The sequence below is a fragment of the Manduca sexta genome, chromosome 25 (genome assembly GCF_014839805.1).
Source record: "Manduca sexta isolate Smith_Timp_Sample1 chromosome 25, JHU_Msex_v1.0, whole genome shotgun sequence".
NCBI classification, from domain to species: domain Eukaryota; kingdom Metazoa; phylum Arthropoda; class Insecta; order Lepidoptera; family Sphingidae; genus Manduca; species Manduca sexta.
Window position 1 is genome coordinate 10,881,930 of NC_051139.1, and position 72,089 is coordinate 10,954,018.

Genomic DNA, 72,089 nt, shown 5'->3' on the forward strand with positions numbered 1-72,089 from the left:
TCTAAAATAGGTTTCATAGGAACTCCTTCCGAACCTTGTGTGTATACTAAACTTTTTGGTAAAGAACTTGTAATATTAGGAATCTTTGTTGATGACATAATAGTCTTCTTTAATTCTGATTTGACATTTGACACTGTCAAGAATGATTTGTCGAAATATTTTTCATTAAAAGATCTCGGAATACTGAAATGTTATTTGGGACTACAAGTTGAAAGTGATTCCGAGAGTATAAGGTTGAACCAGCGAAATTATATTCTTTCTATATTAGAAAAATTTAATATGAAGGATTGTAAGGCCGTGGATACTCCATTAATTAAAAAGAATATGGAAAAAAGAATGGATGGTCAAGTCGGTGAGTCTTATCCTTATCAGAATTTAATAGGATGCCTCATGTATCTAGCGGTAAACACACGACCAGACATCGCTTACGCCACGAGCTATTTAAGTCAATTTAATACGTGTTTTACTAAAGAACACTGGAATGCTGCTAAAAGGATTCTGCAATACCTGAAAGGTACCCTAAACTATTCATTGGTTTACAGGAAGAATAGAGAACCTTTAAAGGGTTTTTGTGACGCAGACTGGGCAAACTGTCCAATCGACAGAAGGTCATACACCGGTTATGTTTACAAGTTAAGTGGAGGTCCAGTATCATGGGAATCCAAGAAGCAACCTACTGTTGCGTTAAGTTCGGCCGAGTCAGAATATATGGCATTAGCGTCTGCCACGAAGGAAGCGTGTTACTTACGTCGGTTTATATACGAGATAACAGGTATACTTTGTTCAGTTAACTTAGCTTCTGACAGCCAAAGTGCCATTAATCTTGTTCGAAATCCTGTACACCACAGCAGGACGAAGCATATAGATACTAGGTTTCACTTTATTAGGGAAAAGGTATCTAATAATATTGTTAAGTTAGAATATATAAAAAGTAACGATATGCCTGCTGATGTACTAACGAAGGCCCTCGGACCTCTAGCACACAAACGATGTGTAGTTAACTTAGGTTTAGAAACTTAATTATTTTATTTGTTTTGTTTCTGTCACAACTGCGATTAAGGGCGGCTGTTGGAGATTGTAACCTTCGTCGTGACTTATTATTTTTTATATGTTCTATTTTTAGAACTAATTGTATTTTGTTTGCCATAGTTACTTCTCTTTAGTCCGAAATAAACACTCATGTCAATAACATCTTTTTACTAACTTTATTTAATTACTAAGAACATATACCATATTTACAACAAAATGTATTTCATAATATAATCATTTTAATAATTTACAAAGAGACTTTCCTTAAATTTAGCTTTGATAGTTTTGATCGCAATAAATAAAGATTGGTGATGCGTGATATAACTGATATTAATTTTATTTACAGATAGATATATTTTACCTAATATTAATGAGTTTACTTTGCGGAGGCTACTTAAATCTATAAAGATCTTCTTAAATACTGTTTATTTGATTATAATAACATAATTTGTTCATTCTATAATAACATCTCGGTTTTAATATCGAATCAGTAAGTACCTACACATTATAATACACGAGTACATGCATATATCCACCGAGTACGTCCAATATGTTAATGATGAATATTCGCGTCGTATCACGCGGCATAATTAATAGTATGTAATCGTCATTAGACCCGGCTCATTACTGATATGATTAATATGCAACGCGGTTCAACAACCTTATCTGATAAACAAAGGGCGCGATTGATTCACACCCTTCGAAGGACATTAGAAGGCGACATTTGGTGGTCGGTGGCGGGTTGTCGCACGTCTCAGTCCGCAAATAGGTAGACATTTGTCACCATTATTGGCGACGTAACACGTGAACTACGTAATGCGTTCTAGCTCTGCGTAATCCTGCACGGAGCGCATAAATTGAGCGTGCGTCCAAACGTACACACTGAGCTACAGTGACAGCACAATGTTCGCTTATCTTAATTGCCTTGCAAGATACGATCACTGTAGAATTTATCCGCGGAGCCGCCAGAAGTACGGCAGTTTTTAGTGGTGCGCCGCGGCGCGTGCGTCGCGCGCTAAAAACTTTAATGACACCGCCTGGCTATCGTGGCAGATGCTCTTTAGCTTTCAGGCGTATGTAAATAAATACTGCGTGTTGTAGTTAATGCATTGGATACATGCTTTGATTTCTTAAAACCAAAACACAAACGCCACCTATGGCGTTTCTGTTTGGAAAGTCGCGGATAACTTATGCAACAATTTTTTTTTGAGAATTTTTATAAATTATGTATGTTAACCTAATTAGTACACAAACATTTTGTATGATACTGTTTTTCAAATTTAATACGGCATGCCTTTTTGGATGAAATTTTCATTCTTTCTTAGTGTTTAAGTGCGTTGTCTCTTTAACTATTATTTTTTTTTCATGCTCCCTGAAACATCTATTTAAACCTTAAGCCATGCGTTGCGTCATTCATTATTAAGAATGTAATTACGTATATTAAATAGCCGTTATATTATATACATTGTTTATGAGTGATACGAGTACAATATTTTGCCGATAAATATATTCAAAACGACAATAAACAATAAAAATATGTATGATCTGTGCCTTTATATTTTGCCATGAACCTACTATTGAAATACTAAGTTAGAACGAAAACAAAGATATCAAAAATTACATCTAACTTGTACCTACATTTTACGAGTAACACGGTAAAATGTAATACAAATTCTTAAATTGGAAAATGTATTTATTGTAGCTACGCAGTAATTCGTGAGAATTCAAGTTTTATTTGTGTAGCTATAAAATGGGTTCAGTAAATAAAATAGTTTTAGAAGTGAACATAATATAATGGAGGGTTTGATCGCTGCCGAGGTTGAAGTATTGTTTATTTATTGGTACTGCACTGTCGGTAGAGTTAACGGACTAACAAAATGAATAATGCATCAGTCTTTGAAATGTGAAAACCAAATCTGAATTCATTTTCAGAATGTTACCTCTATCAAATGTAATGTATTTTTAGCTAGTCCACAGGAATTAAATAATGGAAGGTAAACCAGACTCATGTTTATTATTAATTGGTTATATAAATACTGTCTGATCCGCTTCACGAAGGCGTGAACAAAAGTGCAAAAAGATCAATAACACTTGCTGTGATTTTGTTCAGATTGGATTGGACCGTATGCCGTTTCGATTCGTGGCCTCATCCTCATCACATGTGAAATTACTATTGGCAAATTATATGGCCCTGGAAATCCAATAGTGGATTCAAAAATAGTGTTAGAGAACACAATACGATAAGTATAAAACCGTTCGATATCCAGCGCTCGGGGGTGTATTTGAGAGAAAGCGGACAATCGTTAACTCGCCAGTTGGCACGGACCCGTGCAGGCTGCGTTAATTCTCGAGCGGTCACGCCGGCAGTTAATGTGTCATGTTAATAGCTCCCCGTTAAAATATCGCACGTATTCATTTTATGATTTTCCAATTTTATCTCTCAAGTTATTGTTAAGCTGTAAATTCTTGAAGCGGAATATTGAAGTGTACCCGTAAATGGGGATGTAGTGATTGGATGTAGTCAAATATTCATAAGTGGCTTTAAAGTCGTCGAGTAGACATGAAATGGTATATTAAGTTTTCTATTCCAGAGGGGAGTGTATTTGTAATTCGTATATATTTTTTTTCGTATATAATTTATTTCTTGATAATGATTATTGTTCTTAAATAATCCATGTAAATGTCTTATCAGGGATTTCTTAGTGCTAAGGTTAAATCTGACGAAATGAGATTTTACAAAAAATAATTTCACTCGTCTAGTTAAGGTATCTCAATAATATTAGACTATTTGTATTGGTTCCAAGATTTATAGTAATTGTTAATAAATATTTCAGTATATCATTTAATAATTATTCATTAACAGATTACAAGTCTGTTTGCTTCCATAATTCAATAAGAATAGATAAACTGGTTACTGATAATGTCTTCTGTAATTTTTAAACAATAAATAATTTCCAGTTTTAATATACAATATGAATCCTGGCATCATACCAATAAAACTGCAACTAGATCTATATGTATATATATATTATAGTTCATGCCCACATAATATGCAAATAGTGCAATGTTTTCCGAATTCCGTGCGATATTTAGTGTACTACCGCGTTCGGTTCACAATAAAAGGCCTATAAAATTCTCATTGACTATCCCAAAATATAAATACGTACCGACCATCGACAATTGTCTCTCTAAATTCGAGTAAATTCACGTTCCGTGTTCGACTTCCATAATGGTTATGTATAAAAATTTATTGGCATCGAAATAGCCTTCCATTGTATGAAACTCCATCTCAATTGAAATCCTATTATGTACTCAAAATACTAGGCGGCATGTGCGCGGAATTGCCTCCATGACTATTATTAGCAGGGAATTATCATGGGTAGATGATAATTTCTTTTGATGATATTAAACTGGCTAATATTTGGGGGAAAGAGAGATTGACCTATCTTGACCTTGATGAGTAAATACCCATTGGCGGAGAAAGACACCCATGATTTGTTATGTGCAGACATCTGACATATAAGCCAACAGGTTCTACAGGTTTATGTCTTAAAGCAGTACGATTCTTATGAGAAGTTAATTGTGTTCTTACAGTAGGAATACAATTAGTACATGTTTTCACTATCCCAGAATTATTTAAAAGCGGAGCAGCGGCGAAGCGTGAAATTGCTGAAGCAAGCCGACACAAAATATAGGTATTAATACTAATTATATTTAAATTTCAACCCATGATACTATAAATATTTATTTTTTTATAATTTAATTTATAAAACTATTTTTAGGATTTTATCGCGGTTTTAATAATTTTAGTTTTCTCCTGCCGTTTCGAAGACATTGCAGCTTTCGTGGTCACGGGGGGACTGAGGTGTTGTTCATCTGCAAAGTCAAAGTTACAATATCTTTAACCTTTGATATTAAAACCGCGATAAAATCCGAAAAATAGTTTAATTTTAATGTCTAACATTCGCGAAAATATAAGAAATCATTAACTTAATTTATTTTAATAGTATGCTTACATATATTACAAAAGGGAAGCCGGTAGGAATCGAGTTATATGGACCCTTCGCCATTGAAGCGTTGTCCGTTTTACAGAAAAATACTAAACGGAAAGTATCTAGACTGCAGTAAAATCTTATCTTAATTGTATAATAGCGATAGTCTGGGAAGATGCTTAGATGTTAAGACGTTCACATGTTTATTACAAGTAAACGCAGAAACTACTTATTCAATGGTTGAAAGGCAGACAGACAGATCACGTCTTGGATTAACATATACTTAGGCTACGTTTTATCCCGACAAAATAAACAGTGCGTCTTATTTAGAGAAACGTCGCACAGACGGGGCTACGATGAACATAAATTGCCTATTATTAGGATCTTGGAGCGATCTTGATTTAAAATAAAAAGAACCATGTCTGACTTCAGAAATACTTTCTCAAAGGTTTCACCAAATAACCGACCGGTGCGATTGTCAATGACCAATTGACTGGGTCTGTCAAACTTATTTATTTATCCCAACACTTTACCTATAATAAAAAATAATAATATTAGCCCTGTATCATATATTGTCCTACTGCTGCGCAGGGGCCTCCGCTACTACCGAGAGAGATTGTGCTTTAGACCACCACGCTGGCCTAGTGCGGATTGGTACATTTCACACATCCTCAAAATTTCTATGGAGAATTTCTCAGACGTGCAGGTTTCCTCACGATGTTTTCCTTCACCGTTAACGCAAGCGATAAATTCATAAAGAATACACACATAATTATTTAGAAAAGTCAGAGTTGTGTGCCCTTGGGGTTTGAACCTGCAGACATTCGTCTCGGCAGTCCGTTCCACACCCAACTAGGCTATCGCCGCTTAACACTATTCCTATATATTAATAAAATTGGTAATCTAAAATTATCACACTTGAAGTTTTAAAGTACTATTTAAGCATAAACAACTATTTGGCATCAACAATGGCTCGGAACAGATTAAACGCTGACAGTTTAAATTGAGTGTTCACAAGTTTTATTATCAGTTAGTCGGTGTTGCAATGAATAATAAGGAGTTTGCCAGTCAGCCGGCAAGTTGCGCATATCCAGACCGCCGGATGGCTCCTTCTAATGCGGATAACTTATTCTCAGATATCGCTGTAACAATGTTTACCGTACTATGTGCCTTGGATTCTCAGAGATATTGCAGTTTGTTCTTATTGATAAAAACGGCTGCTTTTAGGTGTTTTTACTAGCCTGTTCTTATAGGATAAGGAATATTGTTATGCAAATAATATTGCGAAATGTTATTGTTTTTATTAATTTTATTTATTTATTTACACTTTGTACACATAGTATACAGGAGGACTTAATTCCATGGGCATTCTCTCCCAATCAACCTTGGGTTGGAGGCAGGTGCATAATAAAAAAGAAAAATACAAAATAAGAATAATAATAAAATCAACGTGTGTACTTGTAATATGTGAATGCACTGAATCATATTGATGAAAGTTGCGCTACAAATAAATCAAGGTTTGAAATAACATGTACGCTGCTTTTTATCCTGCAGCAAAAGTGCACTGCAGGTCTTTTAATCCATGAAAACGTGCGAAGTTGCGCGCAATAACTAATTATCTGAATCTTTGATCAAAAAAATAGAGCGTAAAACTACGGTAAAATTTTTCAAATCGTATTACTATAACATTGCTTTGTAAACCAATCATACGTTGTCTTTACTTATAAGATCTAAGATTCAGATCGTGAATAAAAATTCGTCGAGGAACGCGAATCTAGATAAAATATGCAAATTTAACCCCTAACCCTCGGGAACGGATTAAGGTGCGTCAAGCAAATATCGTTATAAACACCGCGCCCTAGAGTCTACTCATGTTTTGTTCATCATTTTAGTTCTCGACGTGACAGGAAATGGTTCTATTGCTTTATGCGAGCAAATTCAGTGATTTTTACTGGAAAGATGCTTCGTTTTTTAATTATTTACGTTTACTTGGATTGCCGTCTTGATATAAATAAAGTATTGAAATAATTGTCAGGAATTTTAAAAATGAACAACATGAAACTATGTAAACTATATTAATATTTGCAGCAAAAATCTGATTTTCTGACAAATAATTAAAAATAGGGGATTGGATATAAATAAAAATATTATTTAGCATTTATATTCTACAAGGTACATGGTATTTATAGAGGAAACCTAAGATTAAACATCATATTTGCCAAATCATGAGCGAAGTTTCTATAGGAATTTTTTATTTTGCAATCAAGCTTTAATAACCCTTTTCACAACCCACCATTTCCTTGAAAACATTAGTTCATTTGAATCCAGCGCGACGTCGCGCAATTTAAATAAGATTTCAAATTAACAAACGTATTGCTCGAAATTAAGTCATTCGACCTCATTGCAGAGTTCAAATGGAAATAATTAATTCAAGCGGTCAATAACTGGGGAAAGTTTCAAGTAATTCATTGGTTCATTCATTGGTGTTACGAACCTTAAAGAGTTAGTTTTTTAGACCGTGTCCAAAAACCTATAGGTGTCGCCGGGACGCCGGCAATTTGCTGCAAGATTTGCGGAAGTTGCTGTTACAACAGTCAGTTGCATAACGTAGTGTTTCTTTAAATTATGATTTGTTTGTGTCTAATAATTCCTGACGTCATAAGAGTGATAATGTAAGGACGCTGGAAGCACCTCTGTCTACACTGGGGAAACCAAGCGTGAAAATATGTTACGTTATCTAAATATTCATAAAGTTTTAGAGCGGCGAGCCCTGTAGTTAAACTAAATGTCACCATTACCGCCGTGCGCGTGCCACCCTAAATGCATTCAAAGTTACCTTTTCATTCAATTTAGAATGTTAACGTATTCATCCTCTTGTTATCAAGCAAGTATTGTTTTACGAATAAATACCGTCGACATGTGTTCGTAAAATTATAACAAAGTTCTGATTTTTAACGTCAAATTCTTCAAATAGTACGTGGAACTTTACATATTCTAATTTTACTGTGCGTTTACATTATTAACCTTTGAATACTCGATGAAATTTGTTCAAGACTTGGATTTACAATATGTAGTCTACTTTTAATCCTTTAAAAGAGCGCTGTAAATTTTTTATTAAGCATAGTAAGTAGATCAAGAATAGATTTGCCAGCAAAAGCTATTATTTATTGTGCCTGATGTTATTCATTCAAAGGAATAATCGAATTACCGATTCCGAATGGATTAGAAATATCGATAGTCAGTCGGGTAACATAATACTTGTGCAAACTGTTCCACTGCGTAATGGTGCGGTACGTCCTAACTTTGCTGAAATCTCATACCTCCTTTGGTTTGCTGCGGTAGGGTAGAAATATTGTTTCGTCGCGACATGATGTCGGTGAATATGCACCCAACATTCAATATACACGTCCTGAGTTTTGAATTCAGCGTAAAATGTACGCAGCATTCGGTGACATTGTTAGAATTTATTGGTAGAACCGTGAGGAAGATGCTCGCAAATAGTTATGGACTGAGGATTTTGTATGACTTTCCGACGACTTTCTGCATTTCAATGAATGCCACGTTGTCATGGAAATGTTACGTATTTCTACATGCTTTCCTACGGTCTATATTATAGCGGAAAAATTGTATTCAATGTTGACGGGATTTCTTGCACGTTCCAATTTTTATATTTCTCGCGTGCAATGTTTCATGTGCTTGTTTATTTTGTCAAAATAAGTATATATTCGGAAAAAAAACTTGTATAATTTTGAGTTATTTACTATTTTAAGGAAATTTATATTTTATAAAATTTTATTTTGCATCATAACATGTCTTTATTTCAGAGTCGCAACGTTTTCGAGCGTTATTACTTATATACATGTACTAATAATTTTTTATTGTTACTTGAAACGTGAAAGAATGTCCAATAGGCCAATCGCGAGCGTACGTCACGGTCGCTGAGGTTTTACGTGTGGCTAATCCATCGAGTGGTCCATTAATTAGGTCGACCGGGTCTTACTACCTTGGTTTTTGCGGGGACAATTGACGTATGTCTTCCTTAGCCTTATTGATTGAACATCTCATCTCAGCTTGGGAATGTTCATTATAGCGTATTGTGAATTTTTTGTGTGGTTGATTTTGATGAGGTAATTATAGGTTCTGTTTGATAGTCCATTCTTGTTGAGGAAAGCGAAACAGATATTCAATAAGTTTATATTGGTCTCAGCAGGTTTTATTTTAGAGGTGATGAAGATGGTTTGAAATGGAACATACCTGGGAAGATGCAGTTGGAATATATGTGAACGGGTGACCCAGATAATGCTGGAGTGACGAAGTATAAAAATAAATTTACATCGTTGTAGTACAAACAATAACTAGAAAAAGGGATCGATGTATAAAGTGTTATGTCAACTAAAATAATTGTTAACAACCTAGTAATAACATAGTCATGATTTTAACGAATATCAAGAAGAGTAGGTAATATATTATATATTATAACTAACATTATATTCTAATTACGTATTAAACTGTAATAAAATAATTACAGTTTAATACGTAATTAAATTACATTCTATATATTTTTCGCCTTTAATATTATATTCAATTATTATATGACTTAACCTCGATGGAGTCGGTAAAGTTGTAATCAATGCACCTGACAAGATCGAGGATTCGCCAATCATTTCCATCCCAAGTGACATTTATCGGACTCTCATACCAATCCCTAGTTAGTTACATGCGTAACAAATACTAATTTTCGGTAATAACTTTTGTTTTATTACATTTAAAACCTACCCTATCAACCCTTCTAATATTTCATAAAGCACTTCGGAGAAACGAAACAATTCTAAGAATATTCATGGTAAGCTTTATTGAATATCTTTCGGCTTGCGATCCGCGCCGAAATTGACTTCGGAATAGGGCTTCTGATTCGGTAAGGGAGCGTCGCATACTAAATAATGCGCGTTTCCTATTGATTGTGGCTATTTTGAGCATGAGTGCCGGCTGCCGGTGCTGCGACGCTGCGCTCGCCTAAAATTATTTAATCCATTTTGCTTCGGAACTCGACTTCGGCCTAATAAAAGTGTTCATTTTATATCACTATATATAACTTCAGTATTTAGTAATTTTTAAATGGCAGTGTGTCTGGTCTTTGAATCTCTAAGGGATATAAGATGTCAATCGCATGACAAAAGCCAAACCTTTTTAGAGCACAAGTACAGAGCATTCTATTAACTGGAACGTTATTAGTTAAAAACTTTACGAAGAGTTAATATTTATTGAATTTTATTTTAAGCTCTTCTGTCAAGTGCCAAGAGCAGAGTTTTTGATGGCTTTCGAGGTTTTATTATTTTGTAATCTAAACGAATAGAGTCAATATTATTTTTTAAAAGTTTCATCGTATTTCATACTAACATTGAAATGGAATTTAATACTTTTTTATCTGTAAAGAGAACATCAAATTTCCCTTTTTTATATATCATAATTCTTTTGACAAGGTGAAAAGAGAGTGAACACCCGTGAAAGCGGATGTGTGGAGCGACATGGTTGTGAAATTACGACCAAACTCCTAAACTGACTTATTTTAACTGGTGGTAGGTCTCTCACATGTGAGAGTCCGCCTGGGTAGGTACCACCGCAATGTCTATTTTTGTCGCCAAGCAGCAGTGTGTAATCACTGTTGTGTTCCGGTTTGAAGGACATTGTAGCCAGTGTAACTACTGGACATAATAAGACTTAATATCTCACATCTTAGGACGGCGAGTGCAGTGGAATATCAAACAAAATTTTGTAATTGAAGCCATGGATGGTGGTTCTACTGTTTATGAGCGGTCGTATTGCCAACCATCAGGCGAACGGCTAGCTCGTCTCGTCATTCAATGCAATAAAAAAAAATAAAGATAAAAAAATCTCTTGGGAAGATAACTATCTTGTAAAATACTCGTTACACAGTTGTAGTGTTGTGCACCCATATTTTCGAGATGGCATTTAAATCCTGTAGTGTGATAGGTGGCGAAGGATTCTGCATATAATGTATTAATATATAAATCTAAACTTAAGACTGTCAGTAACTAGATTATCCGATACTGGCAGGGCGCCAGTCTTATTCCCAGCCAACGGATAAGTTGATGTCGTTTTGATAATTATCACGGTTTTCAAGACAATTGCCTCTTATAAATATCTCAGTGAAGTAAAGTAATTCGTCATTTATTATAGAGAAAAAATTAAATAAATGAGCAATAATAAAAGATTTTATCTTGACGTCGAAAAGATTTGTAATATTTTAACATGCGAAATATTGTAATAAGTCATATACATTAAAATAGCAAACGAGTTTCGGAAATATTTTCGTACCAACAAGCCAACGTATTTCTTAAATATTTTACCGCACGTATACAATCGGGCACAAAAGTAATATGCAAAGGCACCCTTTTCGAGGAGGGAAAAAACATTTTAATCAAGATGAAAATATTCCCATTTTAAAATGGCTTCCAGGGATTTTGTTGTGGGATTTTCGCTGGGTCAGCTGGATACTATAAAGTTTTGCCACCTGCCGCGGGCGAGGTACATGTCGGCATACAATAAAGCTCTTAGATAATTTATAACTACAATATAGAAATAATAAAACTCGTTTCGTATTATTACTTGTACTGTAAATATCCAGCCACTTTATTGTTATAACCTTTACAATAGAATGTACTAACCCGGGGTAAAAATAAAATTATATTCTCTTATAATTACAAGTAGAGCAATTATGGGTAAGCTATTTAATTTCACCTTTGTTTATGCTTAATAAATGTTTTAGGCCATAAAAAGCTTGTGGGAGAACAAATTGTTATTTATAAGAAATAATATATATACATATATATATATATATATATATATATATATATATACATATCATCACAGACATATGATTATATCGGCTTGCTACTTTTTGATCTACAGTACTAAAAGCGTAAATCGTAGCGCGCTACATCGCGTAGAGCCTCGTAGCTCTACGCGGTTATGCATTTTCTTTTAGTGGTAGCCGTTGTCGACCTTTTATATATATTTAATGTTAAACACATTTGTTTGTTAAAAATAATGATACTCAGTCTTTTATCACGTTTAGTGAAAACTGTAATATTTATTATTTCAGACGATTTAGATTGTACGATTTAGTTACATACTTATTGAACACAAACGCAAACGCTGGCACAGCTCATTATACAGAGTCTCTGAAGTGTTTCGTTTCATCGATTCTCTGAAATATTTCCTTATTTGTACAAATCGTCAAAACGAAGTGTGTTCGCCGATATTTAGCGCGTTTGCGACATCGTTTTCGCGGAAAAACTCTCAAATTCTCTCGCTTAATTCCAATCACGTATAACTCACCCCAATGAGCTTGTAAACACATACACCGTCGAGTTAAGGCGTATTACAATACGGGGTAGAGTTTTGATACATTTTATTACTACCTAGCTAATTTATGTTCGCGGCTTCGCCCATATTTGCCATAATAAAGCAATTAATACAGCAGTAATTGGCTGTAACGTTGCATGGTTCTTACTTAAGAATAATTAAACCAGTGATTAAGACAGATAAATTAAATGAACATGCGAATAAATATTAGATAATTTAATTAAAAATTATTAGTTCAGAATCGTACAAACATAATACAGAGATTAATCAATAAAAAGCATACATAGTTTTACCAAAAGGGCTGCTCTTAAAAGGCATATAAGTTACAAAAGCAATTATAGTAAAAAGGATTGACGGTATCACATAACTACCGATCTGAAGGACTACTGACCGCTCTAAAAATACGATAAGGAAGCTATCAGGCCGTTGGTTATCGGCTCAGCAAACATAGGGCCAGCCTTTCATGAATAGTTAAAAGGTGGGTAGATAAAGGCGGTTTCATATCGCGAAGGGCTTTGAACATTTTCTTTTCGTTTTAAACTTAATATTGAACTTAATTTTGAAATTCACATATCAAGAACCGCCTATTGGCTCTTGATAGTGTCGATGTATAAATAAAAAAATTGTTTCACGGGTGGTGTGAACGGTTTGTATATCCGTGTGATGTAGGCTTTATCGCATGGAGGCATGCGCGCTGACGCCGGATAGGCAAGCTCGGCACTGTGGCATCCGGCGCGACGCGGAGCCGCCGCGACCACTCGCGCGCGCTTCACTCGTCCGTACTTACGTAAGTCACGGTAAAATTAAAAATAAACTTATATTTCGGACAGTGGCAACCAGTGTGTATATAAAAATTATTTAACAATAAATTTAAATCGCACGTGTTTTAATTTTATCAAGTGAGTGAACGTAGTGTGACATTCCGACGTTCTTGGACATTGTTGTCGCTTGTGATACGGCTCGTAAGGTAAGAAACGTTCTAGTTAGGGTAAGAGTTGCGTCGTTTATTATCCGGGTCTAGGTAATTTTAGTACGAAATTTGTATGCGTTAATATAAGAGTGTAATATTATATGGCTAAATAAATAATTCGTGTTTATTTGTATACGTAAATAAATTTGAAAGTGTTTCTTAGTTTTATTTTAACAACACGTTGTTTTTTTTCTGTATTTACTTACGTTTTGAAGCAAGGGACAATAATACGATATTTTCATGTTAAATTTATTGTAAATATAACTTTGCTATTTGCTAATCATAACGTTTTATTATTTAATATCTCTCAGTTAAAACCTTAATTTATTCTCTTTGCAGTTGGATCATAATTTATTTGTAACAAGATTTTAATATAAGACCCCTAAAGCCTTTTGAAGAAGGCAAAGCTTGAAATGAGATATTCTGTAATCTTTCATTACGGAAAGAAAGCCGGGGTGTCTTTATCACTTTAGGATTATGTCATAACAGGTAGGAGTATAATCAACAATACAGTACAGTTACTATGTTTAGGTAGTTATAAGCAATTGTATGGAACTATGATACGGTGCCAAATATTATTGTTAGTTAGCATGATGTAGGTCAAGCAAACGGACCTAAGTGGTAATGCAGCATTTTGTAGTCGAAGTCACCACTTTCATTTTTTGTATGCAAGCGAGAGTGCCAAAAGTTTTGCGCACTGCGTCGTCGCTTCCCCAACTGAATATGTATGGGACAAACTTGCCAATTCAAATTCAGTTATTTTATTCACCACATTGCAGTCTTATTGAAATGTTCATTCATCGAAATCTCTTTTATATTTAAGGTAAGCCGGCTTAGTATTATCATATATTAATTTTAAATTCACTTTGGTTCTATACCGGATACCTTACCCGTCTTATAGTCCTATATTGACATATCTGTAAACACTCTTTATTAAGACTTTGAAGTTAGTTAAAAAAGTCTCAATGGAGTTTGGTGTTAATTTATTTTAGTTCTATAATTATAGTATTGACATCCTAGATCTACTGTCATAAAATAATCACAGGATAATTAGATGGTATAGAAGATTATGAACGATGATTAGCGATTCGCATGTGCTTGGTGTTATAATATGCTGATTGTCGTTTTAAAACTCCTGTATTCTACGTGTTATAATGTTAATATATCCCGCTTTTAAACAATTTGTGCACTATTAATATAATTGTACACTTTGTAAACTTATGGTCTTCATATTAAGACAGATTGGGAATAAACTGTCGAATTGTTTGAACGGAATCATGTAATTAAAATGGGATTGTCGAGGTAGTTTCAATTGTTTTACTATTATCAATGTTAGTTATTTTTCGGCTGATGGTAGCCACAACCGCTTATGACCATAGGCATACCAAAAGTACAATTTAATACAGTTCAAAGAAACAGTAAAGTCAGAGTTCCCGTTCTCTTGTACTCACGAAATGCCGAGAACTTTATTAAGGGTTGGTCCACACTACAATGCAAAATTCGTCCTTTGCCGATTCGCCCGCGTAATCACGACTTTAGGTCGCACGTCGAAATGTTGACTTGTTCCTTTCAAAGCGTTCCTATATCGCATAAGTTTTTGTAAAGAACTTTGTCCGTAATCTTTTCGTGTTATGTGCCCACACGGTAGTTATGTAATGGAAATGTTTTAGTGATTTTAAAATATAGATATTTCCAAACCTACTTTACTAAAAATATGAAACACGCGTCTTTTTGTCTGTTTATTAAATAGCTATTGAATTTATCATTTAAATGGCTGAACTAATCTAGACTGAACTTTCCTAAGTGGTAAAGAATTGTTTTAAGACATCCAAACAGTCCTAAAACAGATTTCGATAATTTCAAATGGTAATAAAATCCAAATTTGATCTTTCTAAAGAATAAGGATTTTATTAATAAAACCTTATTGCTGTTAATATTTTTTTGTATTCTTATAATCCGATTACGAATTATTCACGACAGTATTACATTTGAACGATTTTCCTTAAATGTTACAAATCATCTACTTCGTAAAATGCGAGCAAGATTTGATTATAATTAGACAGTATCATCACAAAACAAACAACAAACATACACCATGCCTTTATCCTGAAGGGACAGGCAGAGCATCCACTTTTCGTCAAGTGTGCCCCGACTCATGATGTGGTAGAGAGCGAGCGTTTTACCATATCGGTCACAAATTCCAGACTTCGGACTGTTAGTAAGACGAAAACCCCAAATATCACTTTGCACGACCTAGGTTTAAACCCTAGACTTTAGAGCAGTGCTCAAACCGTGCACGCAATACAACTACGCCACTGAGGTCATAATACTGTTAATATTTGAAGAAACCATCTAACTGCGTCGCAAAGTCTATGCGGGCATAATTAGATGATATAATAACAAAGCAAAAGAAAATAACATTTCCTTGGTAACGTTAATTAGTACGTCGTAGTGTGTGTAAACACGGCCCGTGTTAGCAAGGCGGCGTTCACAAATATCATGTAGGAATTACTTTTACTGATTAAGCATTTCGCTAATGTGCGTGACTTATGAGGTACCGGCAGTAACTTATTGAAAGGAAAGTAATCATGAATTTCTTTTTATATTGCCCAGTAGAGTTTTTCATTTATGTTATATAATGAATAAATAATCTTGATAAGAATATATTTTCTCTAATAAAGTCCTGCGATATTATATAGGTACTTACCTACTTAATAAAATCCTTGTGGCTCTAATAAGTCTGTCTGTTAAGGCAAACTTCAAATTATTTCTGTGTCATGGAATATCATGTATTAAAAAAAAAATAGCTATAACAAGGTTTATACCACAAAATAATGTTCTAGAGTTTAGCGTTGACGACTAAAATATATTACTTATAGTAACTGTTAAGTTAATATGTCAAACTCGAAACTAGTTGACAAAATCGGCCGGCGCGCTGGTTTATTGAATTGATTACTGGGTTTGCGTTTAATATCATTGAAAACGTATAGGTACGGTCAAATGGGGTGAATGGGGATTAGACTGGTCTTCGAATTTTCACACAAGTGGATGGATACAATTGTTAAACCTTGATTTTTATCAACATTTTGCCACAATTTATTAATCATATATAAGTGAGTATAATCTGAAGACGTAACTTACTGTCCCCTGTTCACCCTTCATCCCTATTTACCCCTGTTAACGGTACTTAAAGTATACCTCTTTCGATACATTTGGGAGAATGACGTGTCTAAGTTATGCGAGTATGAATACATTGTAAATATAACTTTTTGCGCAAAATGTTTATTTGCCGGAAAAAGTTTTAATACGTCCACGCGTGACATTTAAAGTTTAATGAATATTCAAATTGGATTACATACGCAGCAAAAAAATATTTGTTTCAAATGTTTATTTCTGTGCAAAGTTCAGTTTAAAACGACATTTAAAGAGTTACTTGTTATTCTCCTTTAAACTCTTGCTTTGATTGAACTTTACTGATATAGTCTCTGAAAACTTCAAAATAACTTTGGCTGACTTATCACTAACAATATGTTTTAAATATTGTTATCAGAGGCTTGGCATCGCTGTACCTCATGTTCAATGAAGTAAAGCCCAATAAAATGTCGACAGGATTATCACGGGGAGAAGCCATTACCTAAAAAGCGTGCTATTTTGAATGTAAACACATTCTCTGCTACTCTAAGAAGGCGCACAAACAGCAACTTTTTATTGCTTCCACCGACAATTGTTACTTTGTATTCTGTACATTGTAATCTGTATAAATGTCTCACGGGTTTTGTAACATCGTAGCTGAGAAATTGAGTACTTGTTTTGATTGACTATGGAATCCCAAAACTACTATCTAGGTAGGTATAATAAACTACTAATACCTGTATTATATTTTTCCTCTGTTTGGAATTTATTCCCAGCATGTATTCTCTTAGCTGGCCTTAGGGGTCAGACCTTAGGGTGGGTTAGACCTTAGGCCACCATGCGGGTATACTACAATGGCAGACTTGACATATATGAAGAATTCTTAGGTATGTAGATTTCCTCACGATTTTTTCTTCCCCTTTCAACGGAGCTTTAATTCAAAAGTCATGATGTAATGTATTTTATTGTAGCTACAAACATTATAAAGCGTCATTTTGACATTACGTTTATAAATCAACCCCTATACTCGTCTTCACCTCTACTAAAATTGTGCCAAAAATCATCCATGAATAGTAAATATTTTCACTAAAAACACCAGGTTTAATTTTCAGATTTTTTGACAATTTTGTTGTTTATTACGAATATGGTGTGTTTATAATGATACACACACCATATTCAGTCATAGTCAGAATGCAAGGATAATTTTGCCTCTGCGAAAAAATATTTTAGACTAGTAGTAGCGGCATTAGGACGTTTAAAATAAAAATATAATTTTTATTGATATTTATTTTGGTTGAAACTAATACTTTTATTTTACCCCTGCGGTCTAAGTAATTTACTGTAAAGTATTATTTTCAAGAAAATGAATATGGTTTTCATTTGGTAACGTAATGTCAAATGATATATAAGATTGTGGGTCGAGAACACGTGTATTTTTAATAGCTCTGTTTTACAATCAGAATGCCCCGGGCAAAGGCAATGGTACCGTGAGTCCGTACAAATCGACGGTATCTGTGATGAGGCTGACAGTGACATACAATCGATTGCCTTATACAGGCTGTACGGCAGCGATCATAATGGGGCAAAGATATAAAATGACCGTGGTATCGACATTTCTTGTAATTTGTTCTTTAAAGACATTGGGGTATAAGAGGATAAAAAAGTCTTGGGCATTGGGATAAAAATAATAATATTAATGATTTCTTATGTTAACGCGAATGTTAGACATTGAAATAAAAATATCTCATCTGTAAATAGTTTTATTTCAAATATATTTTTTAGGAAAAGTCTTGCATTTGAGAAAAACCACGATCGAAACCTAGTATTGATTAAATTCCTGTAACTAATTAGATATAAAGCTTAAGTGTCGACAAATGTTGCAACAGATCCCAATTTTGCACTAAATTGTTTATTGAGTTTATGGAAACTTAAAGGTCTCTATATTCTAAAAAACCCTGCCCAGTGCAAGTTGAACTATCGCACTTAGTATACTTGGCTTTTCCAAGTATCAAACATGTGAACTTACACGCGTAATCGGAGAGTTACAAGCCTATTTGCCGTAATCGTAAAACAGACGCTAATTATTCTGATCACGTGCTAATGAAAGCTATTCGTTTTTATTTGCACTACGCTCCCGATAGTTATCATACTGACAGCTTACATTTACAAATGGACGTAATTAAAACATTTTATTGGCGATCCAATTAATAAATTGTGTTTTAATTAATACCACAATAAATGTTGTACATATTCTTGATTGTTTCGAAACGTTATTATGTTTCATGACGTGGCCACGTTGATGAATTTATAATCATTTTGTAAGGTTTTTTAATGAACTGAATGCACATGTTTAGCGAATTGTTTAGCATTTTTATTTGTTCTATCCATAAATACTGAAAACGTACCCTACGTTTTATTTATTACATATAGTGTCTTTTGTAATACAAAAAAAATATTTCTATAAAACTACAATTTTAGGTTAGCTTTGGCCTGACTTCTTCGTTCACACAAAATTCGCATAAAATCTACCTTAGTTGACCCATTTTGCGTAAATCTGACCGCATCCAAATGTTTTAAACTGATAGTTGTAACATACTAAAATAGTGCGTAACAACACGACTCAAATTCCCAGTCAAAGTAATTTCAGTATTACCATTAAACTATACAAATTAATTATGCGTCTTAAGTTTGTATTTTTCTCCACAGTTACATTCAGTTATTTTACGGACCATCAAACACAAGCCAACTACATTAGGTTTTTTTAAGTTAAAGTTAAACTAAGTTAGAGAAAGTGGCCGCCTATGTTGAAGTTAGTCCATTAGACCGCATTAAACCTAGGACCATCTTAAAGCTTTATCTTGAGCTTTACCGTGGTTGATGAAAGTTTTGTTGTTGGGCCTATTTTCCGGAAAGAGCACTTTATGTCTGTGTATCCTCTCTTCTCATTTTAGTTTTTTAGAGTGATTTCAAATCTAATATTTTGTGACATCTAATCTGATTGATCTGGGGAATAGAAATTTTTCATTTAATTTATGTTTTTTATAGACTAATGAGGCTTAAATAATATATAACAATTTTGTAATAAATTTGCTAATTTATTTTATTAATAAAAATAATGACATATATTATTAAAAAAATAATATACATAGGAATCAGCGTGGCAACAACCGTAGAAAAGAAAACAATTACTATGAAACAAAAACCTTTTTCTGTACAAAGCATAAATCTTCCTGTTTTGGAGTCTCTCAACGTCGTGCGGTCAGTAACGCCTAAATATAAATTGTTTTCTTTTCATATTTTTTCAGACCGCTTTGGGTATTTGTATGTTAAAACAATAAACATCCCTGTTATATATATTCCGTATGTAAAATTAAAAAGAATTTATGCAAAAAAGAGAGGTAAAAGCATACACAGATATTGAACTGGACGATAAATATTACCTTACAGGAGCAATAATTATATACATTAGGCAAATAAGTACGAATTCTATGTCCCATCTAATAGGTAAACGTTGAATTAATACGTAGGTAAAGGACCAGCTGAAAACAAGCTAATCAGTCGGATGAAGTCTTACTACTAAGATATGACCCATTAAAGGTCGTCGGATGACCTTTCATCCAGTCGCTATAAGACCAAAGTTTATCTAAGTAAGTCTCCGGGGCAGAACCAATATCCAACAAAAGTTTTCCAATCTAACACGATAACAATTTGTACCCAAAATCGGATTAAAAGCAATTTTTTAATGAGCCTATTACCAAAAATAGAATGAAAATTACGAACATCGAAATACAGCAAATTAAAAAGTAATTAAGAGAAATTCACAAAGGCCATTCGATTAAACATCTTAAAACAATGGCAGAGGACACTTAATATAACCGAGGACCCTTAGTGAATGTCCCTTCCATTGATGCAAGATAGGGGCTGGGCTATCAAAATTTAAATGCGGTCCGGTTTGTTTCGGACTGAGAATCCGTAATGAAAATATCCTTTATTTTCTCCATTATCGGTTTTTTATACGATTCTGCGTTTGATAATGTGATCGCTTTGGTTATATCAAGTTCATTAGTATTTATAAGGATCGCTCTGCGGTACAAGTTAAATTTGCTTTAGTATTTTCATTTTGTTTGGAATTGAAATTGGAAAACTCGTCATCTTGGCGGTGAATATATTAAAATATCCTTTGGTTAACCGCGGGATGCATATAAATCTATTATTTTCTTGAAGTTTTAGACGATGCATGCTCACAGTCAATATATGTATTGCACGTTGGGTGTTCAGGTTATTGAACTACAGGTAACTCAGCTACAAGCATTTCTATTGTAAATTGAACTTATATTTTTACCACTCGTGTTGTTTATTCAGAAGTGACGTAATAAGCATGCATAGCCGAAATGTAATAGTAAATAATTAAATTCTGTGAGCTGGAGTCTCGCAACGTATGTGAGTCGATCGTTACTATTATTACCCATGGCTTTGCATGCATTATTGAATACCTCAGGGAACTACTTTTTGCTGAGACGGAATCTTATGTAGAAACTACTGTGATATCCTTCATTGCTCGGTTACGAGGTGAAACAATGCTTTTAGTGTATGTCTTGCCGTTCGTTTGTGAATTGTACCTTGTCTTGTTAGATCTGCAGTAATTTGACGGAGTTGCTGCTACTGCTTTGTCTCTCTGCTGTCAAGCAAAAGTATGCAAGCATCCTAATAATCTACAGATAATATGAGACTTATAGCTTAGGATGACCCCAGTATATTTTGATCCAACGGTTTCCAGTTCAAAATTCACAGCGGTGTTACAGAGAAATTGTGGCATAAATTCTATAAGGCGAGCAACACGCCAGCTTCATTATTCTGCTAAATAAAGCATCGATTTTTCTATTTATCGCAGACACCTTCAGCATCAAAGCGTTAACAGTCGTAGCTCGGACCTCTGGGGAGTGCACATGTATATAGCTCTTTCATAAAATCCGAGGTGTCATTTCCTTTTGAATAGTTCGTTATATCTGCGCTGGGAGTGCATAAAAGTCTCCGGTTATTCAGGTTATTACGAGTCCCCGCGATCCTTCCGCGTGGGACTCCTTACCTAAACCACACACTTATTGACAAATGATGGGATACAATACTGAATTTTTACCCATTCTATATTACATTTGATGGTGTGAACACAACCTTATAAATTCGCGAAGAACGTCCTCGTGGCGCGTTCCATTGATTTATGTAAAATATATTCGTAAAATCGTCTCATTATAAGGGTTGCGGTGTTGTAAGTGGGGTATGACTTGCGAATATTTGAGGATGTAGAACACACGAGGGAGAGAGACCGTGTGTAGTGATCTCGACACGTGCTTTGTTCCCACTACCCGTGTAATCGACAATTCCACGCATATCGAAAACCTGATTCATTCAATAGTTGGATGTTTGTATTAATTCGTTTTGTATTTTCATGTTTGTGTTTCGGATAACAGAAAAATACATTAAACATATCTTTCATAATTCTGCGTATTTGTATATAAAATGTCCCTTTTGTGATATAAATTGAGCGAGCTGAATTCGACACAACTAAAGTAGAAATATCGTTGACAACGTACATAATCATCACATTGTGTAACCAAATAAATCCTTAGGTTCAATGCTCTTTATCCAGTATAAACAGAATTTATTACGTTTCGATAAATAGAATATAAAAACCCTCTTTGTGTGGAACGACCATAAATCACCCAAATGAACCCAAGCCTCCATTGACAAAAGTACCATCGTAAATAAATACATCCTTACACTTTCTTATGCCACTTTAACAACATAGAAGTGGCGTCCTTTGTGCAAGTAATGGTAAATAGCCGTTTACGAAAACACACTTCACATTTGTCAAACATTGTTCTGATATGTATGAATTTTGAGGGTGGTAGAGAGCGGAAAACTGAGATTTATTGGTTTGTGCGTTTGTTTATCCGGTAGTTGTGTATAATTTAATATTTATAGTATAATGGTGAGGGTTTAAATGTGTAAGGAAGGATTACGTTTTAGTAATTATGATTTTGCGCTGCTAGAATTATGAAATTACGTTGTACAATCGTGTGATTTCGTTTATAACTATAACAGAATCATATAATATATATCATCCGCATTACTAAGTATCTGTTTTCATATTTTATATTTAATCTTTTTGTGTCGCGAATATAAAAGACAATTATTTAATTTTTCACGAACCAAAGCCGTCCATTTTTCAGTTATTCCCTGGAGCTATAAAACTGTTATGATGTTATAAATTATTTCTTTATGATTGCGTCGGTAGCTTCGACGCCTAGAAATGTGGAAAATATAATTTATTTTCTGGAATAAAATATTCAAAACTGTGAGAAATATGTACTTACGATTGATTATTAACAGAAGTGAAACGAATTATTAAAACTAGCAGATAAATCATAAATAATCTGCGCCCTTTGTTTGGATTCTTCACCTGGTAATTATCGTAATTTTAAACCTTCTTTTAAAAATAATCAATAAATCAACCTCATAGAGCAACTTGCGACAGCTTTAACAAGAATGCCTAAACATAGTTCTGAATTGGGCGTAAAACAAGAGATTATAAAAGTATCTGCATCAAAAATGCTTGTATTTTATGAACTGTTCGTCCATCGAAGCTCACATGTTGCTTCCGTCAAAGAAACTACGAGCACCGATCACTGAGTGCATGTAAATCGAAATATTACAAAAGCAAATAAAAATTCAATAGAGATTTGTACAGAGAAAAATGCGGTTCAAACATGGTGAGAGTTTGCCGTTTCGTAAACTGCTGAGTAAAATGTTTGCTTCCGAGACTTTACCAATACAAACAAAACGCACCGAGAGTGCATTTTCATGGATGCATCTTGTAAACATTCAACGGGGAAGCATTTTAAAAGCGAGCTATTCACATATCAATATAAAAAAATACGCTGTGCGGGAAGTAGTTTGTGCAGTGAAACGAGTACTAATAATATTCCATAGTTGAACATCGTTTAGTTTTCTTTAGTTGGTATCTTTTTGAGAATCTAATTTATTAACGCTGTGAGCAAGTGACTTTATTCCCAGGGGCCATAGCCAAGACGCCTTTTTACAACCATTGATGCTAATAGGAAACAAAAACTTTATGGGAATGGCATATCAAAGTGATACTTATTGATCAGAAACGTCATTCCAATAGATTTTTTGTATTCTATAAGCATTAAGAATCGTAGAAAGGCGTTTTGGCTACGGCCAGTGGATATGCTATCCTTAATTTTGCTCATGTACTTTGATAATATAATGCAGTAGGAGAGATTCGATTACTTATTTGTAATGCCAATATAAACCAAGACCTAGAAATTATATTTTATGGGTAAACAGAAATTTGTTCCTAAAATAAGACCTCAGTGAAAACGTCATCAGAAATTCCTGATACAAACACCGGTTCTTACCTCTATGTTTTATAAGACAAAAAGAATAATAAATAATAATAATATCAGCCCTGTATTATATACTTGCCCACTGCTGAGCACGAGCCTCCTCTACTACTGAGAGGAATTAGGCCTTAGTCCACCACGTTGGCCTAGTGCGGGTTGGTAGACTTCACACACCTTCGAAATTTCTATAGAGAACTTCTCAGATGTGCAGGTTTCCTCACGATGTTTTCTTTTACCGTTAAAGCGAACGATAAATTCACAAAGAATACACACATGATTTTAGAAAAGTCAGAGGAGTGTGCCCTTGGGATTTGAACCTGCGGACATTCGTCTCGGCAGTCCGTTCCACACCCAACTAGGCTATCGCCGCTTCAAAGAATAATAAAGTATAATAATAATATTAGACCTTTATTATATACTGTCCCACTGATGCCCACTGATGGGCACGGGCCTTTTCTACTACTGAGAGGTATTAGGACTTGGTCTTTCACGCTGGCCTGGTGCGGATTGGTAGACTTCACATAGCCTCAAAATTCCTAGCAGGGACTTTTCAGGTATGTAGGTATCTTCACGATGTTTTCCTTAATCGTTAAAGCAAGCGATAATTCACAAAGAATACTCAATACACACATAATGTTGGAAACGTCAAAAATGTGTGCCCTCGTGATTGGAACGGTCATTCTTCTCGGCAGTCCGTTCCTCAACCAAATAGGTCATCGCCGCACGTTAAGCTAGATGAGTCAAATCTGCTATGCTGTAAAATTGCGAGATTATGATTGGTGCTCATGCATCAGAGCAGAAGTATAGAAGTGTTACAGAGATTAGACCATGCTCAACTTTTTTTGTATCGGTAGCACAATATAGCATAAAAGCATTCTCGGAATTCAAGCAGTCGACGTGTAGTGTACTTTGATTGAACATTATTTAGATATTACGATGTTTTATAGCTTTTATGTTTAATGAGTTCGAGAAAACATTATGGTTCCTTTTTGAGTATTTAATATTTCATTAATTTTAAACAGGTTTATAATATTAATAGAATATAAAACTTGGAATCAATTAGATAATTTTATATTTTAAAATACATTTATATGAAAAATTTTATTGCGTCGGTGCCGTAGTTGTAATTTTACGCGGTACGAGTACGCCTACCGCGCTGAGGTCCTGGCTTCAAAACCCAAATTGGGCCAAAGTAATTATTATTGAGTTTTTTCATCTTAAAAGTTACTCGGTCACAGCTCGGAGTCGGGAAGGTGATGGAGTGATAGCCCTCGTGCCTCCGAAAGCACGTAAAGTCGCTGGTCCCGAGCCTGTGCACTTTCCGGTCATTTCGGATAGCCGTCTGTCTGGACTGTGAGACTGAAGGAACAGATAATGCTCGTGTGTATTGCGCACAAACTTGTGCACTATAATATCTCCTACCGTGGCCGCTGTTTGGTTAGGAAGGAATTATATGAAAAACCCTTACTCCGTTTTGTACCCCTAACCCTACTCCAATCAAAGTCAGCTCAACACGCTTATATAAGCGACTTGCCTTAGTTTTTGTTACAGGCTACTTGACTGTCAACATTTCCTGGACAAATCGTATGAGAGAATCGTAAATACGGAGACCGACACGGGTATCAAACTTAGGGCAACTTAGTCAAACAGGTAATATATGCTGACAAGACCAAAAAAATATAAAATTTCACCACTCATAGAAACAAAAAAACTCTGGTTATTAAATATAATACCTTAATACCAATTGGCCCTTTCCACACCGCATATTGTATGTAGCCACCGTCAATTCTCTTCGGAAATGATGAGCGGAATCGACAAGTAAAGGACATTAAATCTGTCTGGAACGTTCGATTTGCATTGGGAAAATTGCATTTTCGAGTCGTCGGCGACAAGAAGGCGGCGCTTGGAAATGTTTGCCAGTCCGAAGCTTTACTTTAGAATTTTGCCACAATGCTGTGTGAAGTAAAACGTTAGTGTGCCAACCAAATTACTTTAACTCTCTGACTGATGATTTTCGGTGAACATGTAGGTACAGAATTTGTAGAGGAATTTAGATTATAATTGCTAACTCTAGCCAAGGACATAAGGTCCTTTTGATTATGTAAACTGTAAGTATATAAATAAATAAATTGATATCTCTTGGCACAATTCGAGTGGAATTTATTTTTGCGATGTGTAAAAATAAATTACATCGTAAGTAATTCTGAAATGAGAAAAGATAGTACGATTATAAATTAATTTCTAATTAATATAATTCAGGAAATTATTCCAAGAAACAAAGTGAAAGATTTGTTCTAAATTTTGAAATAATAATGGATTTTACAAAACAGGTTAAATTACTTTGAATCTGGCCGAAAATAACCAATCAATTATTAAAAGTATCAAAAATAAAAGAACACAATTTGAAAAACTGACAGAAAAAAATTAAAGCTTATTAGGAAAAAATCTCAAAATTTTAGTAAAATCCACAAAATATTATGTAAATAAAAATTTACAAATATAAAAATGGAATGTTGTTATGACGACTGTGGAGAGTTCTCGGTGACGCCGGTGTTGATGGCACCTTGCTACACGTCGAAATGCTGTGATGAACCACCTATATGCTACCCCTGTCTGCCGCGGTGCCACAAACCAGCCATAGCGTACTGCGAGAAGAAAAAGTCCCGACGCCATGACGATGATGACGACTGTTGCGATGGCTGCGATAGAAAGCGAGGACCTTCACCTCCACGTCACAAACGAGCTCCAACAAGCCAGTCGGCTACCAACTGTTGTCATCCGCCCAATTGCTGCCCAACTTGCTGTCAACCCACATGCAAGCCCGTCAGAACAAAATACGTCATTCCGTGCTATAGATATGAGGACGGACGTATCGTAAGTTCTATCTGATTTTACGTAAAATTAACCATAAAATATTCGGAAAATTGTAGGTCGAAAACTACAATGTTGATTGTAATTCCACACGTCAGAATATGAAGAGGGGAAGTGGGAAAGGGTCAATTTTGAGCTGCAATTATTTTGTTTATTTGCACGACTTAGCATCCGTAAACTGAAACCAACAGCAGTAATTGAAAATGAAGTTTTTAGGAGAATTTATAATCTTCCTTCTGAAGTATGGTAGCGAACATTTTTTATTTACAAAAAAAAATTACAAATAGTCAAATAATTTTTGCTCACAAAATGTAAGTTTAAAAGCCTGCATGCGTGGTGCTCCATTGTTTTGTTGTTGGTTTCAGGAACGGTATGTTCCGACACGGTACGGTAGGCTCCCAATGTCCGCGTACCGACGAAATGGAATGCAAGACCAAATTCACGGGTATAGGGGCGCTGTCCGCTATTTGTGTGCGGGCGAGGGATCACAGGGACCTTGTGTTTACACTGCCGTCGAACCCTTACGGAGACTATATCCTAAAGTCACTCAAGAAGTCAACCCTGTAAAAAAGAAGAAAGATAAAAAGTGACCAATATTCATTTAAATGTCCCATTTCTATCATAAATACATTTCTATACGAGACACAAAAATGGTGCTTCCATTTAAATCAATCCCTAAAAGTTCGAAGTAAATTCATGGCGTGGAAACCTTCTGGCAGGTGAACCCACTGCCGTCATCAGCATTGAAACGGAACGGGCTTCAAGATCAAAAATTTATTGAAAGCGGAGGTATCTCATATATTCGCAAGTGCTGGAGAAGCGCAATGTGGAGCAATTATCCCATCGCAATACCAGTCAAACCGATGAAGAAACTCCCCGTTAAAGTATCTAAGAAGTAATTACTCCATTGCAATCGGTGCGTAGACGATCGATTAAACGAGTATTTTATCGTAGGGCTCCCGCGCCAATGTGGTGCATACACATCGGGACACAAAATAAAAAGAGTTGACCTGAAAATTCTCTACGTGAAACGAGCTCTAAACGGCATGTCTCGTCCGTTGCAGGTGCAAAAGCTACCCGTTACTGCATTCAAGCGAAACGGAATGCAAGACCAGGAGCATTCGAAGTTGCTCGGCACTGCAAATTTTCTCGTACGTTGTCCCCGAGACGTGTCTATCGAGTGCGACATATGCACGAACCCTATCAAAGTTGGCGACCCGGCAAAAGTGCCGCTTGCCAGCACCAAAGCGGCTCTTAACTGTTGTTTGCTTAAAAAGAAACCCATTGAAGTCTCGCTTGAGGATATATTAGACGAATGATTTTCCGTGTGTCTGACGTCTTGTGATGAGTTTATGCGGCGGAGGTGTATTGAGATATAGAAAAAGGCAAAACAAAACGGAAAACGAAAGTTCATGTAAGCGATTTAATGTAATATCACTTATGTATGTTCTTTCATACACCACAATTACACAACTACAACAATATTTATCATTAAAAGTCTATTTGGAAATTGTTTTTACCCATTACTCCTTCCTAAATATTTCGGATAAAATTTATTCGAAATAAATATTTTCATAAATACATTTCTATTTCGGCATAATTAAGCGCGCTGCGTCAACTAAATCCTTTCTAATTGAAAAGATTAGTCAAAAATAAATCTGGAGCGGTTTATTAATCGCAGATCCTGTCACGTTTGGATTGTGCCTGTTGTGGCGTAGGATTAGTGTCATTTGAGCAAACAGGAATTTCAGTAATTAGTTATCTGGTCGTCATATTGAAAGGTTCGAATTGCGGTCGCACGTGGCAAGGACCGCAATCCGTGGAGTCGCTGATAAATTAATTGTTTATTTCATTACTCAATAAGTGAAATAAATTTACAAATGTAATGTGTTTTTCGTCATTCCGAATTGAAGTTAATTAATTACTCTTACAACAACAGAGAAGATTTAAAATTTATTATAATTGCCAATGCACTCTCATCTGAATCTCTTTGAGTGTGTGGGTGTTCTAAAAACCAAAAAATTATATGCAATTTTAACTCCGTTGCGCAATTTGGTATTCGAAGCTAAGTACTCACTGGCAGTATACTCTTAACTAATAAGGCGTTTCTTGAAATTGTTCCAATCAAATTTATTGACGTCTTTGGACTGATTGTTTAAAAAGTCCTGTACCTAAGCGCGGATTCTGACTGATTTACCCAAATCGTCATAACAATATCAATCTCGTCTTCCTCAGAATCAACCGACGGTGCTGATGCGCCGCGCCTGCGAGGTGGCTTGCGGCGCCCGCTCGCGTCGTCGACCCTTCATCCAGTCTTCGTACAGTGCCGATCCCTGCGGCGAGTTCCATCGGTACCACTGCGAAGATGAACGGGTATCTTATAGTCAGTTTTAATTTATAGATTGTTTATTGTGTTTATTTAATGTTTAGTGTGACTGCACACAGAAACTTGCCGACTTAGGTTCGATTAGTGTAATTATTAAATATTTCACGAACTGTCAAAGTTTCTACTTACGATGATGATTCCGTTTTAATCTTTATCTAAATTTAAAACCATGGCTGCGCCAAAGTGATAATGATATTCAAACCTATATATATATACACGTACACGCTGTAGCTAAACCCAGTCCCATTTCATAAACCTATGTAAAGTGGAAGCTATGATGCCACTTCATATCATAAAAAAGTTGTCGACGCATCGTATTGTAGGTATCCAAGTGGGTGGTGAACCTTGGGTAGCCTGTTTGCTCGGTACCAAAGAAGTGTCTGATTGCTTATGTTAGTTATATAGGAGTTTCTTAGATAACCTGTAATTCAAGGTTATTGAACTCTCACATAACATTAAGGTTGGTAGTGGGAGGTATTGATTCAGTAATATTTCGGTTCTGCGCGTCTAGTGAGTTGTATAAACAATTTTCCACGTCACAATCTACATCAATAAGAAAACAGTTTTTTTTTATAACAATATAATTTCCTATTTTGTTTACGAGCTTCATAGGCTTGAGGTTGCTTTAATTACCGTTTTAAATTACTTCAATAATTGACAATTAATTGTCAAGCACCTACATAGACTATTAGTCCGAGCCATACATAATATAAAATTCAAATGTGTGCCAGAATAATAAAATTCAGCGTTTTAGATAGTAACGTAGATTTGAACACGAGTAGGTCGTATCTTAACAATTCGCGCCTAAAATACAGTCAATCCCTACTACAATTTTTTTATTAAGTATAATACGTACGCATGTAATATGTACGCGTTTGGATATGAGACGAAGAGCGAATTCGTATTCAGGAAAATCAGTAAAACAGGATTAAATAACAGGGAAAATGAAGGTGTAAAATTAAATGATCCCATTACGATAATAAGAGCGCTATGAGACTCGAGTACAAATTAATATAGAAGTTATAAATTATTATTTATCGGAGTCCGATAGTAGATAATATCAAGTATTTCGCACTTAAGAAATCAAAAGCGTTCTATGAAAAATTAATATTCAACTGAAGGTTGGAAAAGCGGCACCTGAATTGATTCCCACGCAATATCCTTTTTGAAGCTAAAGCAAAAAGCCGAATAAACGGCGACGTTGACGCCGAGAAGAAATTCAATTTCATTACCAACTCGGTTCGGACCTAGAAAAAAGAATCCGAGTTGGGCCTCAATCGAAAATGAGATTAAAATCTTTCTTAATATTAAATACTTGGAAATAGCTGAACAAAGTGGTTTATCTAAAGATTTATATTGGTCGTAAATCGCAAATGAATTGATGTAATTGTTTAAAAACGGCGGAATGTAAATGTAAATGATTAGAATTCCGATAGAATTGTTTGACGACACATTTGCGGCGCAAATTACACGAGATTCGATGTCGTTTAGCGGACGGCTGTTGATACATTTTTGTCATCGATCGGCGTCGCCTCTTGGACCGCAAGGCGCGATGTTTATTCGTTGAACGGTACGGGGGCTCAGATAGGGATTTATTTCCGACCCGGGCTCAAGATAGGGGTCTTTGTGATTGGGCCTTATAATCTGATGTTTGCTGGATCGAGTATATTTCGAACTCGACGCGTTACTTCCGCCATCTCCGTAGTATTGAGTAAACAAACATTTGTTTCGAGTACTAAATATTACAACAATCGTTATCTTCGTGAAATTTACAGTCGTCTGTAAAAAGTAAAACTTATTTTAACTTGGATATCGCAGCATTTATAGCAAAGTTACGGATTTTGCTAACGGAATTAAAAGTTTAACAGTCTTTTCTCTAAGCTTAGTAATTAACACGAAACGTAGTTATTATCCGAAACACGAAAACTTCTGGATGGGAGTTTTGACTTACAATTCGTGCTTTTTTACCTGCAAAGTTAATTAATTTACGGCATTCGACCCGGGAGGAACTAATCTGCTTATGCAAATAGGGAAACCGCCGTCTTCCGTATTTAGAGCAATTTTTGAATTAAATTTGGAATTTATCTGTTGATTTCCATTAATTTGTATTTTGAGTTTTCATTTGTGTTCATTTTTCTCTGTTACGAACAGGGTAATGTCTGTTTTCACATGGAGAGGAAGCCGACATGTGCTCTGAGTGGTTGTGCGGCGGGGCCGTGTTGTCCCCCTGTCAGTGGGCATCATCCGTGTCACCCTTATCCTGCTTGTCACCCGTGTCACCCGTGTCATCCATGTGTCTCGAGCCCCCACTGCCACTACACCGACTGCGTGCACGCTCGTGTCGTCGACCCGCCGCGCTGTTGTTTCTACTGTTGACATCACCGAGTTTTGTTTGACGTTGTACAACACGTGTTTGTCACCCTCAAGTGTAAACAATTTGGCGGCCGTATTATTAAAGTTTGTTTTATTATTATTTTTTTTCATTATTTCCGAACTTGGTTCTACAATAACGTAATGGTTGATTTCGAGTTTATTAAATTAAGCAAAACTTATAGAACCGGTTAATTAAAAAATAATTCTACAATTAATAAATGCTTTGTTTTGACTGTTTAGTAAAGGATTACTCCATCCATTGCGTTAAAATATACTGGAAAGCAATGATGGCCAATCTAACTCGCAAATTCAAATACACAAACAGACACGCCTTTTATCCCCGAGAGGAATAGCAGAGGTGTTATTAATGCACACATTCCGCTGTTTATATTCCCTCACGTGATGTGATAGAGGATGAGCCTATCATTCTATTGGGCATTACTTTTAAACTCCAGGTGTATACTGAGCAGAAACTCCAAAAAATATTTTATCTGACCTGGGATTTGATCCCAAGGCCTGAGCAGAGGTCGTAGCCCACATTTCGAAACCAAGGCAGCATTATAATACATCACTTATCAGTTAGAATTATACAAACAAGCTCAAGAACTTTGTTAGTATGGTGTAAGTGTTGTGCTTGTGAAACCACCCGTAGTTGCACCGAGCACCTAAACATACCTGAAATATAAATAGTACTTAGTATAGTTAGGGGCCCTTATTCTGTCTACAAGGACGTATCTACCTTATACAATTACGGGCTTATAAGGGATTTTTTGAGTCTTACAAATATGGATATACCCTGTAGATGGAATAGGAACCCTGGCTATAAATAATTTTAGGGTAACAACTCTCTAATGTACTTAAATGAGTGACTGATTGAAATTAATTAGTGCTAATCTAAATTGACAAAAGGTGCTAATGGAAAGAGATTACATAATCCATCAATCACATTTAGGGTATTATGACCCCAGAGGGATTATCGCATATTATGAGCTGCAGAACGCTAAATTTGTATTGGATCAACACAAGTTGATAAAATATTACACCATATTATGTCTAAAACCAGTAACTTCAATATTTCAATCAAGGATTATAATATATTTTTCAAAATTTGTATTAAATTGAAATGTGAAGTTGGTTAACCGAAATATCCTTTGAATAAATAGAACTTATTCCCGTTTATTCAGATCAGTCGGGGACAGGAGTCAGAACAGCGATGACGATAAAATGGCGATCTACGGTTAATTACGACTATTAAGACCATCATAAAATGGGTTCATATCAGCTCATCGGCGCATGAGATTTATAACATTATCTGATTCATTTACTGCCATTGGTATTAGGATCACGAAGCTAAAGGAAGATTATGAGCTGTTGGTAAAGATTTACAAAGTTTACATTTTAAAATTACGATGTCACAACGCAAAAATATACTATTGTATTATATATATATATATATATATATATATATATATATATATATATATATATATATATATATATATATATATATATTGTTTTGGCTTTAAAAGAGACAGAAATTTATGAATACCGCTACATGTAATATACACAGTATAATATAGTTATTATATACCTACATAAGTAAGTCTAAGAAGTATTATACAAGTAAAACTAAAATATACTTTAAAAAGACAAAGTTCGTACAATTTAAAAAAATACTTAACTTGGCAGACTAAAGTTTCGTTATTTGTACCAGGCAAATAAATTCTAGAAACACCAAATGAGGAAAATTGTTTTGTTACAGACAGCACGGCGAGCCGAAACTCAATCAAGCAGAAAAAGGAAGACCGCAGAGATTTGTAATAAAACCGCAATAAACTAGCTCCGTAGTGAAATAACAGTAAAACGACTTTACAGTATCTGTGCAATGATGCGAAGAGGAGTGCGTTTGGCGGGTAGTGATTTGTTCGCGGGGTGTTAGGGGGTGAGGGTGCAAATGAGAAGGCGGCGCGGGCGGGGGGCGGGTCGGGCGCGGTGACTGCCCGCGCGCACCATGCGCGGCGCGCTATCGCTGCTGCTGCTGGCCGCCGCGAGCCTCACTGTTTCCGCGCAGATCGCCTGGACACCCATCTTCCTTGACGGTAGCAGTATGTACTACATTGTACAACACATTTTTATTCTTAACAGACTTCTAAAAAGGTGCATGTTGTCAATTAGTGTTTGTATTAGTGGAACTGATTTCAATAGGGTTTTATTGAATGAATACCTAAAAAAAACTTTACTTTTTACTTGTTCAAAAACCATGATGCGAGACCAATCTTAAAACAAAGTGTGCGTAGGAGTAACCAATTTTTCCACTGTTTAATTTTTATGTCCAACATTCCTAGCAAAAGTACATCGAAATCATGGCGAACAGTAGCAGTTAGTCTCCACTAATAATATTAATCTATGGCACGTAAAATCTGTAGATTATAGGTCCCATAAAAACCTTGAATAATTGATTTAGGCAATACTTCGAACCCGAATTGCGCCAATTAATCAGGCACGCGGGGACTTACAACTTTTGATTTATATTTACCGATACTACTTTCCCCACTGGCAGAATATTATCGCTTAAAAAGCATTGTCTTCAATTTGATTTACTGCGAAATGTAAAATGTGGGTATATTTGCAAACTTTTGCTTCTGAATTTACCTTTTCATTTACTGCGACTGAGGTGTAATCCACCACATCGGATAATAGTGTGATATTTAATTAACTTAATATTCCTTGTTATTGAAACTGTTTTCCGATATTCTGTACCGATAACTATTGAACTGGAATTTAAGTAGTAATTAAAGTATTCGTTATCCATTCGTCGTGTGTGTAAGGGTAAACCACAGAACGTGTAATAATGGATTACAATTCTTACTCGTATATATGAGATATTTATTCTGTAGCGAGAGTGAACATTTCAGAGAGCGTAAACAAATATTCTATTTATTATTTCATTGTGAGATTTCATGTTACAAGGTTATTAATATGGGTTTCAATAACTTATACCTTTGCCGTATATAGACAGATGTTTACCTCTTGCCATTCTTATGTTTTTGGGCATCTCTTCACTTAACATGGGGTGCAGGAAGCCATTATGCCATGCCCGCGATAACAATAAAAGAAAAGATAAATCATAAAATTTGTGGCCAAGGTATATTAATAATAGAGTATTTTATACTCTTCCTATACAATAAGATCTACCGCTCGTCGGTGATTTTATGTTACAGATATTTTTATCGACAGCTCGAATGAAAGGGACGTGTATGGGAGTGTGCTCTCGGGTAACACGACAATACAGTAGCCAATAATATCTATAGAAATATACTGTTTTGTCCATTGTGACAAAAAGTTTGCGGGTAATCTTATAGCTCTCAGCATAGTTAATTCTCTTTACTCATAATAATTGTGTAAGGCCTATATAAGTCTGAATACGCCAACAGTAACTATAATCTGCTAGATTCCCAAATTGCAGGTCGACTGCACCATAACGTCTGGCAATAGGTTGATATTTGTGAAACTGCCGCCATATGCGGCAGTCATTTCATGTAAAACCATAAAACCCTGTAGAGTCCGATTGGATTTCTTTTTTAATTTTAATATTATTCTGAAAATCAACTGTTTTTCTAGTGCTGCTAAGAATATAATTACTAGAGAATCCCTGCTAATGAGGAACTGGAAACCCGTACGCGTTAATAATTGCCGTAAACGAAGGTAGGTTAGGAGATTGTTGTTGCTAAACTTCTAGTCCCATTGTTAGAATACGAAGAATTATACGCCAATTTGTGTTAAATAAAACTTGAAAATAGTAAATAGACTAAGAGCATTGTTTTGGGGTATATTATACTGTTAAGTCGTCACCTTGTCGCACTGAGGTGACACGCAAAATCCATCGTATAAGTAGCTTATATGAATGGTTTGTATGTTTTATCTTATGCCGTGTGGCTTCGAAAGACGTCATTCTTCAGGTCAAGTGGATCTTTGGACGCAGTCGTCGAGCGGTTGCGCGTGTCCCGGCGGCGTGGGCGAGGAATGCGCGTGCTGCGTGCGCGACGGCGCCTGCCCCTGCGGCGAGGTGGCGCCCGCACGCTGCGCACAGTGCGGCCTCGAGCAGTATTGTGCTAACAGTACGTATAATTGATAAATATCTTGATAGCAGATCTGAGTATATTATACTTTTCGATATTATACTTCGAAATGTATAAATATACTCGAAATGTATAGTATATTGCTTACATGGTCTATTTATCTAAACACTCTTTTGTTTTAGTGTGCAACATAACAATAGATTCAAGGGTGCTCAAATCAAAGTCAGGAAAGACATTTGGCCAGATTAAGTCGCCGTCCATCGAAGGTCCGAGCTCTTGCTCGTACTTCCTTCAGCCGGATGCTGGGCAGCGAGTGGAGATACAACTGTACAGGCTTGTTTCGGTCGGGAGATTTAATGGTTCTAGGTAAGTAATACTTTTAATTTTATTACTCTGGGCTTGCGAACAAATTGTGCCTTTAGCTATGTAAGTGGTCACCACAATCCAGGAATTCCAACATCACCAGAGATAACAAAGGGAACAATATACATATTAAATGACTATAGCTTAAGTGTTATTTTAGGGATCAACAGAATTTCCCTTTTTATTATTCGTTTTTTAATTTAAACGTTTTGTAAAAATACAATAATTTATCTATCGGGTTTTTTATTTGGAGAGTCTACTACATTCTGATGCGACGTAGAAACCGCCATAGTATATATTTATATTATACAAAATTATACAGACACGAATGAGTGTACAACATAATTGCACAAATTAATGTGGATCACTTTTTGTCCGTTCGAGAGAATATTGAGCTTGATAAATTATTTTGGTCCAAATTTTTCTTCGTAAATACTGGTAGATTATAATCGTACGTTTTAAAGAAACATTTTTAATTATTATGCTACATAGTTGTTAGATGACTCAGTGGATTAATTGACGGGAATTGATCACCATCAAGTGTTCATTCATCTAAATCATTTTTTTTTCATGACTTACGTTTGTTAGTCTGACTAGGTTCGGCTTATGCACACACACCGGACTTGTGGGGAACGCTTTAGGCGCTAGCAACCCTTGAAAAATTAAATGTCCATGCTGAGGGCCACCCACTAATGGGTTACGAACCTCGACTCAGGACGGCCAGTGAAAGAGGATGAGACATCAACGATTTGGGATGAAATATTCATGAATTAAACATAGGTATAGCTTATCTTTTCAGAATGGAATGGGAATACAAGGCAGAGTATGGGGCGTTCGTGAGCTTCCAAAAATTGGTCTTTAATTTAAAGTAAGACATAAATAAGTTAACAAATTGCAGAATTCCATATTCAAAATTCTGTAGCATTTAATATTCAGCCAGGAACATGAAATACCCATCGAAGCATCTCATAATAAAAATGCTAATACAACAAAAAATATTTCAAAGAAATATCGGATATAAAGTATTGGGTGTGACGGGCCGAGTTGTCACACACAGTCAGCTATGATCAATGTGCCGTCAAATTGAGTATTTCGAACGGCCAACTCGGACAAGCTGTTCATTTTGCGTGTTTTTATAGTTATACTCAAAGCTTTATTCTTTAAACCTGTTTTATATTTCACAGGTTTCTGTATTGTGTTTTGTTTCTGTTTTTGTGGGGTCAAAATAATGATTATACCTGTTGAATGTTATAATAAATAATATAACTTAGCCATCTATCAAATTTATGACCAAAAATAAATAAAGATGATACTCCCCAGAACTAATATCCAATTCTGAAAATATTTTTTAGTAACAGAAAATTGTATTTTTCCTATGAATACTGTATTCTACTTTTTATCCGAAAATAGACTTTCGGAGAAGGACCGTAAGCAAACGCTTGTAATTTATTATAAAGATTATACATTATCCTAGCATAACAAGGACTCCACAATATGTTGTGGACTTAAATGTATCGGAGTTTGGTAGTGCACTCCAAGACTTCATAATGTTTCGTAGGTATTTAGTTGCATAGTATAAAGAGCAAAGTTCGGGGTTTTATGGAAGTTCTGAAACAAATATTCCAATGTTAAATGGAACTAGTTGTAAGTTTCTCTTAAGTTGTAAAAAATACGGAAACTGGCCAAGTTAACGTGCAAACGTATATATTATATATTTCGTATCTATTTGAATGTACTTTGTTATATACATACCTATGCTTGTTATTTTTAAAACATGTTGCATGCCTATGAACAGTCAAGCACATAAGTAGTTGAATAAATACAAAACTTCAAATCGCACACATACGTTAAGCTTAATTAAAACGATTTTGGGTGAAGTAAAGTCAATGTATCTTATTATATTTTTGAGAAGAATAAGCAAATGTTGGTAAGAACACAACAGTGTATAATCGATTTGAAGTTTTGAATTTGTTCAGCTACCTATATGGCTGATTGTAGATGGAAAAGGACATTTTTACAAAATAAATTATATATCGTTACGTTTTAGACAGAAAAGGACAAGTTTCCAAAAAAAATCATATCTCTATCGTTACCTTTATATGACGAACTTGACAACTGATATAAATTTCATTATGTTTAAAATTTAAATTGATATCGATGGGATGATTAATTAATATAACATTTAAAGTATCGGGACGGTTTTATTCTTAACTCATATGAATTCCAAAGAATTTGCCACGGTTTTCTCTAAAGCCTTACCGTTAACTAGGTCAAGGTGTAATGTCCGCAGACTTTCATTCAATTTCGCCCTGATTTACGTAGGTCTCGGCTGTTTTAGGTTTAAAATTTTCAATAAAACGTGAACGCAAAACGGTCTATAAATCTTTGTCTTAAAAACTTCGCCCATGCCGTTGAATATAATATATCAAAGCTATTATTTCATGCCTAAATTTTATCTTAATAGTAAGGAGTTTTTTAGTGCAGTTAGTTAAAGAAAAGAATAAGATGAAATAAATTGTCTCGAATGACGAGCTAGTTCAAAGTGTGGTAGATTGCGCTAGAATTTATTGATGTCATACATAAAGCGTCTTGATTTAGTAGATAAAGAGGATAATACCAGACTATGTGCTGCAGTTGTAGATAAGCTAAACTGCAAACGCTTAGTTATTACCTTCAGAATTTTCACAATTATATTAGCAATCATGACATTTGAACAATGTAACCAAGTAATCCACAGACCCTAATTCATAAGGAAAGGATTAACACTAATTTTAATGACATCTGAATATTTAAACGCAGCTCACTTCACTAAACAAATACTATCACTTAGCGGGATTCAGATTTTTCATGATAAAATCCGAACAGGCTTACATATGTCGAGCAGATATTTGGGATACAAATTTCGTATAAAAATGTTTTACTTCCGTGCCCTTGCATATAATATGTACATAATTTAGTTTGGCAATGTTTATAAAGTTGCGGTCACAGACGCTGCTGTTGGTCCCGGTTTAGCTTTGACCTCGGTCTGTTTCGTCGAGTCAATATAAATATTTTTTTGGTTTTGCAACGGTGGTTTGATTTTTGCTGTAAACGTAAATGTGCAAGACTTTAAATTTAGTAATGTGTTTAAAGTACGGTTTGTGGTACAAAGGAGAGACAAGTTATATTTATAAACTTTCATTTAAATATATGTAGCTACTACATTGTTCTATTTATAATGACAAAAGTTAAACGTTCCATGGGATCTAACGCAAAAATCAATTTTGGTGAAAGCCACACAGTCTGAGTTTAACAATATGTGGGCAACAATGATTTATCTCGGAAAATACACAACACACTACGAGGCTTTTATTCTGGGAAATGGTAGAGATTTCTTATGTTTTACTGCTTAATTAGTTTTTGTTGACGGACCGATTTTTTTATCGATTTTTCTTTATCTTTCGTATACAGTGCCATTTTGACATTATGTTATGAAACGATATACTTGATTTCCTGAAAAACAGTTTACAATAAGTTACTCGAACGGTACTTATATGTTAAATAAAAAAGTGTAAATAACGAATACCGAATACCACACCCGTACTACTAAAGCGGCAAGTGGCAACATCACATTTTTAGTTAGAAATATATTAACGGACACACTATATTCGCACTAAAATATGTACAAAATTAAAACAAAAATGGAAAATGTAAAACAGTGATTTTAGCGAAAATATTTGTTATTCATGGATGAATTTTGACCAATGTTAGCAAAGGTAAAGTATATATGGGGTTTCATTTATTAATGTAACGTAAAATGATCTTGAATAATTATGTGTAATATAATTTTCATAAATATATTATTTTTTTATTCGCAGTGTAAAGCAAAGTATCTCAGTAACGTAACATTAAATTAATTACCGGATAGTAATATGACCAAATAAGCTAATATAAATCTGATTTCTGGGACATCGATTTAATTTATAGCCCCTTGTTTACTAATTTCTGCTAAACTCTGCCCTGTCCTGTGTCCCTAGTTACAAATAGCAGGAATTTACTAATGTCATATTAAAACGCTTTTACCTATACTAAATTGCTTGCAAGTGGGAACCGCAATTGTTTATTAGATTGTACAGACGACTTTGTTCCCACAGAATCTATTTGCTCCATGTGAAAGGGCGGAGTTCTAAGAAATGATTCGTACGAGTTCTGTACATGTAATTAAAACCGCGGTTCTTATTCGTCAAATTCCACCCGGAATTATATATTCGAAATATAATTATTACGCCTACTACGTATAGCTGGTAAATAATAGAAAAGATGGGGCATAAACTATTTTGAAGGAGATACTATCATTATCACGAGTTTACTAAATATTATAAATTGTTAAATATTCACGCATAAGCTATTGTTTGGATATCATTTCTGGATTAAAATAGGTATAGGCAATTTTTTTCGATAAACTCATGGTGCATCCATTATTTGGAGAAAAGGTTACACGTGGCCACTTCGCGAGTACAACCCAGTGACCAGTATATCTCATAATTTATAAGGAATTATAATTTGCCGTGGTTTCATATAAATAAATTTTCGATGTATTAGGCCTTTTTTTATTTCAATATTTTGTGATAAGATATTCCAAAATCAATGCCATACATAGAAGTATATCCTCTGTGTAGTTGTGTAGGAGGATGGATACAGCTAGGCAGCGCAAGCGCAGTGCGGACGGACGGCGCCGTGGAGACGCGATTGTGCGGCGCCAACGAGCGATATACGCCTCCAGTCGTCCTGTTTGCTGACCACGGAGCTTCCATGCTTGAGTTTAAGTACGTATAATGATAATTTTTAATTATTTCTAGGTTCTTGATGCTGCAGAACTCTACTGAATGTAGAATCTTATCAAGTGAAAAATGATTTTTCACTGATTTTTATTATCTCATAATAATTCCTGACTCATATAATTCCTTTTTTGAATATTAAGGATGAACTTGGCTATTGACGGTTTAATCCTCCAATATTGAGAGGAAATTATAATTATGCTCAAAATTGCGCTAAGGCTACCTTAAAATTCGCATAATATTAGTAATACGTCGCAAAATGATGTCTAAAGAGCATCATTATGCGTTGATGGTGTCAAAACGCGAAGCATTAGGGCCCATCGGGGCCTGTCATTTAGCGGTGGTAATGAATCCGGACAAAATTAACAATAATTAATTACATTTTCGTTCGCTAATGGGAACGGCAGGCATTCAAATGAGCATTATTTCCGGATAGTGCTGCGTTCTGCGGCCGCGTGGAGCATTTCAGAATTTATCTCCATTTGCAGTTCGGTTCGGAAACGCGAGTTCCGTTGGAGAGCGGGACTCGGCAATCGGAACAAAAGGTCGTCACTGCGGAACCGGTAATGCTCGATTCGGAATTGTGGCCGGTCGGACGCTACGAGCTGTGCGGACGCGGCTGCTAGTGCCGCTAATGCTCATGTCAGCTGACGACACTGAATTGCTTGATTTCATGAGCTCGTTCACGATTGCAAACATAAAGAGGTCCCGACGTTTCAACAGCAACCGTTTGTTCTGTCAACTCGTTCAACATAATGGCAGATTGATCATTTTATATTGTAGTTTCAATTTTGTTGCGGTGGTGGATTCTAAAAGTAGGACAATGTGAAGAATGAAAGTTATAGAATAAATAATCAAATCACAATTTTGCACCATAATTTCAATAAGTAATTTCATAAGTAGGTTATATATCCACGACAATTTACATATGTACATAACGGAAGCACAATATTTTGTTAACAGAATAACCGAGAGGACGGTGAGATCGCAATTCCTAGCATTCTTCAGCTTTACGTCTTTGAGCAATACGCAAGGCGTGGGCTTTCATCCGAAAGGCGGCTCGAGAATACCACACACGGGTAAGTCATATTCTCTCAACATGAATAGTGATTCATTGAAGGAATGAATTAATGGATAATAATCACTGATGATTACATTGGTAACGAACGATTAGAATGGGTTCGTTAAACTCATACGCAACCCGCGATTTCTAAAAAAAAAATACTAATTGCACAAGACTACATTTTTTGTCGAAATAATATATTATTTCGACAAAAAATGATATTTCATAAATAATACTATAGTATTATTTATGAAATAAAACTTTGCGATCCGTAGTAGGTACAATACATGCACCGCTGCTTGTCTATTTGGGGTGAAAGTCGTGACCGTATATTCAAAACATTACTATTTTATGGCTTTTAAAATTGTAATAAATACTAATCAATTTATTTCATATCCTTACTTACTGTTACAATTTGACTAAAATAAATTGTTCAAGTATCTTATGAAACAAACTGTAGAAAAATAAGGAGATGAATAATTCGCTCTGTGGTCAATATATTTCTTTGTCAAGAACACCTGACGTTACTTTCACGAAAATAAACGTTAATATTTTGAAAAGTATGTCACATGGACAAGAAATCCAATCGTATTTCAGCGCAACTGTCTCGGAAAGCCCCGTAAGATCTCCAAGTTGAGTAACACAAGTGTAGCCGACGTTGGTGTGACCCTCGTCACAACTTGGCTTATAATTATTACCTAAATGTAGACATGCTTTAGTCCGATACTGTACTCTGCGTGTAAGCCAGTCCCTTTTTAATATATTGAAACTTTTGTAGGTTTTATGTTCAATATTTTTTTTATAATAACTTTTTAGTTGTTGTGATGTTCAAGGAACTACTATGCTGTAAGAATCACATATCGGTCTATAGAAAGAGATAAAATATTAGACAATCCTAATATAATACTGCTTTTTGCCCCGGGAAAATATATAGCGGAAATTTTCTCCCTTTAAAACTTTCATGCGGGCGAAGCCATGAGCAGAAGCTCGTAAGTTTATATGTATAAATATGTGTTAGTGCAGCAAGTTTTATATATAATGGACCACTTATTGGAAAAGCTGAATTAATCCATGTTGAAAATAAAAACAATAACTGTCAGATAACTCAACGGATAAATTAACAATCAGTTATATAGCACAGACGCTTATTGCTTTTATTTTGTTGAAACAAAGCTGCATTTAATACCCTTGCAATATTCTATAGACAATAATAACACTGATTATTATTTTATCTATTATGCAAACTTGAAAATATTGTTTCACTTGTGCTCACTGATAGCATTTTAATCTTTAAATATCAGCTATTCTAAAAAAATATAAAACCTTTTAACCAAAAATTTGTTTACATTTTGTAGTCATGAGAAAATTTCTATTTTGAACTCCTGTGATTTATCAACCACTATTGCAGAAAATTTTAAAATACCAGGGAAGAAAACTTAGGTCGGTGATTTATATTGTCTCTGCGAAGTTTTGAGATTCCGCTGAAACTAATATTTGTTGGCAGATTGTGACTGGTTGTACCAAGATGTGTCGTGTCGCGGTCCGGGAGCGTGTGTTCTCGCGAGCCCCGGTTATCCGGGTCTGTACCCGCCTCACAGGAGGTGCAGGTACCTCTTCGCCACCAACTCAGTTCACACAAGGGTCAAAATCATCTTCACTTCCATATTACTTCCTAGAAAGTGAGTATATTTCTATTCATTATAAAATTTATGTTGCTAAACGTATTGTGATTTTTTTTAATACCTTTAGGTATGTAAAAGTATAATTCTGGCTGAAGTTGTGAATGATACCCGTAATTATTGGAGTTCGTTTTATTATTTATACAATTAAGTATATTAGGTACTTTTGGTCCGTGGCTCCGCCAAGATAAGTTGTTTTTAGGAGTTAGTCTAAAAAGCCTTTACCTACCTATACAAAGCCCGTAAATTTTAGCCACTATAGGGAACTCGATCGATCTATACATACATACATATATACGTGGCAGCACGAAACCCAAACAAGTGCCACAGTGTGGATGAAAGAAGGCATTCCTGACCTATAGATTTTAATTTTATTTTTTTATGTGACAAAACTTATAAAATTTAGTTTAGGACCAGAATATGTTAGGTGGGCACCAGGTGTTTGGATGTTATTGAAGCAAAAATATTAAATTTATAATAATAATAATATCAGCCCTGTATTATATACTTGCCCACTGCTGAGCACGGGCCTCCTCTACTACTGAGAGGGATTAGGCCTTAGTCCACCACGCTGGCCTAGTGCGGATTGGTAGACTTCACACACCTTCGGAATTCCTATAGAGAACTTCTCAGATGTCCAGGTTTCTTCACGATGTTTTCCTTCACTGTTAAAGCGAACGATAAATTCACAAAGAATACACACATGATTTTTTAGAAGTCAGAGGTGTGTGCCCTTGGGATTTGAACCTGCGGACATTCGTCTTGACAGCCCGTTCCACACACATCTAGGCTATCGTCGCTTATACAAATTACATTATGAGACATTTCTAGATGCTTTTGGTACATATACTTATGTATGTTTTTATAATGTTTATCAATTTTTAGACGCTTTTAATATAACTATGGAATCTTGGAAACGTCCAGTTATAGAACAATAAATTATCAACAAATTAAATGTTATTATTCGCTCCTTTTAATAAGAACACGTTAAAACAATGCTAATTATTGAAAGGGTTAAAGATTCAGATTGTGCAAGTAGATGGCAGAGTTTTCGTTGTGCACATTTCCGATAGTTAATCCATTGTGTTCTAAAATTATTGAAAAGTGATTGCAGCCAGTAATTAAACAATTATAGCAATATTTCCATACGTTTTGCATATCGCTAACTGAACTGTAAAGCTGTGGTTTACCCTTTTACACATTTCTATTAAGCTAAAATGGATATTAAAACTAGTTGTAGCAAAGATTGTAATGTCAAGCTATCGTGGCGCAAGAGCTGTCAGTCTCGTTTAAATATAATTTTCAAAGCGAAATTAGATAATTAATTTATAAATTAATTGGAGCCTGCGCGCTATAGGGCACTCGTACGCTCAGCGTCCACAATATAATAGATAATCTGAAATTTTAAGAGTGTTTCGCGTATGTGTGTTTTTAATGAGCTATCCTTTATTTTCTGTGAAATATACACGTAACATACATCTTAAGCGTCTCTGTATAATTAATGGAAGTGGTTAAAAAAGAAACATGCATGGTATGATGAGATTTCAACCTTGAAAAAATATATTATGTACTTATTTTAGTACAGGCAAAATATCGCGTTTTCAGGGCAGACAAAGTTGTGTACCATCCACATTTCCTCAACAATCTGGGGTTCCACTTGTAATGAAGAGCGAGCTTGTTGCCATTTTTCGGACACAATTTTAGAGTCCTAGCTTATGCTGGGCATTAAAACCTAATATAATTTCATTGGCCTCGGCGAACCTCCGAACAACTTCCGAGGAGATCAATTATAGGAATATTATATATTTTGCATATAATGTAAGTAGACTGCATTTAAAGTAAATATAGCTCTTATTTCTCCCAACTCATTGAAAAGTAACACAGAATAAAATATTCGGTGTATTTTCCTGCAATTATAAATGAGACAGTAATTGTGTTGAATGAAATGATAACACTGACCATACATGAATGAGCCGCATTGATCACTGTTTATTATTCGAGAGCTATTTTGAGTTACATCGTTCACACATTTTTATTATTGATAATATTCGATATAACATTGAATAAAGACCAATATGACGAAGTAAACAATTTAACGTTCCTGCATTTCGTTACGGTTTCGTTCATTCGACTTTTTTATCATTCACCCGTATAAAAATCGCAGGTTGGAATTTTGAAAAGGCCGGGAACAATCGTTTCAATGAATAAAAGGACCAACATGCCTATCTGGCTTCCACCCGCGTGACTCGAGTTTTGTGCTGTCGCGTGTGGTTGCAACTTTGCCAGATTGGTGATATTTTAAGAATGCACGTTTGCTCTTTTGTAAATAAATCCAATTTTAGCTGACATAGTAGAAAGGCATATCTTTTATAACAAAAACGTGTGATCAGTAGATATATTACTTTGTACATGTAATAATTTAACTGTTTAGTTAATTTTACTGATCTAAAAAGTTAATGTTATATTTTATGTTTCTAAAATCAGAGTTAATCATTACCGGATATTCTATAGACACGAACGTCCGTATAAAGTATTTGTTTTATAATCTGTAAATCTGAAGTAAAATGGCAACCAAAATTTCCTGTGTTATAATCTATTTATTCACTTAAACAAAAAATAATTTTACTTATTTGACTTACATTTTTTATTCAAATCCAGGTTTACGCTTAGACTCGAGTATCTTATATCATGAGCGCCACTCCGTACACAACCACAAGCTGTCAATATTGACAATACTAAAGTCAGCTTGAATGGATTGCAGTTCAATTCACTAGATCACAGTCAATGTTCGTTACGCCAAATCTAGTACGTAGTACATATATATTGATAGAGTTAATATTATTCGTGTGCCGCTTCTGTCTCTGAATTTTGTGGTATTCCTGTAACAATTTCTAACTACGGACACCTATAAACATTGCCAAAATATAGCCCTGGAAATTCTATAGAAGCCTAGCAGAATAAATTTAACACGTTGTACGTGGTTGTACGCTAGTTGTTTGTGCTACGTTCCGTTCCGTGTAACGTTATCTTTAGCATCTCGAAACACTTCGCTTTCACCTCGCATAACTTGTCTAATGCTGAATTATATCACTATTTGTCGTGAGTGTTTTCGGCTAAAAGAAAATAATACATTACTCTACGATATGAGTTGCAAAGTGGAAATTCCAATAATAATAAAATGTTAGGTATAATTTTTTGTTATGGTTATATATACTTTTGTTCATAATCGGTTTACATTAAGGTTCGTTTCTTAAATATCATGCTATAAGTGCAAAATATTTTTAAACTTATTCAATGCATTGTGAGGCATTCAGGATCATAAACATATAACGTTCATATTTTCATGTTTCCACGAACTTCACACTTTCGCAGCGTTTTATAAAATAAAGTATGTTGTGCAATTCCACAATGTGTCGCAACTCTTTAATAATTTTCATAAAATGTACGTTTACTGCTCTTGAACACGGCACAAATTGCCGAGTTTAAAATCACTTGTAACACTCCAGACAATAAATGCTCGGAACTACTTCAAACTTATTTTATGATCACACTATATCACTTGAGAAGAAACTACTGGCGTTTCATATTTATTAAACTGTTATCCTTAGTTTGTTTTCATTCGTAGATCTAATAAATTGAAAGTTTCTTGTTTAAATGGTGCTAGTTGTGCGATAAATCCACGTAGAGTGGCGTTGAGAGAAATAAAAGCGCTATCTTACTACAATACTTTCCACAACATACTAATAGATAGGTTGTTCACACGAGGGCCGCCGCACAGCTTTCAGATTTAGAGCAAACATATCCACTATAAGCTTTGCAAAGAAAGCGTGTATTCTATTATCTCTCGGATAATAGGGTTTCTCTGTCTACGATAAACATGCTTATATATTTCTTTAAGTACGCTCTGCTTAGTACATAAACTTCAACAAGCCACGAATAGGTGATTAGGAAAAAGTTAATATTCTAAAATAGATTGTAAATATCTCGCAGAGGTAAGGTAGTTTGTTTCGTACAGAAGTTGGATATCAACATATTATAACATCGTCGGGTAGTAAAAGTAATATATTACAGTGTTTAGGTTTTAGCTTTCGCTGGCTTAGTCAAAATGCTAACTGTGTGTGAATTAAAATTAAAAAGTAAGGGCAGGTTGAAATATGCTTACGTAGCTTAATTAAGTATGATTTCCTTGGGATTTACATATAGATACAGGTAGTAAATAAAACACGGCTTTGGTTGATTGTCGTTTGTGACACCTACCGAATGTGGAATAAAATTGATGAATAGAAAAAAAAATAGCGAATTGGGTAGAAGTTGGACTACTGCCGCCAGTTTTTTTTGTGTATTCGGAGACGGAGATGCTGTGCGTTCTCCGTACGACCTTCCGTTGACACCCCTCCCCTCGCTTTGGGCATCGTCTTGGTCATTCGATTTCCGTACTTTTTCGTTTTCTTGTTACGTCTTTTGCCTCTCTATGGTTAATGTGGGTTTTGGATTGCATTTTAAGATTTATTTTAGCAGGCGCGACATAATTCAAATTCCATAATCCAATAATCTTCGGACACAAAATTTGTGATTTAAAATTGACATTTTATATATCAAAAGACAGTACTTATATTTTTTTCTTTCTTCATATATATCCAACTTATGTCAACAGCATTTATATTTTTCTGATATTCAAGTTTAAAAAATCGGAAAATAAACATTTTAAAAAGTACTCAATTTTAGATACCCATCATTTACTGCAGAATTACTTCAAGTGGAAATATCTGTTGTTATAATATTTGATCAATTTTAGCGTTCTAGACGAAATAGGCGCCACGTTTGAGCGTGCATTGGTTACTTAGCACTAAGCATTCTCGCTTACTTAGCGGCGATAGCCTAGTTGGGTGTGGAACGTACTGCCGAGACGAATGTCAGCAGGTTCAAATCCCAAGGGCACACACCTCTGACTTTTCTAAAATCATGTGTGTATTATTAGTGAATTTATCGTTCGCTTTAACGGTGAAGGAAAACATCGTGAGGAAACCTGCACATCTGAGAAGTTCTCTATAGGAATTTCGAAGGTGTGTGAAGTCTACCAATCCGCACTAGGCCAGCGTGGTGGACTAAGGCCTAATCCCTCTCAGTTGTAGAGGAGGCCCGGGCTCAGCAGTATATAATACAGGGCTGATATTATTATTTATTATTATATTCTCGCTGAACATACTTTCGCAACCCGGGATGCGAATACCGGTCCACAGAGCGGTAATACAACAACGGCAATACAACTATGCTTTCGAAGCAGTCATAAAATATATAAGAAGTAGCATATAAGTAATAGAAATATAACCGTAAGAATAGAAATATATTTATTTGAAACGCACAATGTTCTTATATTATACAAGAAAACAGAATATAAAAAAACAGGTAACTTTTAAGTACTGCGAAATGTAATCAATGCCAAGATTTATTTCTCCGCGTAGAGGATTATAGTTTTGATTAAGCCTTCTTCCTGCAGACCATTGATAGTGTAAAGTTTTATTTCTTATCATTACTCGGCAAACAGTCTCGTTAAAAATATTTTCCAATTAATTAATTTATTCTAATCATACCTTAAAATCGTTAGCCCGCACGATTTAGAACGCTAAATAATCTGACAGTATTTAAGTAAAATCTTAAATCCTTTAGAGTTTCGTAGTGTAATTACCCGCGTCTGTTGACTAACGGAATAGTTAATTAATTATAGCCCGATGCCGGACTTATAATATATTTTTAGCACTCAAGAACACAAACCAAATGAAATTCAAGCTAGATTATGTGAACTATCTTGAGGAATTAATATTATTTAATTAGCCTTCATTATATTATTTATTAGTAAAAATGAAACAAAACAGATATAAAATAATTGATAGAACATTAAAAAGAAACTACAAATGAAACTACTTGATAAGCACACAATTAAATATATTACATAAAGTCGTATTCATTTTATATCCAGCGATATGATTCAACAGATATTTCTAGGGATTATCTAACAGTTACAGTAGCACGTAACTTGAGTATAAGGATGGACATTTTTTAGCCTAATCTTTTTTACAGCCATTGTACGACGGATTATCTTACGCTGAGAGCCGGCAGCTCGCCGTCGGCCTCTCTGCTAGGGTCGCTTTGTTCAGAAAGGACCGCTACTTTAGAACACCCTGGGCCGAATCTACTGCTAGAATTCAAGTAAGCTCTTTTAAAGACCTGCTTTACTTTGGAGAAATTATTCAGTGTGTAATTATTTAGTCCTTTATTATTTTTAATCTAGATGACGATTAAAAGCTTTTTGTAAAAGTAATGTTTACTACGAAAACATCTATTTTTAAATAGACGTTTTCGTAGATGTTTGTATTTACCGTATGTATTTTTTTTAGTTCAGGGCCATTAGTGCCTCCGTACGATTACAACGGGTTCATCGCGAAGTTAGAGTTTATTGAGAGGGTAGACAGCAGTGGTGCGCCACCTACAGTTATACCGGCGTCGCCTCCGTTAGCTGCGCTTACGCATCATAATTTAGAGAACGGTAAGCAATTATCATTAAGTACATAATGTAAAGTTTTTTTCTTATATAATAAACTTTATAATATGCTCACAAATATCCCTATAATAAAATTTATTGTTTAAATATAACTAAAACAAATAACCCTATTTTTAAATTAATTTACCAGTGATATTTTATTTATTGGCAAACAATCAAGAATTGTATTAAAATTTTCTATTCAATTATGTTGTCATAATCAATTGTGATGAACTACCTTAATATGTTTTTAATAATGTAACGTTTGTCTCGCTTTGTTAGGTGATGGTGCATCCATAGACGGTAACGGGGGATCAAACGAAGTATTCGGAAGCTCCGGCGGTCGTATGGGCTGTGGCGCGACCATTCGCGGGTTTGGCCCCGGCGGATTGAGGTCCGGCCATTTTGACACAAGGGCCACATCGTGGCGCAGTCAATGCGCTATACATTTGATAGGAGCGTCTACTGATGTGGTGCAAGTTTCGCTATTTAATTATAATTTAAGGTAAGAATTTCTATGTTGCCTATTATTAACAAATACTTTTCTTAAACAACACAATTCCCTTAAACGCTTAAACGTACTGTAGTTAAGTGGTTTAACTAACAATAATAAAATATTGATAAATATTTTAAAAATTTCTAATTTTTTTTATGCATCTAAACAGGTTACAAAGCTGTCGATCTCATATTGAGATCTTGGAGGGGCTTCACGAATTTAATACTAGAGAAAGGGGAGACAGGTCTGAGAGAGGAGACCGGGCTTTGCTCAGGGTATGCGGGCCCGCTGTGAGGGAAGCCAGAGATCCTTCTGGAAGGTTCCTTATACGTCAAGCTGTGACATCGAAGGGTGCTAACTTAACGATTTTAGTGCGGCGAGCATCTTCACAAACTGTGGATGAGGAGGAATTTGTAGATGGCGCTTTTGCTTTCCATGACGGTGAGTGACACGTTCCTTTAATAATGTATTCTAATAAATATTTTGTATTTTTTTATATAAATTAATTGAAACTTTAAAGCAATTGCCAGTGTGTTATGAGCTATTCAGCTACCTATATGATCAATAAAGGTACTAATTTCAATTAATTTGTATTATTAAAATAACAGCATATAATATAGAATCGATAGCCGTATTTAAAATATAGTGTAACCATAATATTAAAATTTACACAGTATTGTGACAAGTTGTGATATTTTATGTAACACAATAACGTAAATTGCGGCACTTGAATTCAACATTATCGTGTGAAATGCCACAAATGGGTTTGGTCTGGTAATTATTAATCAGGTTTCATAACACAATGTCATTTCCCAAGTGACAATAACAATGATTCTACTTAGGGTAAAATTAACAATACTGACATAAGTTCACGGTTTTGAATTGAGAGGGTAGTCTGAAGTACAACTTGTGCGCCGACATTGTGCCATGCTCTTATCCGCCCTTCACTTCCTCTATCTCTGGTAGCGGCGCCTCTCATTATATCGGAGATAAATCCACCCAACTTAAACCAGACGAATTTCATTTGCCCGGCATGATAATCAAACCTTGAATTTTACAATTTACAATCGAAATACGTTACCACTACATGAAAGAGATAAAATCAACTTTAAAAAGCTATTGTCACTACTGTTTAGAACAACACGAAGGTACAGCGTCTCCTGACGCGACATGTGCCGCCACACATTACGGTCTGGCTGCGCCTGCGCATGGTGGTGTCTCTGCCCCTTCACACCACCACATATTCTGGAATATTGAAGAGAGATTGCTTTGCACTCATCGGTTCATACCAGCCTCCAATCAGAGCGTTACTATTGAGGTAAGTTTTTCAAAAATAATAAAATTCCGATATTTGAGGTTAAAAAATATGTGTATAATAAAGCGTGAAAAATCTGGGTCGATTTGCTGTTGCTTACCTTGTTGAGCTATGAACTCATTAAAAAATATAAAAAATATTTTTATGGTATTAACAGTCTGAAGTCATTTTTTATGAGCCAAATTTATTCCTATGAATATTAAGAACAATAAAATACACATCTCTCGTAGATCCAACATCTAGATAGGATGTGGAGTGCCGAGCCCACGGGCACGGTGGGGGCGTCCGGTTGCAGGACGGCATGTGGCGACGCTGGTTGCGAATGTCGCTCGACTACGCCACTCTACTACCACGACCACATCGCGCTGGTCGCTGGCGATGGTACTCATCTATCCTGCCTCTGTGGAGATTTTCGGGTAAATATGCCTCCGTATCATTTCATGGACAATTTCCAGAGATGTCATTTTTTTATTCCGATATAACATACATAGATAAAATTGTATAGTTTAATTGCGTAGATTATCACCGCTTACTGAATTTAAGTTCTTGGTCTATGATATCACAGCAGAAATAAAATATCAAACCCCAGCCTCTAAACCATAGATTTAGTCGTAAAACATATTGGTTAAAATATTGCCAGGACAGTGAAAAATGTCTCCATCTCCCAGATTTCTTAAGCGAATGTTTTGTCTTAAATCTCCAAATTACATAGTCGGCTGGAGTGACAGTTATTTAAACTGGTATTCGCAGCTCTGTATCCAAATAAAATATTAAAAATCCATACACAAGAAAATTAATGTTAATTGTTTCACAATTCCAAGGTAACTCAAATTCTTTCCTGTTGGAAAAGTCACGGAACTATAAAACTGAATTATTGAATTAATATCGTAATACATTTTCTCTTTTATATAGGACCATAATATATTTTCTACACAACACATTCTATTTAAATTGTATCCTTCCAAACTTCCACATCTCACAAAAGTAAACGCCAGCTCTTCTCAACAGAATTCAAAGTGTGTGATCTAATTATTGCGAGCTCTTTGAAAGACGACAGTAAATAAATTAATCGTGTTACATCGGCCTTATGCTAACATGCCTATGAGATAAACCAACCCTTCTATAGCCGACACCCTCGCTTGCGGCGCGATCCGCATAATTAAGTAAGCGGGTTACTATTAAGTATGTAACAGCAATAAAGTGCGGAATGACCACTGGAGCGGATAAAGGGTCACACACGGGTAAAACTGTATATTTGCCAAACCAACTAAATCATACTTTAATTCCAGTTTTCGTCTTGTAATATCGTTTTTGCGTTAACTAAAACGTATTTCGTTAGATGGATAATTAATTAACAATCAGCCGATCCGCACCTTTGTTTCTATAGAAGCTTCGGAAGCTGTAAGCGGGCGAATTGATTTATGTCGGTGTAGAAATATGGCCAACCAAGAAGCGGGGATTGCGAGATACGCTTACAGGCATTGTTTTCTCGCCTACAGCAACGAGAGCGTAATTTAATTATTAACAGTGCTTACCCCTATCACGATTTGATGGCGTGTCAGAGTGATATTGCCGCAAGGGTGCATTGTGACAGAATGGACTTTGGGCAATATCTAAAGCGAGAGTTGAGCGGCGTGCCGGCGTGCCAGCGGCGTCCCGGCGCTCATAAAACACGGCCTAACGGGCGCGTCCGTCATCCGTCCGCCTCCGTTATTAGTGGTCGATCCACACCGCTCGGGGTGACAGTCCACAACCTCGCCCCTGAAAATTCAATTACTTAGTATCCAACTACGTATGCGTGTTACGTACGGCAGCCAGTTGCACGGTAAATTTGTCAATACGCCGCACACGTACCTTCGTATGATGGCGGTGCTTACACGGGCAACTTTTTTATTGGAGAGCAAAGAAAACAATAAAGGAAATGTGGGGACAATATTTTTTACCTGTACGAGTATCACGAGCACCTGTAAACTATCTGTGTTTATGGTGTAATCTTTCAGCTCAGATTGTTTCGCGTATGTAGAGTACTTTGCGCTTTTTCTTCTATCGTTATATATATAAGCATTAATTTTGCTATTAGTGGTAATAGTGGACAGAACAACATGTATTAATTTATGTTACAAGCCGGTGTGGTTGCCGGTGGTTGTTCGGAGTTGGACCAGCGTGCGTTTAGAATACTCCGTGGCTCATTACACGTACGCGAGCCGTGGGTTTGATTATGCAGCTGCTTATAGTTTCAATGACGACGCCACCTGCGGACAACGCACGTACACAACGCATTCTGGTAAGCAGTTTTATAACTTATATACATTATTTGAAATTATATTTTTATTTGTTAATATATCACACAAAGTAATATGATAAGTCATACCTATATATTACATTAGCATGAAATGACTTTTTATTATTATGTAAAAAAAATAGTCGCTGTTTATAGTTTACGTTAATATAATATTCACCTCTTTATGAGGTCAAATATTTCTATATTATAACAAAAATATTATAAGCGCAAACAATTCGATGGAGTCGGCTCGCGAAGATAATCGGCAATATATATCCAATGAACTCCATAGGGCCTGAATCGCATAAAGCGAAAACAAACAGTCGTATTAGACATTCGACGCGCGTCTTTGGCGTTTGGAAAAACGCGTTGGATATTGTTCTCGGTGGCGCAGCGGGGCGCGTCCGAGAAAATTACGTGCCACGACCCAGTTTCGCGGCTCGCGCTGCCTGGGGTACCACTGAATCGAAAAAAAACCTCCAACAAGATCGTAAAGTTCCAATTACAACGTCGCTATCGCGGCGACTTGTCGTTTCTGCCTTTTCATCGCGCTATTGCTCATGTAGATGTTACGCCGGCGTCGCACCGAGTTTTCATATTTCTCAGCATTTTCATTTTATATTTTTCTTTAGGTGAGATATCGTCGAGGAACGTGTCCGTTACCGGCTGCCTGAATGAGTTTTTCTATCAGCAATGCACTTGGGTTCTCGATTCCAACGTCGAGAGACAGCTTTTTATTGATATCTCTTCTGAGCAGGTAATATACAATTTCTAAAAGGCTATCTGTAATATTCTTGTGAGATAAATTAAGCAAATTGTGCGAAGTTACGATGCAGAAATTTTTGATGAAACCTTGTTAAAGCGTCCTTTGTGTGATCGTATCTTCGTGGGTGTAACGGAGCGTATATTTCTAATAATTTAATCATGTTGAATAAACGCACAAACGTTTTGGTAGGATAAGTCGTGCGGCTCGTGGAACATAACGCTGCACGAGTGGTCCGGGCCGGGCGCGCAGAGCGACGCGGGCCTCGCCGGTGCCGCCGGCGAACTCTTGTACACGTTCTGTGCGCGCCATAAAAACCACACGTACACGCTGCCCTGGCGACTTAACACTGTCGTTATAAGGTATGTTCAGTTTAGCGGTGTTTGAATGTGTAGTCGTGATCCTCTAAATGGTACTTGGTGGATTGATAGTTCGACTTTTGGGTTGTTTGTGCAACAATGCGTTTTACAATGTATCTTTTATTGTTCTTATTATTATTATTAATGCTGAGTTGTCATTTCGCTTTCTATGATTCGCGAAAAAGATCTACACGAGTGAATATACAAGCAAAAGTCGTATATAGAACGCATACAAAAAGTTTTTTTTTTCTCTCCAAATTTTCTATTCAATTTGTAAGTAGTCCTGCGGTAGTTCCCAGTTCACAGATAAAGCGATAAACAATCAACAGACGCGTACAACGAAATCAAAAGAAACTTTGTACGTGAGCTTTCAGCTAGCTCCGAACAATTTCAAAAAGAGGAAACACTCTTCAGATCTTTCATTTAATAAATTATTTATGAATGTCCCTTAGCCTTAATACGGCAACCGACGAAACGTGCCAAATGCGTGAAGCGCGTGCTTTTATACAGGTACTTTTTCGCTACAAAGGTTTCTTTTTCTTTGCGCATATTATAGAAGCCGTAAGAGGGTCGTTGCGTGTTCCGAAATGACGTATCTACTCGTAAATCTCAAATAACTATGGATGGGGAAAATATCTTTCTCAAAATCAGTCACTCAAGCCTGGGGTTGAATTCGTTTCGTGAACCTGACTGTATTGTGACGGAAAATTGTAAATAAATCTTTAAGGTTTTTACACGGCCTAAGTCGAATAGATTTCTCCAAAAGTGCCTTATATAATTAGATTTACCTTTAGCCTCCAGTGACAGCAACAAGGCGTACGAAATATTTGATTTACGCGTCCACATAAAACCTATTAAAATATTTTATTTTACGTTTTTAATTAGATGTTTTAATGAGAAAAGAAAATTTATTAAGTATTTTCGGAAGTTAATTAACCTTAACATTTATTTGAAGATTGTAACTAAATGACTTTTGATCAGGTTGGTAGCCCTGTCGCGACAGCAACCGTTGTACACGATAAGATGGCGGTCGCAAGTGGTACGAGCTAACAATCGCTTGGGGCCACCGACGCCCGCGCCCGCGGCGTCAGCGGGGGCCAACACGCTGTTTCTATCAAACACCTTTATTCATTCATTTATAGTGTTGTTTTTCAGAAACAATATACTAATGATTTAGTGGTGTTAGTGTAATGAATCGCGGGCGACTATGATTGCGTCATAATTCCGATTGATATATTTTTTTTATATAAATAAATTTGTGTCCAGAACCTTATCCTATTGCCGCAGTAATTGCGTTATTTTTATGGACAATTAACATTTATATATAGAAATGAGATAATATCGAACATATTTTGGTGGAATACTGAACACGTGTCATAATCGCAAGCGGTTGAGTTTCGGTAGTAAATTTTGTACAGTAATGAAAGACTACAAGTGAAATATTGAAATATATTTTGTAAATAAAGGTAAAATGGCTTATACTATTCTCACCTAGTATAGAAGGCGGAAGATCACTTTTATAGAAATCATTAATTCATTTTATTGTGTGCTACATCAATCGGGCTGTAAAACTAATTTGTGCTTTGTAACGCATAAAGAGGAATATTTTGCGCTTTATTTGAATCTGAAATAGCATTGTTGAGTAAATTGTGTTTTCTTCATGTAATTCTAGTGTATGTAAAGTAATTATAACTAGACTTATAGCAGACTTATTGTCAATTAAAATAGCGTCGTTTATGTTTATAAATGATAACTGTTAGTTAAATGGTATATACATGTGCTTTGGGAACGCTAATAAAGATTTAGTTACATTGTGTAGTAAACATTTTACTCTAAAATGCAAATGTTAGTCGAGAAATACACGGAGAACTAAAAAAGTTTTATTTTTTAAATCATGATTGATGTCCAAGAAACTAGAAAATAATTGGTAATTAAAATAGATTTCGGAATCTTGCAGAATATAATTGTGTGTTCATTTCAATCAGCCTTATTTTACATTTACACGAAGTCCTGGTTTTGAAAGACGATTTATTTTTTAAATAAATATCAATTACAAAATTATTATATGAATAAAAAAATCTCTTAAGGTAAACGACTTTTTCGACAAGTAAGTACCTTTATGTAGAGAACTGCTCTTTTCGCATTCATATTATACAAATAAACATAATATATTTGTTGTTTTTTTCGTAATGACATTTAACTATTTTAATCACACAAACGATAATTACAATAAATGAACATTTCTAAAATTAATAGAAAAATAAATGATAAAATTTAGTTATAGAAAAATGTCGAGTGTCGTTATTTACTTTATTCCATAGAATATTGAATTATACTGCTAACGCCAGCAAAAGAGTTTGACGATAAGATCATTTTGACGTACGTGCTCTCCAGTTCAATCGGCTTCGGACACAATTTAAAAAAGTTTTGACTACAATGTTAATTAAGAAACAACCAGCACCAATTCTAAAGGTAGTTTATTTATATAGAACGTTCATTTTATTTCGCAAATGTACATACATCTTAATTATTTCCTAATTAGGAATGGAAAAATTCAAAACTTAACGTAGTCAAATATCAATGTGTATTTGAATTGTCTCCATTGTATTTCGTGTAATTAGCAGGTTCTATAAAACGTATTGTTTACTTGTTGACTGTATATTCTTGCTACCTGTATTTGATATTATTTTTAAAGAATAATCATGACGATGAAACGATCACATGAAGTTGATTGTATTTTATTTAAAATTCATTGGACTGATTTGTATCTAAAATTATTAAATCACATGAAGTCACGAATTAGGCTGAATATTTAAATTCATGCGAACACTCGCACTAGAATATGAATATTATGCATTATTAATTATGTACATTATATCATCTCACTGAATCCACTTGATGCGGACATTAATTATCATGAACTATGCGTTCCTACACCTAATAATGCTCATTAGAGCTAATTTTGCTTTTATTAAACCATTGTACAATGAACTCCACATATTATGTAGTAAGGAATTAATTAATCGCACCTCTTTTATGAAACATATATACGTAATACGTATTTTATACTTTTACTACAAATAAATTTATTAATGGTATATTTTTTTCGTGTGTATAATTCATTAGATTTATTGTAATCATACATGAGCAAATTTTGTCTTGTACAATGGTTTTAATAATACCTTAAAATACATTAAAATAAACCTTAGTTTGTAGTTAAAGAGGCATGGACGTTTTAATATTTCTGTTGTTAAAATCATAATTATTAGACAACGCCACGCAAAAATAGATAATATTTTGCTGACGCTAAGTCATGAATTTGAAAATGGTAAAAGCTTTATAATATTTTTGGTGATAGGTTGTCGTTTTTAATCGTATTTCTGTGTATAATAATCACTTAATTTATAAACCATATAGTGAAGTAGATGTAAATAGCTCAACATTGAAGACTTTACATATATAACATGTATGTATTTAATTAAATGTTGCATGTGTGAAGTCTCCAATACATTGTACGTTTACTAACGAGACGGTATTATTAGTTAGATGACTCTGTAAGTTTAATAAGTAATGTTTGTTACACGGAAATAGATAAACTGAATGCATTTTGTTTGTATTATTTAATTCCACCTGTCACAATTTAATTTGAAAAAATATAATTAATACCAAATATATGTCGTCAATTTCTATCTTATGTATCTTTTAGATAAGAGTTAAGTTACCGATTACGCACAATGAACGACATTTTAATGTTTTAATTAGAATAGTTAGTAAACTGGTTATAGTCGACAAATATCGCTGTGATGAAATAAAGCATAATAGGCATTTTCTTAATTTCGCACGAAGTTAAGAAAACAGCGTCAGTGGGTGAAGTAGCCTCTCAAAAACGCGATGTAAGTCAACTTGTGACGTCATTTGGATCATGTAAGCATCTCCTCGACCTAACTGATATAAGAATATTATCCAATGATATAAGTACTTCCATACAGAAATGACATATAAATCCATTGTCAAGCCGATTATGGGGCTTATTTAGTATTACGTCGCCTGACGGAGAGTGGATTCTGATTTCCTAATCTGCTGGCCTTTTCTTTTTTCAACAATCACTACGCATAAAAATGGTAAACCGCTGTACATTTAACTTATATTGATACGGTAGATGGTATCTTACTCCTGTTAATAAGGGTTATTACAACAAAAGTGAACATGCATTATTTATGAATACTCCCATAAAATATAAAAACGGTAGTAAAACTCGATAAAGTCGATAAATTTGTCTATAGTTGGAGGTGTAATGACAATTTAAAAGCCATAAAAAGTTTGCGCTGCCGCGTTAACACCGCTTCAAGCCAATAAGCTCAACTCTTTATGGACGCCAAACTATGAGACAAAATTGCCAAATGGCCAATTAATAACCGGCAATGATTAAGCTGTAAATATTTACGGGAGTCCTCGGGACTGATTATAGAGTCCCCGAGTTCAAACATTTGATTTAACAAGTCAGTGAAGTTAACAAAATCATGGAAGCAAACGGTGGAGAGGCGCTTTATCAGTTCGATCGAGCCTCAGTTTAAACTTTCCATTTGAAATGTTCGCTTCCGCCTTTCTTTAAACTTCCTTTGCCTTTGAGGTTTCTAAGACGGAAACTTCTTTTTACTATAGGTTCCGAAGTAGAACTTTTATTTTGTGTTGAACGAACGGCTATTACGAATACAAGTGGCTGGTACGTGCCACTGCACCTTTTATGTTGGCGGTATAACCTTTTTAAACCCGCGACGTGTCAGCGCCGGCCTGGGTTTTATTAGTCCGATACAAACTCATCGATGAGGAAACTTGTCGCGTTAAATATCCGACACATAAACTGTATTCCGACATGCTATTTGTTGCTGCTTTTAGTGAATGTTTTTAAAGTCGATATCAATTCGCATACTTTGTAATTACCTATCGTTTGTTTATTTTTTTTTTTTTGTTATGTTCGTTTCAGACAGAAAACTAAGCTCAGACAGTTTCATTAGGTCAAATAGCTAGACATTTTTTCAGACTTGTCAGATTCTTCAAAATGAGAACCTTTTCGGTTACAAATCAAAAATATAATTATAAGTACCTATAGCTAGGCTTGTAGAACAACATTCTTAAACTAAAGACAAATGAGTACAAAACAGTCAGGTAGATTAGCACCTTAAAATTAACGAAATAAGTTACGAATGTAAACTAAGTTTCCAATAGAAAAGGCTCCAAGAGTTCTTCACTAACTTCCAGCTCTTGATTCGCACTGCGTCAATCGCGAAGTTCCACGAACTGTCAGGACCGGTGGATGAAGTTCGCCCTATCCAGCTGCCAACATCTTTGCACCATCTACTCAAAGGAAACGTAATAACTACATGCGGGAATGGTAAATATTCGCTTCTACGACCCTAATATTATGTACGCGCACAATTTGTAGAACCTCAAGACAGCTTTGTTTGTACTACATCGAGATGGTGATGAAAATAATACGGTTATGTAAGTGGTAGGGTAGTTTTATCTGTAACATAAATTGGTCGGCTCAACTGTGATATAAATAAACTGCGTGAAGTATCATGCCAGTTTATCTATTGTATCTATAGGTGAATTCTTGGTGACCCAATAAGTAGTCTCTCTATTTTAAGATTCGGCAATGTTTCTAAAATACCCTCGGCTATTCTTTATAAATGGTAGTAATCACGGAACATATAGGGCAGGGACAACATAATCTCTGTTGTCGTAGATTTAGGGCCTTAATAATAAACGCTGTATACGTCTGTCATGGTTATATTCTGACGTTAATTGTCTTTTAATTTAGTAAGATAAAACACTGAATAATTTAATTATTTCAGATGAACAATTGTAGAAATGAACTAAGTTACAAGTATGCACAACCCAGCATTCCGTGTTATTCCTCGAAATATTATGTAACATAATGAAGGTTGTTAATTAAATCGACCAATTATGAACTGAAAAAGTTATATTCATTGAAATTGGGCATTCAATTATGGAGCGTAGGCCGTGTTAATAAAAAAATCTGCTTTTGATAATTATCTGCGGTACAATACACATAACATCAGCTACTCATTTATTTGTGAAAGTAATATAATTAAATGCATATCAGATTTAATGTTATCACGCACTTTATTATAGTGTATGTGTTTTAAAATCTTTATAGTTAATAAGTTGCTATTTACTAAATAACATAAGACACGACTGCTTTCTTCGCGTAGTTGTATTGCGCATGTAGTAGGACTATCGCGCTGAGGTCTCGGCTTTGAACCCCGGGTGGGCAGTGATATTGGATTTTTCTGGTTAGCTCGGAGTCTGGAAGTGTGCCCGATAAATGGTAAAAAGCTTACCCCCGTTACATGGGATTTAGCATAGCTGACGAAATGTGAGTATGTTATACCTGTACCTACCCCTGAAAATAAATAAAAGACATAATGTTTATGTATCTTTATATACTTTAAACCATTATACGAAATGTGCATACTCCTTACTTACTCCGTTGGCTCAGCGACCCAAAGTGAGTCTTCAACTATCCATGTCCTGAGCCAGCTCTCGCCAGTTAATAGCTTGAAGGTGGTGCAGCTCACCTTCAACTGTCGCTCCTGTGGTATCTAGTTCATCCCACCATATATACGAAATGTGTATACAATAGACTAATATAATTAATTTCGAAAGCGTATCGATGCATAGCTAAGCTCACAACTTATTTAAATAATTTGGATAACGATTGAATATCGACCCATTTTTATTAAGTACTTCAATAAATCAAAAGATAATACATTCATAGAATCGCTTTTAAATAATTTTCATTTTTTTTTAATTATTATTATTTTACTCAATATTGAAACCTATCAACTTGGTCGGGTAATAATTAAATATGTGCAAGCAAAAAAGTTTCAAGGGTCATGTACGGTTCGTTAAAACTCTATAATTGGGGTTTTCGTGTTCGTCGAGCTATATCCGAACATTGTGAAGGTTTAGCCTTACATAAACCGTGATATGTAAACGTCTGTATTTGATTTGGGTGTGTTCAGATTTTCTGTTAAATTCTGTTCGTATTTGACCTGATTCTGAGCGGATTCATATTGATACCCTATTATAGTTTTACGACGCTACAAAAACAGTACCTATTGATATTTTGGTAGAGTTTAAAATAGGAAAACGGACATATCTGAACACGATTGTTCAGAAACAGTTACACTTCGAGAATTATGTATGTATTCCCTATAAAGAAGAGGAGATTGAAAAGCGTGAAGAGAATAGCCTTACGAAGTTATGTTGATAATATGAAAAGAAACAGTTCGTGGGTATAAGGCTCCCCACTCCAAGACGATTTTCCAAGAGACAGTGTTACCTCAGTAATAAAAATAACAACAAATCCCATTTATATTTCAAACAAAATTGTGTGCTGTACTATAGTGACCATTAGCACGAATTATAAAATCTGTAAATAATAAATTATAATATTTTAGTTCGCTTCAAGCTCACTGATAGAGAATGTTTATTATATTAAGTCCGCCTTTATATTAGTTTTACATAAAGCGTGATGAGCGGTTTGACTTTTGCAAGCTTGTAAAAAGTTAATATAAATTACTATTTAACAAAGAGTTATAGCCTATAAATAGCTCTTTTTAAAAATTTCCATCGTTTGTCAGTATTGCATGTTGATGTCTCTAACACATTTAACGTAAATACATATCTGTACTAATACCTTTATAAAGCTGAAGATTTTGCTTATTTGAACGCTTTTTCACTAATTATAAGCTACATTGTTCTTAAGAGCCATAGGCTTTTTATCCAGGAAAAGTATAAGGCGGTACTTTTGTCTGCGATTTATTTTCCTACGGGTGGAGCTGCGAACAAAACTAGTGTTATATAAAAATAGTAAAAAAACAAAGAAAAATGTTCACGAAACGTCATTGCTGCATGGATCTAAACTTGGCTAACTTGTAAATGTAATAATGAGTTTCATTGTTTCGCTCCCCACGTCCAGGGTCGTTTATTGCCGTCATAATTAAGTTTTTAACTAAGACAAATTAACTACGAGATACGATTTAAGTGAACAAATAAAACGCTTGCTTATCTGCGGGCGAAAATCTTGCTGATACATTTTATTCCATTGTGTTGTGGCGCCACATTAATTATAACGTTTTAGGAGAGTTGCTTACTTTAGCTCTTTTATAGATTATACAGTGAAATATAAATATTATTTTGTTTTAGATTTTTATGATTTGAATGACGTAGTATGAAATGTTCATCTTATTTTTATTTATTATTTTCACTCAATCGTAACGTATATTTTGTAATTAAACATTATTTTTATTTATACAAATTAAATAGATTTTTTTTTAGTTTTAACTCTTTCGTTTTTCGGAGATAAAACTTTGGAGACATTTTCTTCTAAGGATAATAAATATTATATTCATTGTTATAGTTTTATAATATAACAGAAAATATAGTATGTATCCGCAGAAGAACCAACAGATTCATAAATGAAAAATAGACCGACACACTTCCTATTTACTCAATGAATCTAATAGCTGACTTGCACTTACGTGATACCCAACAATAAGTCTGGATCAATATCGTTTGTCTTAACTGAACCAAGAAAAACGGTATTCATTATAATGGCGAACTTTTCAATGAACTTTGAAAAGGAAAGACTCTTTCGCCGCGATTTATGCTTACTTAAACATTCTTCGGTACGCGCACAAGTTAAATTAAACTAATTACTGTGTACTCATGGCACATTTCTTAATTGACCTTAGAAACATGGCAAAAGTTTCACATTTGTTAATTAGAGTTTAGAGTCCGTCCTCACAATTTAAGCTCTGAGTTCATGTCTTATTAATGAAGCAAATAATTTCCCAATTTTACCTAATTGGATTATTCAATTACTGCGTCGCACGAACCATTCTGATATAACTGAAGATATTGGTCGCCGCTCATGATTTCAAATACTGATCACTCACCTGATTCGTTCCTAAACATACACAATTAATTGGCAATAGATATCGCGTCTCGTACACATCAATTTCGTTGTGTAAACATTATTGTGTACGAAGGGTTATGTTTATTTATCGAACTGGACATTGAATATTATGTATTGTTTATATTGTTTCGTGTTGGACACACAAAGATGTTGAATGAAAGATCTACGGACGTTGAGCTTTTCGGTGCGAAATACTGTCAGTTTGCTTTGGTGCCGAAGCAATTTCTCCGTGCAACGGGCCGAGAGAGACAGCCCTTGGGCGAGCGACACGCACCTGCCCTCACCCAGGCTCTGTTAAGGCGATGCCGCCAGCAAAACGGCGTGCAGGCCGTAATTTTAGAAGTTATTGGAAATTACTAGACAGTGAAAAAACATATTTCTGCAATATATTTACTTTTCTTTGGTTGTTACAATATTTTTATAATATTTTATTAATTAAATAATAATAATGACATTTTTTTTGATTCCGTGCATTTCCTCCTAACGTATGTACACATCATGTTAAATTGCTACTAACATTATGAAATTGATAACTCAGTAAAGAACATTTTGATAGTTTAAAATTTTTAAGACATAAAATCGTATGTAAAGCTATTTATTTTTCGTACATTTTTGCATATTCCCGTCCGTAATTCGTGCGCTGTAAATGTATAGATCGAATGAGGTGGAGAAGAGCCTTAATTGTATAATATTAAATTCAAATCGTGTATAAACTCACGCAAAACTAGCTGAATAGATGATAATCTCTGTAAATGGAATTTGTTCAATTAATTTTAATTCAAAACAATAATATCAGCCTCTCCCGCTCCTGAGAGGGTTAAGGCCTTAGTCCACCACACTGGCCTAGTACTAATTTGCAGGCATCTTATACTTTCGGAATTCTTATGGAGGAGTTCTTATGTATGCAGGTTTCTTCATAATGTTTTACTTCACCTTTAAAGCAAGCGATAATTTACAATGAATGCACACATCACGCATTTATTCTCGACGGGGTATGCTGAGGCGCAACCAGGCCAACCCCTTTCACTTTTTGAATACACACATCGTGCGAATAGCCAGATTTGTCTACCCTTGGGTTTTGAATCGCAGACTTTCGTCTCGGCAGTCTGTTCCACACCCAACTAGTCCGCCGTAAATTATATTAATTGTTAGAAATACAATTATGGTTTTAAATTTATACATTGGTAAATCGGTCACATTTATTAGCATCTACATTTAAGTTTTAATTACATTCATGATTGCAGTGCATTGATTTAACCCGATATTTTCGATGTGTCAACAGTTTAATAATAATTGCCCATTAGCTTTGATTGTTATTTGAGCATATGATCTATTTGCGTCGGTATTTGTTTATAGAAGCAATTTCACTTTAGAAGTTTTTATTGAATACTAGAAATAATATCACCAATGCTTACCTACTTTATTTTGCCACCATTGAATATATTTTTTATTTCCATTGCTTTAAATGACGAGACGAGTTTGCTGATTGCCTGATGGTAAGCGATAGAATTGTCCATAAACAGAAGAAACACAATACAATACCTTGAATAACAAGGTATTGTTTAGTATTCCACTGCGGTCGCCATACTGAGACATGGGATATTAAATCTTATTATGTCCAATAGTTACACTGGCTGCAATGTAAATAAAAGTAAATTGTAAGCAAAGACACAACATAATTACCATTAATTGTATCATTGTAGAAAGTTATGACCTATTTATTATACCAAGTATATACCTTAAGGTAGAGAAAACAGGTAAATCTTTAGTCGGAAGTAACTTTAAAAGGCACGTTCTGTTTGTTTCTACCACATTAGTGTCTGTAAATTACCAACTTGTTGCCAAATTATGATTAGTTCTAAAAGTCGATAAGTACTCTGTGGAAATAGAGCGTTCTGTAGCACAAACTTGCAAGAACCAACTTCAAGACTAGGATCAACGAATTGGAATATGGATGGAACCGTATAACACACAGATAGTTTATCTGCTAAGGCTTGATGCACTCCTTATAATTTATTGAATGCTGTGTGCAATGTTACCTTTCAATGCCCAGGGCCCTTATTCTGTACGATAGTGTAAACGCGTAACGCGGCCGTGTCATGTTATCTTCGAGAAATGTGTGTGGAATGGTATTCTGTAAGCCAAATTTCTATAGTCCTAAACATGATGCGTTGTGTTACGTGCTTGTTACACACTGTCAATATAACGTGCGGGATAGAGAATAAGGCCCCAGATGACACTTTGACGTTTTGGAAGTAAAGAATAGACTAACAACTTCACAACTTTTTAATGGGAACCACAACCCTAGTCACTTATGCCACTATCACATATCACCCCCAGCCTAAGTAATTATCATTGTAGAGTCTGCCATAAAAGTAGCTAAACAAATTCGAAATTTCAAATCGTACACATTTATTTCAATTAATTTTTTTTTCTTTGTGTCAAGCAAAGTAAAATATTTCATTTTATTTATGTGAAGTAAATATTTTTGGTAAAACACGAAAGTGTATAGGCGATTTGAAGTTTAGAATTGGTTTGCTACTATGTGGATGACTGTACTGGAATAATGACATACACTCTAGCACTCCACTCCGCTTACCATCAGGAGTAGTGAGGTCACTTTGCCATATAAAAAATATACATTATTAAACAAATAGGTCAAATATCACTACATAGTATAACACAAAGTCGCTTTCTCTGTCCCTATGTCCCTTTGTATGCGTAAATCTTTAAAACTACGCAACGGATTTTGATGCGGTTTTTTTAATAGATAGAGTGATTCAAGAAGAAGGTTTATATGTATAATAACATCCATTAAATAGTGGAGAAATACTGTTATTTTGTTATGTTATACCTGTGCGAAGCCAGAGCGGGCCGGTATATTTTTATATACAACGATCACTGTTTTTCTGTAGTGTTTTTAGTATCAGCATTGCACCCGTGCGAAGCCGGGGCGGGTCGCTAGTTTATAATAAAATTATTAAACAAAATACCAGACACATTGAACAAATAACACCTGAATAGCTTACAATTATGCCTTCCTCGCATTATAACATTATGAATACAGTAAATAATCGGCGTATCTACCGCAAAATAGCCACAAATTGCCACACACTTAACTACAGTAACAACTACGTTAATTAACATCCATGTATCAACGCTGTTTTAATATTTAAATTATTAATTAACCCACATGAAGTTATAATGAATAGACGATTGTTCTGGCGCGCTGCTCTGTATTATTCACGGTTATCGAACAAGTGGAAAATTTATTGTCCGCTATGACATTAAGCCCGCTTTAAAAGGCCAAGTGACTGCATGAATTCAATGATACAATTTATTTTTTCTTTATTATTGTTTATTTGGTATTGATAGAAAGTTCTGTGTTCAATTCCCAGGCAATAACGTGTAGGTATTTATAAAAGGATTGTCAAAGCGTGTTGACAGCAGGTAGACGGTAAATATTACGTAAAATCCTTTCTGCAACCTGCTTGATAAGGCGGATTACGGTGACTCCATATCAGTATGGATTAATGTATGTTGGAGAAAGACACAGTGTACTGTGTAACTGACTGCCTACTCATTGGATAAAACATTAAGAAAATTTATCTTCATGTTCTTTGTTCTGTCTATATGCTTTGCTTAAGTTTGCTAAATACTTGCCAAGCAATAATGCCTTAACCATCTCGCTAGCGTTGTACACTAAAAAATTCAAGCTCTTGGGAATGAGTTTCTATTGAAATCCCTCCTCGGATTATGTTCCTTTATATGAGCGCATATTTGTTACTCACCGCCCGAGGAGTTAATAAAATAAATTAAGTTAGGATCATCAATCGTTTATTATATGACTACAGGGGCATTATTCTCTATCCCGCACGTTATTTTGACAGTGCGTAACAAGCACTTAACACAACGCATCATGTTTAGGACTATAGAAATTTGGCTTACAGAATACCATTCCACGCACATTTCTCGAAGATAACATGACACGGCCGCGTTACGCGTTTACACTATCATACAGAATAAGGGCCCTGATGTAGGAATGTTGGACTGCTTACTTGTTATTGAGAAACACTACAAAATGTCAGTTGCTGAGGCGACAACCTGACAGCGTCGGAGCAGCGCCTTCTATAATGAACATTAATAAAAAGCAATAAAAGAAAAATGATTCAACAAGTGACGTTTAAAATTCGAACTGAAGGTGAAATCTAAGTTAAAAACCCACAAGATCCTTGCTGACTACAAGCTCAAGAAAAGAAGTAAAAAAAATGTTCTATACAAGATCCATATAAATCATTACCGTTAGCTTTGTGAAAAAAGGTGAGTTGGTGCAAATTCTAAACACAAAACCTGGTCCGGTGCCGGAGTTCTGCAATTAGTTTCCTGAACGTACCTACAACATTAATCACTCGTTTTTTTGCTAGAAGAAAAACTTGTTAGTTTACCTGAAAGTTTCCTTCATGCTTAAATAAACATAGGTTTTATAATGCAATTAATAATACATGGATTATTCATAATATGGCTTTTAATGCAATCAGGTTATTAGTATAGTATTTTTGGTCATGCAATGCTAGTATATGATATATTTAAACATTTTATTAAGTCACAGTCTATGATAGGTCTCTATAAAATGTGATTATCATACTTAATGGAATAGTTTCATTTTCTAATTATTAAGGTTAACTTTCTCAAATGGTTTATAAACTCGAAAGTGAGTATTGAATGCACAGCTATTAAATATGTTTTTTATTTTAATTTGCGTCCACAAAAGGTTAAAATTTATTCAATGAGCATGGAGTTTCCGTTAAACAAATTCAGACTCAACAAAATTATTGAGTTACACTGTTTTTGAGTTTCAATATCGTATAACAATTAATTAACGTTTAATTTTGTTTTTAATATTGATCATATTTTTATATTATTGGCAATCTTTCCTCTGATACGTTATATTACTTAAGGATGAATCTTCATAGTATATAAATACTTATGTATTACCTACATAGCCTTCATCCTCGTTGTAAAAAATAAAACAAAGAACACATTCGTTCAACAATAAAATCAATGTACATACTTAAATAGTTGGGGTTCGTACCTGACTACTCGAATTTATGGCTGAAGGCCAACCCTAATTGCGTTGTTTGTGCTCCGTTAGATAAACTACGATGCTCAGGGGGTACGCGGTTCCCATATGACCACAAAACGTCGGTGAAAAGTGCTCGAGTAATGTTGCCAAAATTCCACAAAACGTAGAAAGATTAACCGAACCAAGCGCTCAGATGTCAGCTGAAATATGTCAAATAAAAATATACTGGACAGGTTATACTTTATAAAACACGGCACGTAAGTTTACTAACACGCCAGTGTTTATTTGAAAACTTGTTTTAGTTTGTGATGTTTTATTGTTTTCGGGCACCAACGCAATATATCTAGCTCAGACGTGCTAAATTTATAATATTGAACAAAACAAGGTCTTAGTTTTCGTATAAGTCGTCGCACAGAAACTGTCAACTTGTTGTGAAAAACATTAAGCTTCTATGAACTTTGACCTTTCTGAAACAGCTGTCAATTTCATTATAGTGTAGTATTTCCAAGCAGCAAGTAATATCTTAATGAGAATGAAAACTTACTTTTATCAGTTTGCTTAAATTTTTTAGGCACCATATCGCTATAGCGTGTCGCCCATTATCTGTGTTACGTGGGCCTTTTCCTTTTAATATAGGTACCTCATACGCTTAAAATACTTCAAGCCCTTTACGTACCTTCTGGCGCCTTATAGATTTCCAATGCCTTTATATACTACCGACAAATTATTTACTTCCGCCGCCCTAATGTACTTCCGGCGCCTTATACTTCATTTACTTTCCTTTGTGTACGTTAAATATTTCTAGCTTCTATGTACTTTTATATATACAAAAAGTAATAGATACTGGTCATAGGTCTTTCGTATGTTATAGCCTGGCTGGTTAGGTACCACCGGAATGTTTATTTCTGCCACTAAGCACTATGTTATTCCAGTTTTAACATTTTAACCGATGTAATGAGTAGGCCATTGTGGAACTTAACATTCAATAATACAGGACGACTAGCTTAGTGTTTTGTAATTTAAAGTTCGAGCGGTGATGCTATTGAAATGTACAGTCGTGGTTACTACCAGCGACTAGCAGGCTTGTTGGCCTTTTTAGTAAGATCTTGAACTTTACTAACCAATTATTTGCACGCAAGTACCTACATTACCACATCCACAATAGTTCGATTACATTATGTTCTTTAATACAACAATACCAACACAGTAAACACAAGTGTGGCAATTAAACCCCTGCTGGCATTCAATCAATTTTTTAACATATAAACAGAGGGAGCGTGCGTGGTGTGAGCGCGGACCGCGTCACTCCACCGAGGTAGCGTCTACCGTGCGAGATTAAAGGCTTACCCGGCTGTAGCCAAACAAATTGCCCGTCTAATGGGAGAGTAGTGTGGGCCGAGCCGCGATTTCGACCGGGCTCTCGATAATCCCAAGCAGTTAAGAGTTTCAACCCGTTTTTGTTGGGATTCCTTCAATTAGATTGACGCCGTATGTTTTTGATTCGGATTTTTTCCTAGCTTGATATTTGGACCTACTGACTTCAATTGATATTAGAATTCCCATTTATTGGTGAAGATTAAATAACATCACTAACCATTTCGTTAAAATAGGGACTGAAAATCAATAAGGTCTTAAACGAACCTCAATATCTATGTAGATGCTTAAAATCACCCAGATAGAGATAGCAATAGGCATAATGAAAATTCCGTCGTAATTACTAACACACGCTGTTTTAGGCTTAGCTAGATTACAGACGAGTATATTGCTACATCGTTATCAAGTAAATCATTACATCTCCTTGAATGTAATGATTTACCGAGCATACTTTAGTCAAGATCATGTGTCAAATGTCACCAACAGTAATCATTAAAGAATCTTGCACTGGCATCTGCTTGCGGCTCCGCCCACGTGAAAAAAATGTTTCGGGATAAAATTCCCGCTTTAAATAGTCCCGTAATAAAAAGCCTATATCACTCAAGAGTAACATAACTTCCTATTAAAGAAAAAAATACAAGGTCCATTTAGTAGTCTCTATATATATAAGTATAGGTATGTGTGAGGAACTTAGCTATTCTTACTGCGTACCTATATGCGTTTGTTAAAAATCAACATAAAGCGTATCTCACCATGTCCGAAGTCTTAAACTGCTGCAACTGACAAAGACTGCTTACCCGAAATCATTGCAAGAACCAAAAGTTAAAACTTCGGCATTAATCAACTCTTTTTATCTTACCTATGTGAGGCACTCAGTGATATATGCTGTATACTTCCGCTCGTTAAATTACGTCGCGAAAGCAGATACTCAGAGATACCAATCCAATTACCGCCGCAAAGGACAGACACATGATTGCATCGATACGTAAAGGACATATGCGGTTCGAGACAGTCGGCAATATCTTCAACCAACACCCACTTCTGTGATATATCGCCTTTGAGAAGGTAATCAAATGACAATACGGGCATTGTTCAAAATTAAATGTACTCGGGGTTTACAGTTCAGACTTACATATAATATAGGAATATAACATACGTACCAGTACCTACTAGTACAAACAAGTATAAAATTTGGTATTTTATTGTTTTTTTTTTTTCATTGAAAATAGTTATACTGGTAAAAAGTCTGATACAAAGTCATTGCATTTTGAATAATATGCACAGTAAAATATTAATTGTAGATTAATTG

General features: G+C 35.1%; 2 protein-coding genes across 5 annotated transcripts; both read left to right on the top strand.

Moving 5' to 3' along the window:
• Positions 1 to 13,273: 13,273 nt before the first annotated feature.
• Positions 13,274 to 58,921, top strand: LOC115445442. Of its 4 annotated transcripts, XM_037442895.1 has the most exons (19): positions 27,560 to 27,720; positions 27,869 to 28,218; positions 29,040 to 29,187; positions 33,326 to 33,668; positions 35,523 to 35,681; positions 35,825 to 36,008; positions 40,664 to 40,810; positions 41,786 to 41,901; positions 43,390 to 43,564; positions 49,643 to 49,771; positions 49,960 to 50,108; positions 50,385 to 50,607; positions 50,768 to 51,039; positions 51,735 to 51,916; positions 52,144 to 52,329; positions 54,038 to 54,197; positions 54,827 to 54,951; positions 55,150 to 55,319; positions 56,298 to 58,921. In XM_037442895.1, the coding sequence occupies exons 4-19, from the start codon at positions 33,575 to 33,577 to the stop codon at positions 56,491 to 56,493; spliced, it is 2,667 nt and encodes an 888-aa protein (XP_037298792.1). In that variant the 5' UTR covers positions 27,560 to 27,720; positions 27,869 to 28,218; positions 29,040 to 29,187; positions 33,326 to 33,574; the 3' UTR covers positions 56,494 to 58,921. The 4 variants fall into 4 exon arrangements, with proteins under 4 accessions (XP_037298793.1, XP_037298792.1, XP_030027572.2 ...); XM_037442896.1 differs by lacking the exons at positions 27,560 to 27,720; positions 27,869 to 28,218 and adding an exon at positions 13,274 to 13,374; XM_030171712.2 differs by lacking the exons at positions 27,560 to 27,720; positions 27,869 to 28,218; positions 29,040 to 29,187 and adding an exon at positions 32,842 to 32,937.
• On the top strand, positions 26,369 to 27,455 carry LOC115445443 (keratin-associated protein 9-1). Its single transcript, XM_030171717.2, has 2 exons — positions 26,369 to 26,807; positions 27,170 to 27,455. Exons 1-2 carry the CDS (start codon positions 26,439 to 26,441, stop codon positions 27,392 to 27,394), a joined length of 594 nt encoding a protein of 197 aa, XP_030027577.2. The 5' UTR covers positions 26,369 to 26,438; the 3' UTR covers positions 27,395 to 27,455.
• Positions 58,922 to 72,089: the final 13,168 nt, after the last annotated feature.

Bases quoted from the DNA above. Each gene is read 5' to 3' on its own strand.
- LOC115445443 (XM_030171717.2), top strand. From the start codon at position 26,439: ATGGAATGTTGTTATGACGACTGTGGAGAGTTCTCGGTGACGCCGGTG. The intron at 26,808-27,169 runs GTAAGTTCTATC...TGTTGGTTTCAG, and splicing joins GATATGAGGACGGACGTATC to GAACGGTATGTTCCGACACG.
- LOC115445442 (XM_037442896.1), top strand. From the start codon at position 33,575: ATGCGCGGCGCGCTATCGCTGCTGCTGCTGGCCGCCGCGAGCCTCACT. The intron at 51,040-51,734 runs GTGAGTGACACG...ACTACTGTTTAG, and splicing joins CGCTTTTGCTTTCCATGACG to AACAACACGAAGGTACAGCG. The intron at 54,952-55,149 runs GTAATATACAAT...ACGTTTTGGTAG, and splicing joins TTGATATCTCTTCTGAGCAG to GATAAGTCGTGCGGCTCGTG.